Raw genomic sequence first — 60,948 nt, 5'->3', positions numbered from 1 at the left:
AAGGTGGTCCTGTCGATTGTTGATTTGGTTTTAATCCAGGGGTTTTGGTGGCCAGGGGTGTACATAAAGCCACCCTGGTGCTCTTCAAACCATGCACATACACTGTGACATGTTGCAGTGTCCTGCTGGTCAATGCCATTGTGCCGATGGAAACAAAATCTGCACAGAACAAGGGGAGAAAAATGTACCGTCCACATCAGATTCATCAGACTTAGTTAGACAGGCATTGTGTACTCTCGTACAAGAAATCAGTTTTTAGAAAGCAACCACTAAAGAGATCCCGCTACCCATTAGGTTACTGAACAGCAATCAGTCTACTAGGTATCATGGTTGAAATACCACAGTCTTGGGCTTATGTGGTAACAACCCACTTGAGTATGCTCTGTAATCATACCACAAATAAAAATGTTTTTCCTGAAGGGCTGAGGTATGCAGTAGTACTACCCATTTATAAAACTGAATATTAGAGTATATTCCAATTATTGGCCCATTTCTGTCTTTCCTATATTCTCAAAGAAAGTTTATAGATTATGATACAGCAGAGTATTGAACCATCTTTCTGGAAATAATTGTTTGAAACAGCTCATTGTCAATTTCAATTCTACAATGACATCTCTACAGAAAAAGCAATTTATGATCCCACATCTGATATAACTAAATAAGAGAAATGACTCTGTTAGCACTTTATACAATCTCCCCTATGCTTTTGATTGGGCAGATAAAATTCTACTAGGGGAACTTAAATAGTATTTTTATTTTATTTGCTTATTTTGTCCATGTGCCTTGTAAAGTGCAAGATATAGGACAACTAGAATATTATGCTCAAAAAAGATATCAGAATAAAAAAAATTATACCTATAGTTGACTGTTGACTGTTGTGTACCTCTATTTCTAGAACATATTTTCTTTACATTCAAATCTTGTTGTGGAAAGGATGATGTCACTGCCATGTTGACTTCAGGTACTCATAGCAATAAAGAGTGTGTTTCAATAGTAGCTGCTTTACACATTCTAAAAAAGTAGTTGTTTTGTCCCTAATGAGCAAGCATAGTTGGCTGAAGTTTAGGCTGCCCATATTTCTCACTTGCCCAGTCTTCGGCTCATCAGATGAATGTTTACCTTTGTTTGTCTGTCACAGTAGTACATGTTTCCATATGTTGTAAACAGTTCTAAAGTTTTTGGACAAAAGGCACCATTCCCAGAATGTACTTAAAGGCACAGACAATATATTTAGATTTTTAATAAAAAATTTGATGGTTGATTGCAGTATTATGCTCTTCATTGTTTTTATTAGCCTTTTTTGCATAAGGAAAATTTTTCTGTAAGCAGCATTCCAGAAAGGGATTCCATATTCAATTATTGAATGAGCAAGTCCATAGGCAGTTTTTAGAGTACTTATTTCCCAAAGATTCCGAACATGTAGCAGAGGCTGCCCATCTTTCTTACCAGTTTCTTTCTATGGTGATCCCGCTGAAATGTACTGTCTATCCACACTCCCAAAAAATTGGTCTGTTCTACCTGTTCAGTTTCTTTTTAATAAATTTTTAATGGTGGCAAGTAGGCATGATGGTTTCTAGATAGATATAAAAGTGAGTAATCTGTCTTTCTTGTGTTTGGAAACAATTCATCCTTATGTTTTCAGGAGAGGAGCCTTTCAGTTGTGTCAGTATTGTATTACAATTGCAGAGCTGAGTCAGATTAGAAGAAACAATTTGTATAACATGCAAATAAAATGACGGTAGTGTTTGGGAAGTCTAATAGAAGATTACTGATAGAAAGTAAGTGGAGGAGAGGGGCTATTAGTGAACTTTGTAGGATGCCATGGCTTTATCAGAGTACATTTTGTTTTGTGATTCTCGGCTCGTCATTTCAACAATTTGCTTCCAGTTGATGAGATTTAAATCAGTAATTAGTTGTACCTCTGATGCCCTATCACTCTAACTTCTCCAGCAACAGTGAGTAGTTAAAGAGCTCCAAAGCCTCACTTAGGTAAATGAAAAGCCCAGGGAAAGTTTCTTTTCATTGAAAGCTATAGGATTTGGTCAGTCAAACTGAAAAGTGTATCATTAACAACCATGTTTTTTCCTAAATCCAAGCTGGCATATGGTCAATGATTCCTCTTTATTGTTGTTTATTTAGGCCATTATTTGATTTTGCATGACTTTTTCAGTTATCTGAGGAATAACTGAGAGTATTGAAATATGTTTGTAATAGTTTACATCATGACTGTGTTGTATCTTGAAGACTGGAAATACTTTTGAGGTCTTTAGTACTTCTGAGAAATACCCTCTGCTTGTTGAGGTGTTTCTCACATTACATAGGTGTGTGACAATTTCCACTGAAGTATTTTGCAATAAATAATCTGGGATGATATCAACTGCACATGACTAATGCAATTCTGTGCTAATATGCTGTTACCATAATTCATGACAATAGATTAACAGTGGTTGTAGAAAAATGCAGGTTCAAAGTTAACTTATCCATTTTTCATATTAAATTTTTGTTTCAGTCAGCTGCACAAATTCATATGAGCCCCATTGACATCTTCCCAAAGGGTCTTACTTATATTATCTGAGTTTACAATATAATAGTGGTTTTAGATCTGCTATGTTTTTGCAATGACTTTGCTAGGGATTTTTAAATACTTTTAAAGCATCTTTGGAAATTTGGGTAACTGTGTTTTCCTTTCTCTATAATATTGCGTGATTATTTCCTTGGTGATCAATTCTTTGTATCCATTGCTTCTCAAAACCTTTTCCACATACCTTGTCACTAAACAGTTTCCCAGGGCTCATGCAGCAGCAGATACTTCACTTTCTATTGGCTGCCATGTGCTGCATAACAACATTGAGGGCAATGTATCAAATTAGTCACATCAGTTATTCACTTGCTTTTTTATGAAATTTTACTTTTTTTTTCAAAGTCATCAGTCTTCTGCCTGGTTTGATGTGGCCTGCCATGAATTCTTCTCCTGTGTCAATCCCTTCATCTCAGAGTAGCGCTTGCAACCTACATCCTCAATTATTTGCTGGGTGCATTCCAATCTCTGTCTTCCTCTACAGTTTTTGTCCTCTGTAGATCACTTTAGTACCATGGAAGTCATTCCCTGATGTATTAACGGATGTCCTATTATCCTCTCCCTTCTCCTTGTCAGTGTTTTCCACAAATTCTTTTCCTCTCTGATTCTGCACAGAACCTCCACATTCTTTACTTTATCAGTCCACTGAATTTTCAACATTTTTCTGTAGTACCACATCTCAAATGCTTCAGTTCTCTTTTGTTCCAGTTTTCCCACAGTCCATGTTTCACTACCATACAATGTTGTGCTCCAAATGCACATTCTCAGAAATTTCTTCCTCAAATTAAGGCCTATTTTTGATACTAGTAGACTTCTCTTGGCCAGAGATGCCCTTTTTGTCAATGTTAGTCTGCTTTTGATGTCCTCCTTGCTCCATCTGTCATTGGTTATTTTGTTGCCTAGGTATCTGAATTCCTTAATTTCATCTGCTTTGTGACTGTCAATCCTGATGTTAAGTTTCTCACTGTTTTTGTTTTCACTAGTCCACATTACTTTCATCTTTCTTCTATTTACTCTTAATCCATATCCTATACTGATTAGAGTGTTCATTCCTATCAGAAGATCACGTAATTCTTCTTCACTAGTACTGAGGATAGCAATATCATCAGTGAATCATATTATTGATATCCTTTCACCTTGAATTTTAATTCCATTCATCGACCTTCCTTTTATTTCCATCACTGCTTCTTCAATGTACAGATTGAGCAGTATGGGTGATAGACTACATCCCGGTTTTATACCCTTTTTAATCTGAGCACTTCACTTCATTCTTGGTCATCCACTCTTACTATTCCCTCTTGGCTATTGTACATATTGTATATTACCTGTCTCTCCCTGTAGCTTACACCTATTTTTCTCAGTATTTCGAACATTTGCTTCATTTTACATGGTCAAATGCTTCTTCCTGGTCGAAAAATCCTGTGATTGTGTCTTCATTTTTCTTTAGTCTTGCTTCTACTATCAGCTGCAACATCAGAATTGACTCTTTGGTGCCTTTAGTGTTCCTAAAGCCAAACTGATCATCACCCAACACATCCCCAATTTTTTTCCCCATTCTTCTATATATTGTTCTTTTCAGCAACTTGGATGCATGAGCTGTTAAGCTGATTGTGTGATAGCTCTCATGCTTGCCAGCCTTTGCAGTCTTCAGAGTTATGTGAATGAGATTTTTCCAAAAGTCAGATGGTACGTCGCCAAACTCATACATTCGACACACCAACATGAATAGTCAATTTGTTGCCACTTCTCCCAATGATTTTAGAAATTCTGATGGAATGTTATCTATCTCTTCTGTCATATTTGGTCTTAAGTCCTCCAAAGCTCTCTTAAATTCTGATTCTAATACTGGATCCCCTGTCTCTTCTGAATTGACTCCTGTTACTTCTATTACATCAGACAAACCTCCCCCCTCATATTGGCCTTCAGTGTACCCTTTCCACCTACCTGCTCCCTCCTCTGCATTTAACAGTGGAATTCCCATTGCACTCTTTATGTTACCACCCCTGCTTTTAATTTCAGTAAAGGCTGTTTTGACTTTCCTGTATGCTGAGTCAGTCCTTTCAACAATCATTTCTTTTTCAATTTATTCAAATTTTTCATGCAGACATTTCATCTTAATTTCCCTGCACTTCCTATTTATTTCATTCTTTAGTGACTTGTATTTCTGTGTTCTTGAATTTCCCTTAACATTTTTGTACTTTCTTCTTTCATTGATCAACTGAAGTATTTCTTCTGTTATCCACAGTTTCAAATAGCAAATATATTTACTGAAAGACAAATATGACATACAAACACAGCAAGCAGTGTTCTCTATATTTCCTGGATGTAGATCTCTGATCATAGGACACAGAACTTCAATGTGCTTGCAGATTTTTGTCATCTGTATAGTCTATCATGTTGTAATTAGACAAAAAAAATTCTCTGTTCTGTGTATGATAGCAAATTCTTTACTTATTTATGACTTTGAACTTTACATCAATGTATGAGGAATAGGCTGATGTGAGAGCAAAACGAAAAAGTATTTTCATTTTGCTTTCTCATGACATTTCATAGCAGCCATTTTGTTATTAGACAAGAAATGAAAATGTGCCAGTATCTTTGGCTGGCACATTCAGATGGCTGGATTTCAACATCCAGATGGTATAGGGATCACTGAGCACAACAATAGAAATATTAATCATTCAAATTTTTCATCATAGCTGTTTGACTGTGGTAACAAATGAGGAATTTTACTGAGGTCAGAGCAAAAAGTTGCAGTATACATAAAACAGATTGGTTCCTCACATTTTTCACAGACTTTTCTTTACTGTATAGGTAATCTCAACCCCAGATCCATTTATTCTTTTCTGCACACCTCTTCTGCTTCTTCTTCATGTGTTGACCTATAACTTTTCAGTCCCTGTTAAAGATCCATATGAATACCCGAGGTATCCAAACTTCTTGCAACAAAATGTGGCAAAATTAACAAATGAAAAAGTTGTTTCAGGAGTCTTCTTCTTCTGATACAATTTTGGTTGTTGTCAAAATAAATTACTTGAGCACGGATTCCAGTCATTTGACTATTGCAAAAAGTATAACTATGGACTAATGGAGCACGTATGTTATAAGACTGTACCATGCAGTCAGTTTACCTTCTGTGTTAACTCCACTTTTGGTGTCATCATAAAATGGCTTCTGTTTAACTTCTGCATCATAGTTATTTAATTAGTCTTGTGCATGCCTGATGCCTGTATCCCCCTTGCCTCCCCCCTTTTTGAACTAGGAACATAGGAAACTAGAGCACAGCCTCTCTTGAAGCTGAAGAAAGCAAACTGTCGACAATCCATCCTTTACTGGTAGTGATCTCCACAGGAATGGCACACTTTTTTTTCTTCATCATTCAATTAAAAGAGAGATTGTTTCCTTCTCAAATCCTCCATCAAACCAGTACTGAAAAACCAGTTGTCTGCCTTTGGATTGCCACCCCACTGATAAATAAATTCACACAGTTGCAGAGCAACATTCAAAGGTTTCTTGTGTATGTGGTATAATCCATCTAGTTGCACCGTAGATGTAACTAATCTGTTGTGACAGCTGGTAAATGAAATACCTGATACCAAATTTATGCAGTAGAAGCAGATACATGATACTAGTGAAATACATTATACTGTATTTTTCATTATATTCATGTATATTTACAATTATTTTTCTTTTTGTCACAAATATTAATCATAACTTAACCCTCAAGCTGGCGCACTGTTTATCATAACATGAGTGGGTGTGCGGCACACTTTCTACAGTGTAAAGAATAGCTTGTCTTTATGTTACCAAGGTATACATGTATGAACAAAATCGCAGTTTAAACTTAGTTTCATTAAACAATGATGAAACAAACTAACATTATATGAACTAAATCACTGTTTACTTAAACAATAATAGAATAAATTTTTCATTATATCACTCTGTTGCCGCATACAAGTGTTACCCCACAGTAGTGATTCACTCAATGCAGTAGCCAGTGCAGTTGCATCAGATCCCTGCCAACCACTTACTTGATTACTAATTATGTCATAGATAACTGCCTCATTGTGGCAGTGTGCTGCTGGCTTGGAATCTGGATCATTTTCTCGCATGGATCGTGAAATTTTTTTTTTCTCATCAAGCTTGCTGTTTATTTTATATTGCTGCTGCTCATTTGGACATATGTCATCACAGTTTGTTGTTGTGTTAGCTGGAGCAATAATGAAGGAATAGGTATGGGCTCACAATTGTAAAACAACAATGTAACAATACAAAATAATGTTATTTGCGACTGGCACACTTTATGCACAGATGCATCAACTCGAGCGTTAACATGATTTGAAATAACTGAATGATCTGCAGAAGACAAAGTTCATCACCTCATTTCTTATGCAAAGTTATGATTCTGTGCAAACTGGAACACTGTGTGTGTGTGGTTCTCTTGTCAGTCCTTTCAATAGTTTCAAATCCCGAGACACAGTAATTTGTTCTTGTAATTCAACTTCCTTATGAAATATGTAGAATGTTCAAATAGAAGTTTCCAGAAAATATTATAAAATCGTGTAGCCAATTGATAAAAATGTACACATGTTGCACACTAACAATCTTCAACATGATTATAAAGACATTTATTTGTGTGAAATAATAAAACTTCAGCTCTCAAATGTCAGAAAAAGTATGCAACCAAAATAGTAATTTTGTATATCTGAAATTTACATATGTCAAAAATGATAGTTAAAAAATAATCTCTTCAAAATTTTGCTGGAATGTTTTCTGCTTAACAAAAATATTTACCTCAGATGTGCATTTACTTATCCAGAAAACACCTTACTTAAAATTTTGGGAATATTGAATTGTTCATTGCAATTTTATAATGATGACAGTACTAATAATACATGTGAATTTGCTGACTGTTATTTTTTGTTTGGAGTCATCAGTTTGTGGCAGTTTTGGTTGACACAAAAATATGTCAGTCATCAGCAGTTTATGTGAAATTTTGACACAGTTTTAAATGGTGAGTGGATATACATTTACATGACATGAAGTCTACTTTATTTCTTGTATATGCCTATAGTAACAATGGAGTGAAAGATATGACAGAAACTGAAAAGAATTTCTGAAATTAACTGAAGTAATTCCTTAGGAATGATAAACAATAAACAGATTCTATTATGTACTTCATATTATTGACTTTATTTTTGAAACACTAACACTCATCTAGCTGACTGGGAACACGATTAAGTGAAGCACACTGATTTCAGGGTTGTATTTTTTGTAACAATCTGGTGGTACTTTTCTTGTTTTTACTGTAGCAAAGTTTTTAATGATATCTTCAAAACATAAGGATAGCTGGTAAGCTATGTCACTCTTCATCAAAACTGTTTACAGTACTTATAGTCTCTCCTACCTCGCTGAGATTTGGAGACAAATAAATTGACACTCTCAAACAGCACACTGAAAAAATGAACACCTATATCCTTCTGTGCTAGCTCTGATTTCCCTTATTTTATTATGATGACCATTTCTCCCTATGTAGGTTGGTGTCAACAAAATATTTTTGCATTCAAAGGAGAAAGTTGGTGACTGTAATTTTGTGAGAAGGTTCTGCTGCAATGAGGAACACCTTTGTTTTAATCAAGTCCATCCCAAATTGTGTATTATGTCCATGACACACCCTCTCCTATGTCACAAAAATACAAAATGTACTGTTCTTGATTGAAATTTCTCAATTTACTTCATTAATCCTATCTGGTAAGGATCCCAGACCAGACAGGAGTACTCCAAAAGAGGATGGGCAAGCATAGTGTAGGTAGTCTTTTTAGTAGATCTGTTACATTTTCTAAGTGTTCTGCCGATAAAATACAGTCTATGCTTTGTCTTCCCCACAACATTTCTACATGTTATATCTGATTTAAATGGTTCATAATAGTAATTCCTAGGTATTTAGTTCAATTTATGGCCTTTAGATTATACTGATTTATTGTGTAACCAAAGTTTAATGGATTCCTTTTAGCACTCATGTGGACAACCTCACACTTTTCGTTATTTAGGATCAATTGCCAATTTTTGTGACATTCAGATATCATTTCTAAATCATTTTGCAATTTTTCTGTTGACTTTACTAGACAATAAATGACAGCATCATCTGCAAACAACCTAAGAAGGCTTCTCAGATTGTCTCCTAAATGCAATCAGTAACAGCAGAGGACCTATAACACTACCTTGGGGAATGCCAGAAATCACTTTTGTTTTACTTGATGACTTTCCACCAATACCACAAACTGTAACTTCTCTGACAGGAAATCTTGAAACCAGTCACATAACTGAGGTAATGTTCCATGAGCATGCAATTTCACTACAAGCCGCTTGTGTGGTACAGTCTCAAAAGTCTTTTGGAAATCTAGAAATATGGAATCAATTTGAAACCTATTGTCAGTAGCACTCAACATTAGTGTATGTAAAGAGCTAGTTGTGTTTCACAAGAACAATGTGTTCTAAATTCGTATTGACTCTCTGTCAGTAGACCATTCTCTTCAACGTAATTCATAATGTTTGAACACAGTATATGTTCTAAAATCTTGCTGCATATTGATGTTAATGATATGGACCTGTAATTTCATGGATTACTTCTACTACCTTGAACACTGGTGTGACCTGTGCAACTTTCCAGTGTTTGGGTACAGATCTTTCATTGAGTGAGCAGTTTTATATGATTGTTAAGTATGGAGCTATTGCATCAGCATTCTCTGAAAGGAACCCAATTGGTATACAGTCTGGACAAGAAGGCTTGCTTTTAATAAGTGATTTAAGTTGCTTCACTACTCCAAGGATATCTACTTGTAAGTTATTCATGTTGGCAGCTGTTCTTGATTCAAATTCTGGAACATTTACTTTGTCTTTTTTGGTGAAGCAATTTCAAAATGCTTAATTTAGTAACTCTGCTTTCACAGCACTATTAGATTAGATTAGTGCTTGTTCCATATATCATGAATACGACACTTCGTAATGGTGTGGAACGTGTCCGGATAATAAAAGGTGTCTATACAAGATATTACATTAGACAAAATATTACATGACACTCGGTTTTTTCTTTTTCTTTTTCTTTTTTTTTTTTTTTTTTTTTTTGTGGAGGTTGGGAAATTACCCACTTACTATATCCAAAAATTCATCTAATGAGTAGAAGGAGTTGCCATTAAGAAATTCTTTTAATTTCCTTTTAAATGCTATATGGCTATCTGTCAGACTTTTGATGCTATTAGGTAAGTGACCAAAGACTTTTGTGGCAGCATAATTTACCCCCTTCTGAGCCAAAGTTAGATTTAACCTTGAGTAGTGAAGATCATCCTTTCTCCTATGATTGATAGTATTCCCAATGCTATCTCACAGAGAAGGCATTCTCTGTGTCTTGCTGCTAGAATATTTTATGTATGATCAGACTCTTTTTGGATTCTCTGCTAGATTTCAAGATAAAGTTTCATTGTGGAAATTATTGTAAGCATCTCACTTTTCCCTGCTAAGTTATGAGCTTCTGTGAAAAGATCACCAATCTTGGCGATTTTGCATTAGTTTAAATTTGGCATGTTCAAAACTAATGCTCATTTTCATAAATGAACTGGCTCCATATAAAAAAGTGATCAAACAGAAGGTAAAGCAATCTGTCTTCGGAAGATGACATTGATTACTGATTTGTTCAGTTAAAATAAAGGTTAATGGGTGACCAACACTTGCCAAAGGCCAGATTTAATGGTTTTGAGAGTGACTATTTTAAAAATACATCTGTTGCTGGTTCCAGTAAATGTGCAAAGAAGATGTTAAAGAGAAGTCCTTGACTGGCAGTACAGTAGCTAATTTCATAACTGATAGAAGTCAGTTTCTTAAGCATGCAGAATAATATGAGCACATGCAGAAAAGTAATACCTCTGAATTTTTTTTATGTAAAAACTCTTAAAGCTTTTTAAATAAAATGAACATTATTAACATTCTACATCTTTATTCTTCATGTTTGCTTATTTGCAACCCTCTGCCCCAAGAGGGCTCCAGATTGTAGTGTGTAATGTGGTGCTGAATAACGGAACTATGTTGGTGCATGAGAACTGAGTTTTGAATTCAAAGAGTTTGTCCACATATGGAGCACCCTCTTCTTCAGTATGACAATGCCAAACCACACATGAGTGCTGCGACATCTGCAACAGTCTGATGCCTTGGGTTCTCTGTCAACAATGATCCTCCATATAGTCTAGAATTGGTAGCACCTGATTTTCTTCTGTTTTTGAAACTTAAAGAACACCTTTGAGGAATTCACTTTTATAGTGAGAATAGGGGTCAGGTTGTGGCTACATCAACAAAGTCAGACATTCTGCAGTGATGGTATCAACAAACTGCTCTGTTGTTGGGAGGAATGTGTTCATCAGGGTGACTACATTGAGAAATAAATATGTAGATATGAAGAGTAACAATGTAGAATATTAATAACATTTGCTTTATTTGAAAAGCTTTAAGAATTTTCATACACAAAATCTGAAGGTATTACCTTTCAGCATGGCCTTCTAGTATTTACTTTATTTTACATGCACAAATTTAAAATGCATGATAATGAACAAATTAGTTCAGAGAAAAAACATATGGAAAATTTAATTATAAAATAATGAATGCAACTCAGAATTATAACCTTTTATTGGCATTTTATATTCATGAATAATTTGTACTATAATAACAGATATGAAACAGCATAGCTGCATACATCTGTATGATGAACAAAACAACAGTAAGTAAACATACTGTTATCCTTCCACCTTTCACTTCCACATGACTACATAATATTTGCTGCAGTAAAATATTTTCTCCAACTTGATTAAGTACAAAGAAATATTCACATGCATCATTTATCAATAATGTAAAGTATCACAGATGCTTGCAACAGTTTTGTGTAATAACTTAGGATAGTAATATTCTAATTATTCGAGAATAACATCGAAAATGCAGTATCATTGGCACATGTTACAGTACTAGACAACATTATTCACAGCCTTATTATTTCTGTTTTGGTTTATATGGAGCACAATACAGATGCCTTCTGTGTTTATAGAGGTAACTCCCCTGAGAATAAGTTGTAGTTTATTGGAATTCTGGATGATTTCATTCTAAGCAAATGCCATTTACAGTTACATTCAAACAGGAAAAGCAGGATTGACATCTGTGACTGAATCACCTCTTCTAATGTATGAAGTTTGTTTTGTTTAATTAATTTTGATATAAATAAAAGTATTTTTGGGAGCAGTAAAACAATTAATTATTGGTAGAGTCCTTGAAAATGCAGTCTTCACTGGTTGAGTGGTGTGCTGAAAGGACTTCAACTTGAGCATCCTTTGCCTTGATACTCAAACTGTTTTCCAGCTTCCTGTCAAGCTTAAAGCCAGACATATTTCCAAGCCTCTCCAAGTTTCTCCAGGATGACAAAATTGTTTGAAGTGTTTCGACTTTAATGTTTGGTGCTTCATTTAAGAACAAGCACCGCAAGGCTGGTGCAGGTGGCAATGAAGTGAGCCTGAGGTCAGGGCAGCGATGAGCATGAAGACACTGCAGCTGAGATGCATGCAACAATAGCTGGGACACTGCATTTTCTGATACATCAGAACCAAGCTGTGCTGTTATGATGTCCAGTGAAAGGGGCACTTTTTTATTACTATCTGTCCACCGCACTGATGCACCTTCAATGCACAGTGTTCGTAAGAGGGGACACGTTATAAATATGTATGCCAAGTCTACAACTGGAGGCTCTGCATTCCATGAGAAGTGTACACTCAGCTTATACAATTCAGGAGCACCATTTAATGATGCTGCAAGAACAGTAGTGTCACCAGCTAGATCTTCAATATGGCATGGAGCTGCAATAAGAAACATACAAAATTTTTCATTAAAAAGCAAAGAAAAAAATGAGCAATAAACATTTTTATGATTGGAGAAGAGTATGTGGTTACTAGCTGCCAAAAGACAAACAACTGAGCAATTGGAGAACAGTTGAAGGTGTGGGAGAATCTATAGATTAGAACAGAGAGAGAGAGAGAGAGAGAGAGAGAGAGAGAGAGAGAGAGAGAGAGGAAAAAAGGAAGCTTTTTTTGAACCATGAGCAATTTCTCTATCATTCAGTGGATGTGCATGCATCACTTTTCATTCATACTGCCTACCTATCATATTTTATCTTAATAAAATAATTAAGAAAGAAATGGAACTTACCTAAAATAAATGTCATGCAATAAAAACAGTGGGAGAGTACACCGTTCTCTTAAAAATATAGCATAAATGATATCTTTAAATTACAATATTCATTTCACATTATTTACAAGACAATTAACCATTTGACTCCTGTGGAACTCTCTACATATTCTGCTACATCTTTACCCAAGTACTGATTTTCTTGCTATTGCCAATCTGTATTTTACATCCTCTCTACTTCAGCCATCACCAGTTATTTTGCTGCCCAAATAGCAAAACTCATCTACTCTCATTTCCTAATCCAATTCCTTCAGCATTGCCTGCTGTGATTTCTTTTTAAAAAATACAAACATTTTTTAATTGAACTGGAAGTAGACATAATTAAAGTCATTTCAGATCAGTATAGTCAATTAATTGAGCTACAGAATAAGAAAACAGAAACTGGGACTGTAACTGTAGAGCAAACACTGACAAATGCTGGAAATCTCAAATATTAGAAATGTTACTCAGATAAGAAGACCTGAATGTTGTATATAACAATGATCTGGAAGAAAGCTGGAAAAGTGTCATATCAACCATAAGTCATCACATAAACATAGCTTGTTGAAAAGTCTGTAGAAGGATAAATGCAAGAGGTAGTAACAAATGTATCACCACAGAGATCTTTAATGTTAGAATAGACTTAAAAGATTTGTTTGAAATATATCAGAAATGTAACAATCAAGCAGTCTGTGAATTTGCAGACACAAGAAGAAACAATACAGCAGGATATTACAGCAAATAATACTCTAACATCAGATTGGAAACCTGTCAGATATTTCAAAGATAGTCACACACAAATAAGAACAGGAACAAATCAAAGCAGACAGACAGTGGGAACAGTACTTACTGCTCAAGGGAAAGAACTGATGGACCAATGTGAAGAGTGTTCCACTTTACAGCAGTATTATGTAAATATAGTTCATAAGCTAATGAAACAGAATGAAACTTTGGCCTTAAAAAAAGTACAGTTTCACCAGAAACAAAAAAAAAGCTTGTTTCTTTCTCCAAGAGATGAAACAGAAGTAAAAAGTATAATTATATCAGTGAAAAACAAAGAAACAGAGTGCATAGATGGAATATCTATAACAGCAATCAAATATTGCTCATGGCATCTAGCAAAGCCTCTGACATTCCTAGTAAACTTGGTAACTGAGAAGTCTATTTTCAGGATGTCTGAAAAAGATTAAAGCAGTGTCAACTTATAAAGTTAGTAACAAGAGGGATCCTGGAAACTACTAACCTATAATGATTACACCCATCCAAGGAAAGGAAAGTCAACAAAAGCAGCAACAGCAAGCTTCATGACATACATAATCATAACATTATAAGAACAGGAGAAAGTATGTAGAGTACGTCTGGCTTTCTCAAAAGCCATTGGCTGTGTATGGCACACTACTCTCTTTGATAAACTACATAGATATACACTACTGGCCATTAAAATTGGTACACCACGAAGATGACGTGCTACAGATGCAAAATTTAACCGACAAGAAGAAGATGTCTACATCTACATCTACATCTACATCAATACTCCGCAAGCCACCCAACGGTGTGTGGCGGAGGGCACTTTACGTGCCACTGTCATTACCTCCCTTTCCTGTTCCAGTCGCGTATGGTTCGCGGGAAGAACGACTGTCTGAAAGCCTCCGTGCGCGCTCTAATCTCTCTAATTTTACATTCGTGATCTCCTCGGGAAGTATAAGTAGGGGGAAGCAATATATTCGATACCTCATCCAGAAACGCACCCTCTCGAAACCTGGCGAGCAAGCTACACCGCGATGCAGAGCACCTCTCTTGCAGAGTCTGCCACTTGAGTTTATTAAACATCTCCGTAACGCTATCACGGTTACCAAATAACCCAGTGACGAAACGCGCCGCTCTCCTTTGGATCTTCTCTATCTCCTCCGTCAACCCGACCTGGTACGGATCCCACACTGATGAGCAATACTCAAGTATAGGTCGAACGAGTGTTTTGTAAGCCACCTCCTTTGTTGATGGACATGCTGTGATATGCAAATGATTAGCTTTTCAGAGCATTCACACAAGGTTGGTGCCGGTGGCAACACCTACAATGTGCTGACATGAGGACATTTTCCAACCAATTTCTCATACACAAACAGCAGTTGACCGGCATTGCCTGGTGAAACATTGTTGTGATGCCTCGTGCAAGGAGGAAAAATGCGTAGCATCACGTTTCCGACTTTGATAAAGGTCAGATTGTAGCCTATCGCGATTGCGATTTATCGTATCGCGACATTGCTGCTCGCGTTGGTTGAGATCCAATGACTGTTATCAGAATATGGAATTGGTGGGTTCAGGAGGTTAATACGGAATGCCGTGCTGGATCCCAATGGCCTCGTATCACTAGCAGTCGAGATGACAGGCATCTTATCCACATGGCTGTAACGGATCGTGTAGCCACGTCTCGATCCCTGAGTCAACAGATGGGACGTTTGCAAGACAACAACCATTTGCACAAACAGTTGGATGATGTTTGCAGCAGCATGGACTATCAGCTCGGAGACCATGGCTGCAGCTACCCTTGACACTGCATCACAGACAGGAGCACCTGGGTGGTGTACTCAACGACGAACCTGAGTGCATGAATGGCAAAACGTCATTGTTTCGGATGAATCCAGGTTTTGTTTACAGCATCATGATGGTCGCATCCGTGATTGGTGACATCGCGATGAACGCACATAGGAAGCGTGTATTCGTCATCGCCATACTGGCGTATCACCCGGCGTGATGGTATGGGGTGCCATTGGTTACACATCTCGGTCACCTCTTGTTCACATTGACTGCACTTTGAACAGTGGACATTATATTTCAGATGTGTTACGACCCGTGGCTCTATCCTTCATTCGATCCCTGCAAAACCCTACATTTCAGCAGGATAATGCACGACCGCATGTTGCAGGTCCTGTACAGGCCTTTCTGGATAAAGAAAATGTTTGATTACTGCCCTGGCCAGCACATTCTCCAGATCTCTCACCAATTGAAAACGTCTGATCAATGGTGGCTGAGCAACTGGCTCATCACAATACATCAGTCACTACTCTTGATGAACTGAAGTATCGTGTTGAAGCTGCATGGGCAGCTGTACCTGTACATGCCATCCAAGCTCTGTTTGACTCAATGCCCAGACGTATCGAGGCCACTATTACAGCCAGAGGTGGTTGTTCGGGTACTGATTTCTCAGGATATATGCACCCAAATTGCGTGAAAATGTAATCACATGTCAGTTCTAGTATAATATATTTGTCCAATGAATACCCATTTATCATCTGCATTTCTTCTTGCTGTAGCAATTTTAATGGCCAGTAGTGTACATAGATATGGTATCAGGGCACATGGCCAGTCTTAGAAACTCACTTGTATAAAACAGAGAACACAATGTAGAATTGATATATTTTATACTGCATGTGAATCGTATGGCAGCGACAGTACCACAGAAGAAAATGTAGTCATATGTGCAGATCATATGGCACTCATTGTAAGTAGTGTCTCAATACAAGACTTCAAAATAAGAGCAACCGTAGACATAGTAAGTGTAAATGACTATGTAAGTGAAAACAAACTCTCTATAAATAGAAAGGAAACAACCCATATGAAAAAACTTCCAAAGAGAATGACAAATTAAGAGAAAAACTAAATATAATACTAAAGTGCTAACTGCTTCCTAAAATTGAAAATTTTTCTTGGTGGATGAAGATTCATTTCAAACGAAGAATTGATAACTGGAGTTGACAACTATTTTGCAGGTCTGGAGGAAACTCATTTTCAAGATGGGATCAAGGCAATGGAACATTGTTGGACCAAATTCATTAATCTACAAGGAGACTAAAGTTTCAGTGATGTAAGTACTTTTTTTCTATTCCATTCCGAGAAGTTTTCAAACCACTCTGTATTTTGAAAAGTTCCTGATTTAACAATGCTACACAGTAAATAACATATAACAACATCATATTACATATTCATGGAGTACTCTTTCCTAACTATACTGGCATAATTTTCTTTCCAAGAGAGCTTTGATGAGCAACCCTCAACACAGAATTAACAACACTGAGGAAAATCAATCCTATTTTAACAGGAAAATGTGAATGATAGACTTATGCATCATTCACTGCACCACATCAACACTGCAACAAGTCAGTCTATCAACATGTAGCAGCATTGTTGGGACAGTTGAGGCTACTGCCATGATGGATACATACTACGAGTGAAGGTCAACAATGCACCAGCAAAAACAAGTAATGAAGAATGCTGCCAGGAAGCAGATTCTGGATTAAGTTGTGCATTTAATTAGTTTTTAAGAGGAAAGGCCAGCATTATGGATGTACTGTTTCTGGGTGACATGATATTTATTGATTACATTGTTATATTGGGCGTTGAAGAACAGACCTTCAGAAATTTACAAGCAGTTCCTCAAGTCAATATAATTACAATGTTCAGATGAATGTATGTCCAAAAATACTTCATTTATAAGCCATCTGCCCTAGTTGGCTTTTGAATGAAGATGAAATTGGTGTAACATTATATCATCGTACTTGTTACTTTACTAAATATTGAAGAGAATAAACATAACTAATACTAGAAATATCAGTGTCAGAAGCAATCTATCTTTAACACTAATGGATTTACTCACAGTAGTATTTAGGCTGGCAATTTTGGGTCCAGTTATCAAATCTACGACAGAAAAATATCACCAATACTGGTCTCGCAGCTCTAACAGAAACACTCACCCTGCTGTTTGTCAATGCTTCTGACATTTGCTCTTGCAAGACTTTCAAACATTTACTTGCAAGGAACAATCAGACAGTAACTGGCAGCAAAAATTCACCCCTTGTGTAAACAGTTTTGTGAGTACTATCCGAGAGTACCAAATTGTCCAAAAGCAAAAGACTTTCACATGATGCCCCTTTTTAACTTACTTAAAATATATACAAAATAAAAACAATGTTCTTCATGGTAATTTTGAAAAATAAAATTAATATTAGTTTTTTATTCTTCCTTTTCCACCCCAGAGAATTTCTGCCACCAGAAATGGAGGGTGAAACTTTAACAAAGCCAGCCACTCAGACCAGCAAAGCACCAGGAAAATTGTTAAATATTAGGTGAAGATTCCAAGACAGACACCAACAGGCAATAAGCCAAGTACAATATGTATTTGGGAAGATATAAATACATACATACTTTCTCAATTTAACAATAGTTATAAACAAAAATATAAATTAATTGTGTGCTTGAAGTGTGTATGATTATTTCCAAACAGTGTTCCGATACATAAATTGTTCAGCTCTGAGGTGTTTTATTTCATTTTTGCTAAAAATTATTGTGCTAATATAGATTAACAGGAAAGCCATAAGTCATTGGACAGAAATGATAGGAAAAAATCACTGTTTGGAAGAGTGATCAGGTATAGAAAGTCATTTCCAGTGCATAAAACATGTGTTTTAATGCCTATTGATATGCCACAAAAAAAAGGCTGGCAAGAGACATTTACACAGCATCCTCTGAATGTGAACTTGGGCTTGCTTTTTTGTAGTTCAAGTCAAACTGACTTACTGAGGACCATGGGAGGCATTAAGTCACTTGTGACATAGGCTACTAGACTTGTGTGGATAACTGCTGAAGGAAAAAATGTAGAAACAAAAAGAAAGACGAAAAAGTAATCTTAAAAACCATATGTATTTACCAGCACAATAATGCATCTACAGAGAATTTGTAAGCATTCAAATAGCTTGTGCAGTACAATATTTATTTTATCTTTGTTTGAAAAAGACTCTGAGCAACAGAGAGAATCATATCTCCAGTAACACATAAGTACTCAGATCAGGGTGGCACCGGCTACAGGATAGTTCAGTACCAAGTAGTGGCCCACTCAGTGCACATAGAGGGATTAGGCACTAGTAAGTCGAAACCAAGTACAACATTTAGCATTCACATTTCCACAAGTCACAAGGTTAATAAAACAAACATCATAAAAATACGTGGTCTCAGCCTACTATATCTGTAATGTAACATACATGGCTCATGAATATTACACAGAGAAACATTCTTTTACTACAGTATATACAGCACATTGTCTTATTATGGAAAACATTCAGAGTACATCACAGCACCAGCAAATCATTGCTGGCATGAGATGATGGATGTTTCATCTATGTCTCTCACATTAGTAAAAACATTTAACTTGGTTTCACTCTGGCCAACCTGCTTCCATCAGTGCATTAATGAGTCTCCATGCATCTAGAGTTATGGCATGGAAGCACTGTTGCAGTTTATGGGTCACAACAGAAGTGTGTGTTACAACACAATGATGCTTCATGACTGGAAATGAATAGTATATTATTAATCTTGGGTAAGCTAATCAAATGGCCATCTCAGGCATGTTGACTTTGCCAGATACAAAGTAGCTGGGTTTTACAGATCTGAATGTAATGAAAGTGGTAGCTTTTGAAAAAGTCTTCATTCCCTCAATTCACAGCTGTTGTAGTCCAGAGGAGAATGAATGTTGTGTCAGGGACAGATTGCACCATTCTATGTCAACATGCTATAGTCAATAGTAACAGGGCTAGTGAGTATTTGAGGAGACCATACAGTAACAGCAGTAGCCAACTTTACTCCTGATGGAAAGGACAGAAATAATCATAAAAAAAAGAAAAAAAGGCCACGACTTCTTGCATCATATGGTTACAGAATTCCCTGTAATAAGTCTCCTACTGTTTGTCTTTGAGTCTGTTCTATTTTATTTTCCATTTTCTAAGAACTGTTTTACATAATGTTTATTATAGATTACATTTGCTATTAATTTTCTTTTTTGAAACAGGAAAAGGGGGAAAAGACAGATAATAGTTTTACTTACAGCGTCTACCATCAATTGTTGGATCCCTGTAGGTATAAAAATCAGACATGGCAGCATTGCTGTGGTAAAAACGTAACTGCAGCTCATGGAGTGGCAGCTTTGACAGAACGCGAGTGAGATCTGCAGACGCTGTGTTCATGATGCGAGGCTGCACCAACCGCAACCTCTGTATGTGTGGGCAAGCATCGGTGACTGCAGCAATCTGTGAGATTGAAGGCCTCACCAGTGTTGCTTCTGTCAGCTAAAGAACAGAAACATTTCATTTGGGCATGACTACTTTGGATCATAAATCTATAAGGGCAAATAATTTAAGTAACATGCACATGGACGATAAATAGTTTGGACAAGAAGAGAATAGAAGCTTTCAAAATGTGGTGCTACAGAAGAATGCTGAATATTAGGTGGGTAGATCACATAACTAATGATGAAGTATTGAATATAATTGGGGAGAAGAGGAGTATGTGGCACAACTTGACAAAAAGAAGGGACCGGTTAGTAGGACATGTACTGAGGCATCAAGGGATCACAAATTTAGCATTGGAGGGCAGCGTGGAGGGTAAAAATCGTAGAGGGAGACCAAGAGATGAATACACTAAGCAGATTCAGAAGGATGTGGGTTGCAGTAAGTACTGGCAGATAAAGAAGCTTGCACAGGATAGGGTAGCATGGAGAGCTGCATCAAACCAGTCTCAGGACTGAAGACCACAACAACAACAACATGCAGCTACTTAAGATCTTTGTGACAATAAATAAATAAATAAAGCAACATTAATCACAAGAGTAAAGTACTTAACCATGCTATGCCAAATGTTACATTTGCAGCTTGTTGTAGTACCAAACAATAATGGTTCACAGTGCCTTGTAAACTGGAGACTGTTTAAGTTTTTATTATTAGTACAGGATTTTGTAGTACTTCTGCAAAAACAATAAATATATAAGTTAAATATTTTATGAATGATACACAATCATTTGTCAACATTTCAGTTTTCCATTACCTACACAGATATTGGAATGAAAACTTCATCTTCAGGATTTATAAGTTTCAATTGAGGCTTTCTGTCATGACCAGGTAAAGTAGTCACATCTGAATTTTCCAAGAATTTGCTTAACTGTTGGTCCATAATGAAACTGCTCCATTTTGTTTGAATTTTATTATATACACATCAACATGTTGTATACAATGAAGATAAAACAACACAGAGGAATTTCACCATAGACAAATCCAGAATCCAGTTCTGGTAAAATTTAGGTGCAGCAGTTTTTCCAGGCCATGATTAAAACACTTGATTGAAACTTGTACACCCTGAACACAAAGCTTTCACTCCAAAATATGTATTGATGAATAAAAATACAAAATTGAATCAAGTCACAGACATTTATCCATAAAATTTACAGCCAGCTAGCACTGTCTGTCTGCACCAAGGGAAGTCATTACGGTTTTTCAAGACCTTGTAATCAAACTCTAGTGCATCTCTCCCTCTCACATGACAATGTAAGTTCATGGTACAAAATATTAGTCACCACTTTGAAATAGCAAATTGGTCACTTTAGAGCATTGTTGGTGGTGTAGAATTGATGCGTTGTGATCCTCCACCATTGATGTAACTGCTGGCTGTAAACTGGTGTGTATGTGCCAGTTGGTTATATAGAATCAATAGAAGTAGCACAGAAAAATGGACTGGCAGGGATACATGACAGAACGGAAGAAAGAAGTTATCATGGTTGGACATGCTATAATAGTTGTTGCCTGATTCATTGGTGTATCAACATGGACTATCTGATGTATCTTCAAGCAGTTGTGTATCTCTCACAACCATGTAACATGGTTTAACTGACAATGACCAGAGATGACTGTCACATCGTTTCAATCACATTTGGTTTCAGCTCTGACAGCAAATTACAGCTCTCAGTGAAGGCAGGTCAGTCCTCACCAGTATCCAAGCAAACATTCTACATCAACTTCTACACACATACTCTGCAAGCCACCATATGGTGCATGGCGGAGGGTACACTCCTAGTCATTTCCTTTTCTGTTCCACTCACAAGAAGAGTACGGAGATAATGACTGGCTATATGACTCCATATGAGGCCTAATTTCTCTTATCTTTGTGGTCCTTACATTAAATATACATTGGCAACAGCTGAATCATTTTTCAGTCAGCTTAAAATGCCAGTTCTCTAAATTTTCTCAATAGTTTTCCTCAAAAAGAACATTCCAGAGATTCCCATTTGAGTTCCCAAAGCATCTCTCTAATATCTGCATGTTATTCAAATTTACTGGTAACAAATCTAGCAGCCCACCTCTGAATTGCTTCAATGTCTTCCTTTAATCTGGCGTGGTGTAGATCCCAAACACTCAATCAGTACTCAAGAACAGGTCACACTAGTGTCCTACGGACAAACCACACTTTCTTAAAATTCTCTCAATAAACTAAAGTTGACCACTCACCTTCCCTACTTCAATCCTTACATGGTTGTTGCATTTCATATCGCTTTGCAGCATTACATCCAGATATTTAAATGATGTAACTGTGTCAAGCAGCCTATTACTAATGCAGTATTCAAAAATTATGGATTTGTTTTTCCTACTCCTCTGCATTAACATTTTTCTATGTTTAGAGCTACCTGCCACTCATCACACCAGCTATATATTTTGTCTAAGTAATCTCGTATTCTCCTACAATCACTCAACAACACAACTTCCCATACACCATAGCATTATCAGCAAACAGTAACAGCTTACAGAGGGATTGCATGCAATGGACATATGTAGTCAGGTGCCTCACAAAAGGCCATTGCTAACAGCAGAATATAAAGTTGCACATTTCAAACATATGAACTGGACAGGAGGAGAGTAATATGGTCAGCACAGGCACTAGTTTGCCCTTTTCAAATATGAAAAGTGCTGAGTGTGCCGATGGCACAATGCGGCATTTAACAGCACCATGTGGAGGGTGTAGTTTAGGATGAACTAGGGCTCAGTCATTCAAGTTACTGTATACATGAATCTGGATATTTATTTTGGCAATCTCAGTAACTAAATGTTGTCCTTTCTTCTACATCTTCATGATGCTGTGGACTGCTGTAGATAGCAACTCAGAGAGTGAGACTATGTATTTGCTGCTCCACATACTTGCACCAATACAACAATGGGCTGTAGATGACTCCTTCTTGCCATATCATGTCATGTGGCTTGTTTCCATGGTCTCTGGAATGGAACAAAGCTGCTCGTTCAACTCAGTGTTGTATTTATCCCTGCGTAATTACCAGACATGCACCAGCTATGTTTCTGTTTATTTCCGATGCTTTGAACTTGGACTGTGTTTGCCATTTTCTCTGGGTGGATTTCTCATAGCATTATAATGGACTTATGCTTTATGCAAGGACCTTCAATATTTTGCATAGTCCACCCTTTGTGTAGTCACTGCCACCTAGTGCCTGTCACTGTGCAACAAACTCATAACTTGCAATTTCTTTCTGAGCTGTGTCAGCTCCCTTTGCCCACATTGCCTGCATGAGTTTAGAGCCACAGTACAGAGTGCGCTGTTTATCTAGTGGGCATGGTGGTGGTGATGTCATGATCAGGGAAGTGAGGCACTATCATGAGGAGTAGTGAGCTGGGACTGGTGATGCTTGGGTAGTGACGTCCTCCTCTCTCGGTGGCAAGGGGGACACATGGCTCAAATTTGTGGTGAGGCATACTGATTCTTGGCACTGAGAAGTTTGTGTGTGTACAACAGCTTTCATAGTGTAGAGGACACTCAAGTCTTCCAGAACTGATTAATTTGTCATGTGGTGATCTAGTTGTGCTTGGAAGCTGATTCATGGCCACAGAATTAAGCACCCTTGTTGCTTGTTTGCCTAGTGTGAATTCCCACTCCAAAAATCCCACTTCTTTTCTGAAAGAGAAGATCGAACCTTTACAAGTTCCAGGCATGTAAGTGTCTCACTGCCTTGCCTGTCTTGTTCCTGGCACCTTTGTAAATCAGAGAGGAGCAACGCAAAGTTGGAAATTTCTGTCTGTTTACATCTTTTAGTCCATGCTCAGCAGTACTTGTGGATTTATTCTTTTATCCTCCTAGCATCTTTCATGATATTTACTGTGCTGAGCACTGTAACTGCAGCAGTATTGAGCATGTAGTGATGTCCCGGACATAAACACACCTTTAGTCTGTTCCAGTGTGACAGACAGTGTGGTATGCTGCCTTAAGGGACACTTGGACTGGAGTGCCTTCACAGCTGTACTTCTACATGCCATGCCAGCCTGCACAATATTAACTGAGGAGCTGCTGCTTGCCAAGTTATGTAATTGTAATCTGGCAACTGTTTTATGTAACTGCAGTTTTCCTCATTCTAGAGGCCTAAGTGATCAGTAGAAGTCACCACCCAAAAAATTTTTGTAATTGTAATCTAGTAGCTCTTTTATATAACTGCTGTTCTCTTCATTCTAAGGGGCCTAAGTAACCAGTTATTCTATGCCAGTTTGATATCCCTTGTTTTAACAGTGTAATATATTTTTAAACTTGACCAAGTTTTTTTAATTACTATGGGAATATACTACTGTTATAAACTCCTCATTCTTTTGGTTTGTAGTTTATTTAATGTGGCAGTCCCTGGTCCCTATTTTTTTCTTTTTAATGTTTGGGGCTGTAATGGCACATGCCTTAGGGACATTGTATTTGATTTGGTCACAGTTGACTGTATTTCATAGGCACAATGCCTAGATGCATACAGATTGTTTTTAGATATTCCTTACATTGCTAGGTCATCCATCTGATGGGTTCTGTTTATTATTTTTGATGTTACCAGTCATCTTGTAAGAGAAAAAGTGTATTATCTGCATTTCGTGGTTTAAACCTCGTGCTTAGGGGATTTCTCTCTGCCAAACATTTTGGTGATTCATTGCTATCTTTGACCAATCTAGCACAGTTAGAATTCTTTGATGCTAAACATTTTCCTTTTTTTACAAAAAAGCAGGGGAAAAGAAAGGGCCACAGTCCCAAATATGAAATTTGTTTCTTCACTCATTGAATTCTAAGGTTAGCTACAGTGTTGGAATGTTTTTCTCACTGGAGATATAGAGGCAGTGTCTAGATTTCAGTGCACCACTGAGCTGATTCAACATTTAAATAACTAAGGCTAAGGCATAACAGACTGAATTTTAGAATTAAAAGAAAATTGGTATGAAATGTCAGAACGAGAGAAACAATTTCTGATATCAGCAACATTCTCTTCAAACAGCAATTAAAAAGGGAGCAACAGTTTGGATACAAACAACAGTTTAAAGATGGTGTCTTTTATCAAATTATAACTTTTTATAGACAAGTTCATAAACTGGAAATCATTAACTACAAAACATGACCAAATGTTATGATCATTTAAACCACAGACTGTATATATTTTAACAAAGGGCACAACTTGGGAAAACACGAACAGGCAGAAGTAAGTTAAATACAATTTTCCATTACTTTTGACAGGAACATTACAAACTTGCCCAACTGGGCTGATTCAACATTTAAACAATCATGAAGCTAAGGCTCAATGGCTGGAATTTTATAATTAAAAATAAAACATGAAATGTTAGGACTAGATGGTGCCTCTATATCTCCAGTGAGAAAATAATTCTGGTGCTATAGTTAACCTTAGAATTCAAAGAGTGAAGAAAAAAAATTCATATTTTGGTGCTCTGGCTTTTTCTTTTCCCATTATTTAATTTCGTTTTTAAAAAAGGAACATCTTCAGTATCTAGGAATTCAATCCTGTGCAAGCTCTGTCACAGTTAACAATGAACGGCCAAAATGTTTGGCAGACATAAATCCCTTAAGCATGAGGTTTAAGCCACACAGCACAGTAGTAATGTGCTGGTGATGTCATGGCTGTGGCCTACGGAGGCCACTGGATAACCACAGCTGGCCATCAGGACTGTAGCGCACCTACACAGCATCTTCTCACCAGGATTGAAGCTGCCACCCATATGTTCAGTGTGAGCCAGGGTCAACAGAGTGAGGCATGTTTTGCCTTTCTGAGCTGTGACAAATCATGAACTGAAGTTGAACAAAGCATTCTTTACTGTCAGCAGTGTTTCCACTGAGTCCTCCAGCCTGTCACAACCACCACCACCACCAACACCACTCACACCACAAAGTGCATCTACACTCTTCAAAATAATGGGAATGGCAATCACATTCCAACATGGATATTCCCATGTTCTAAGACAACAACAATTGTACTCACTAGACAGAACATATACGTTCCTGGTTTGATGAAGCCTCAGGCATCCTATCACACCTCGATTGGCCCTCTAAATCACCCAAACCTAACCCCATGTAAGATTTCTGGCACTAATTGGAATAGTGCAGGAAACTTAGATAACAGTGTACCAGCAGTCTGGTAAGGGATCTTGTCATCAATGAGTGGCTTCAGCTGGAAACTTGTGGACTCTCTTCCATGCTGGACTGACACCATTATCAAGGCCAGAGGCAGGTATTAGCATAATGTCTGCAGCACTGCTGTTCTGCTCACTAATGAACCAATTGGACCCAACTGAGTGCTGTGTCATCCTTAGCCAATGGTGCCACCGAGAAGCAGTACAAAAGGTCACAGGGTCAGCATGGCACTTTCTCAGATGTTGTCCAGTTAGCTGCAACTGCTCTGTCAAGTACTTCCTCATTTGGCATGATGACGGTTAGTGCAACCCTTCCCATTCCTTCTAGCAAGGAAAAATCCCTGGCACTACCAGGAACCGAACCCGGGTCTTCAGTGTGGCAGTCAAGTCACTGACCATTCAGCTACAAGGCAGACTGATGTATCTTGGGGGGTGCCTGATATTTGTCACGTGTACTTAGTATACCTGACTCCTTTCCTTGCCAAATGGCATGTATCAAAGATACAGAGAGTGTCACATGTTGTCAGAGTGATTTCTATTGGAGGTGACAAATTTTTTTATCTGATTTGGTTATTTCATGTGAGTGTGTCCCTCACCGCCAGTGGTAGCTGCGGCATGGTTGGCAGCCCTGCGTGCGTCAGTGGCAGTGGCAGTGCGCCCAGTGAACGCAGGCGGGGTGCATGGCGCAGTGCCATGACAGCGCCAGCGGCTGTCACCGCCGTGTTGTCCAGTAGCAGCTGGCGCAGTGAGGCACAAAGCGGCGACTCCTCCTCCCTCAGCAGCAGCAGCAGTGGCGGCTGCTTGCCTGCGCCTTTACCCACCGACTTGCGCTTTCTGCGCAGCCAGCCCAGGAGGCCTCGACTGCGTCCTGCAATCCAGAACAAATCCATGTGTAAATAACCACCCACTCAAAAAATAGTCAAAATGGTGTCATAAAAACACATGAAGAGAAAATGGGAATAATACTATACCAATGAAGCACTATGTGACTCAAATTTCCTGGATACCCATTACTGTTCATTTTAAATATGCCAGACCTACAGGGGGATTCAGCTGCCCTTACTTATGAGTTTTACACAACCCACAATACCTCCAAAAACCACACACAAGATTTTCACATTCTCTCCCTCACTATGTGCAAACTGTTAGTTCTACAGAAAAAATGAACAGGACCCTTTTGTAGGAAATTTAATGTGGTTAAATTTTATACTGGGATATGTTTTTGTTAGAGGCCATAGTCAAAGTCTATTCAAGAAAAACATACAAAAGGAATCTTCAAATGTGTTTTTATTGAATAACTCTATAGCCGTGGCCTAGACTGAAAACGTATCCCAGTACAAAATTTAACCACATTGCATTTTCCACAAAAAGATTGTGTTTATTTTTTTTCTGTATTACTATTTGTCCATGTGTAGCAAGCAAGAGAATATAAAAATCTCATACACAGTTTCTGAAGGTGTTGTGGATTGTTTAATGCCCTTTGGTAGGGACAGCTGAGTCACCTTGTATATTGCTAAATGGCTAACATGATTCATGGCACTCAGTCTCAGTTGCAAGTTGCTGATCTAATGGCCTCCACATGCAACAAAATTTTAATTTTTCAATGTTTCACATAATTATTGACTGAATTTAAAAATTTTAAATGCTGTCGTAAGCTACTCATTAAGAATCTAAAGTCTTATCTTAAGGGTTAAACGCAGTAAGGCAAGTTTACAGATAGAAACAGTGTACATATATCTTAAGGCAGCAGAACTCACATTGCACAAATACCCACACTATAACTGTGTAGTGTTCGAGAATGAGAGCATTTAGCAACTTCCAAAAACTCTTTACACATAATAGTAGTAGTATGATATTCCGCCTTACGGCAGGTCTTGTCATGAGTTAAGCCTCTTACACTTTTGTCTGTCCATAGCCAATCTTTTCATTTCTGAATATTTGTCTCCTTTGATATTGTCCAGCATTTGATATCTTCTTTTTCCTCTTCTCCTTTTTCCCTCCACCATTCCTTCTGTTCCTCCCTCCAATAAAAAGTCCCTCCTCAAACAATGTCTAATCCAGTTCTGTTTTCTCTTTCTGATGACTTTCAGCATTTTCCTTTCTTCTCTAACTCTTCTTACTAATTCTTCATTCCTTACTCGGTCTTCCCATCTCACTTTTTCCACTCTTCTCCATATCCACATCTCTAGTGCCTCCAATCTTCTTTCATCTTCCTTCCTCAATGTCCAGGTCTCCGCACCATACAGTGCAACATTCCAGATGTAACATTTGGCATGTCTTTTCCTCAGATCTTTGTTTAGTGGTCCACAGAGTAATTTCTGTTTCCTGTTTGAATTCTTCTTTTGCCATTGCAATTCTTTTCCTAATTTCTGTTGAGCAATACATATCATCCATTATTACACTTCTCAAGTAATTAAAGTTATTCACGTGCTCTATTTCCTCTCCCCCTATTTTCATAAGGCCTTTTTTGTCCCCTTTCCTCCAATTACCATGCTTTTCATTTTCTTCTTGTTAATCTTCATTCTGTATTCTTATAATTTTGTGTTTAGATCATCTAACATTTGTTCCATCTCTCTTGCACTCTCTGCCATCACAACCATGTCGTCTGCAGATCTTATACACTCCACTCTCTGACCACCTATACAAACTCCTCTCCTTCCATCAAAACTTTCATTAATAATGTTGCTCCAGATAGATATTGAACAGTGTTGGTGATAAACAACAACCTTGTCTTACACCTCTTCCCAGTTCAATTTCTTCACTCATCACGCCTCCTGTTCTTACTCTTGCTCTCTGGTTCAAATATGAATTTCTAATTAGCCATCTATCCCTCCAGTCAACTCCATGTTTCCTTAGGATACATAGACATAATAAACACATACAAAATTTTTTCCTGCTGACACATCCCACAAAATTAAAGAAAGATAGTTTATTGCTTACCAACATTTTTTGCAGTTTACGCAGTAAAAGTTCAACATCAGGCATAACAATTTAATTTAATGCTTCTTTTCTACCAGCTCTATTAACAATAGATTTTGCAGAGAGTATCAACATACACCACTGAATGGATCTGCAAAATTATATCAATATATGACACACAGTTCAGGAGATATAACACTCTAAACATTGAGATATGTGGAAAACTAGCTTTTGCTTAAAATGGAGCACAAATCAACCAGACTATTCTCATTCAGTGTTTGATCATGTGAGCACTTAGTGACTTCCAACAAACGTTAGACATAATTTAAAATTTTTACTAAGCTGTTTCTCGATTCTATCTCTAAGGTAATGCTTTAACTCATTTGTAAAGTATTCAGAACTTTTAAGCTGTTTATATACATGGGAGTTCGATTCTTTAAAGAACTGGGAGCTAACTGGGTATGTAACTAACAGTGTGTCAGTTCGATACTGTACTTAGGATCAGAGTTGTGGGGGAAAAGGAGTGGGGGTGAAGGAGCAACTCATATTAGTTCCACTGTGAATGATGAAAAAGATTTCATTCAGATTTCATGACAAATGGCTCTGGGTACGTGCTATGTGAAAATACCCACTACATATTCTGGTTTTCTTCAGTTTAATACTGAATTGATATGTCTGTCTGTCTGGCATGGGAATATTTTTTCTATAACAGGGATTTGGGAGGGGGGAGAAGGGGGGATGGTGCCCTCCATTGTACCTCTCTGAGTATGCCCTTGTCCCATTTGCGGCTGTTACAGATACCATGGGAAAATCAATTCACAAAAGACTGTGACTACTATTCTCACAAATCCAGTAGATGGAGCACCTGCTCTTACAGCCAGATACCAATGATCAAAGCCAAGTTACTCATTCATTTGAAGTGACTTCAGTTCCCAATCAAGGTTTTGTTTGCAATAACAATAAACAAGGCTCAAGGTCAGAGAGGGAAGGAACAGGAGGTGGACAGAGAGGGGGGAGGGAAGGAAGTGAGCAGAGAGAGAGGGGGGAGAGAGGGGGTAGGGAGAGGGAGGAGGGAGAGAGGGGGAAGGAGGGAGAGGGTGAGGGAGGGAGGGAGGGAGAGACACTGAAAAGAGAGGGGGGAGGTTAACAGAGAGGGTGGAGGATGTGATGGACAGAGAAAGGGGGAGATGGAGATTAGGGTGTGCATCTTCATCATCATCATTCATCTCCATTACGGTCGAAGGAAAGCAATGGCAAACCACTTCCACTAGGACCTTGCCTAGTATGGTGGTGATGGTGTCCCGCATCATTCCCCTATGCTCTGTCTAGGAGTATGGGACGACATCATCATCATCATCATCATCATCATCATCATCATCATCCAATTCTCACACATTTTTAGCAATTGTGAAGCATTGCTGGGTTCACTAGTATCGTATACTTGTATGAGCATTTGCCTATTCATGTATTTTAAGCAAATTGCAAGAGAAAATTCAAACTGTATAGGACATGTGTCAGGAATGGTAAATGGTAAACAGAAAGAAGTGCATGGCTATCGAGAATTTTGACAAAATTGTAGAATTTGAAAGGGGAAACATATTTAGGTGGCGAGTGCACAGGTGAATATGGGACACACAAGGGTCTTTTGCAAGTATCAGATAATGGGAAGGTGTCATCCACATGTTCAGTTATTTTAATAGCATTTCAGTAGCCATATTTCACGTTCATGTAGGATGATTAGTGGGTGGAGTTCAATGAATATTTAGGCACTTTACTGTGCTAGTAAGACTTATGGCTGAATGTAGTGAGATAGACATCTGGGAGTGATAGAAGGTGTGCTGTGTAATTAATATGTGGGTTCTTCTGGAATTGAGCTTAAGGTTCAACTGGTTACTCACAATGGGATATTGCTGAGTAAGGTGAAACAGTAGTTAGGCTATGAGAGTGAGATGCGTTCGATGCTGGAGGGTAAGAAGCACTTGTGGTCTAGTCAAAAAATAATCTCAACACCAACCTGAAGTAATTTGAAGAATCCACGATAAACCTAAATCAGGCAGAACTGACCAGAGTTTCAAATTCACTCCTCTCAAACAAGAGTTCACTGCTCCATCTCACTCAGTGTCTGGCATTATTGTTGTAGAGGAAGTGGTATGATGTTGCAGGTTTATTGCATGTGAGAGCATACATTTTCCAAAATTATAAACCTCAGCATACCTCATTGCAGTCTCACTTTTGGTCTCTTCAGAGAACAGATTACATCTTTTTTTATCAAAAACAGAGTTCACTGTGTTGTCCTGACAGAGTATAAAAAGTTTTAAGTGGGTCGAATATCACTATGTGAAAATAGTGAAGCTAGTTTTTGAACATAGGTATTTACTTTTAGATTTCCCATTTCAGACAAAAATTACAAATAAAAGTTATTTCTGATGACAACGTCTAACTTTTTATCTGTGAATGAGCAAAGGTACCTGGCATGAGATGCTGTCCAGCACACAGTTTCCCCCACCAGGCTGTTTCAGATTGGCGCACACTTTGCTGCAGAGCAAAAATTTATTCTGGAAACAATCCCCTAGGTTCTGACTAAGCCACTTCACTGCAGTATCCTTTCTTCCTTGAGTGATAGTCCCATAAGGTATGCAGCAGAACTTCTGAGATGTTTGGAAGGTAGGAGAAGAGGTGTTAAATGAAGTAATGCTGTGGGGGCAGGTCATAAGTTTCTTTGCTTGTGTTTGGGAAAAAAAATGAAATTATTGGTTACATATCTAACAAATTTTACACTGTAACGAATAGTGACAATAGAGATAATCTTTTCAAAAATAATTTAGCTTCATGACAGCCACAACTGAACTGACGTAACTTTAACGCTAAGAAAATTTCATTTTACCTGTGAGGGAGAAATTACTTTTGATAAAGCACTGATCATCTAAGATTTCTGTATTTGAAGCACTCATCTTGATGGTAGAATTTTCAGTTTTCAGGTTAAGCTTTAGCACTTATCCTCAATCAACACAGGGTTGTTCTGTGACCCATGGCTCTGATTAATGAATGCTCCAAATTGAAAGCATCCGGAAAAATGCGACTGTATAGCAAAATATTTTTTTATGTGTGTAGACTGAAGCAGCAAGTGAAAATTTCTACCAAGGTCAGGAATCAAACCTAGGTTCTGAGCTTACTAGGCAGGTGCGATAGCCACTAAACCACCTTGGCACAGCAGTTCACACAACTGCATGGATTACCCTGGCACCCCTCCCTCCTCGATCCAATTCTCACTGCCACCCCAGTCTACTTTAAATTCCCCCTAACACATGAGCAGAATTTCTAAGGCTCTCCATGTCCTGGAATAGCACCTCAGCATCAAACGTAAACGGGGGATCCAGCCTTATGCCCAGGTGTAGGTACTTATACAAATGAAATGACACAATTTTGGAAACTTTACTAGTCTCATACAAACATAGAGCGCACACTACATATTCAGCTTACAGGTCTATAGAACCTAAGTACGGCCCTGTAACTAGGTATCGTAATTTTTTATTTATGAAAATGCTACTTTTCTAGAAATTGTTGGATGATTTTGTAGCCCATATTTCCCAAATATTGAACATAAATGCAATATTCTACAATTTTCAAAGATGGCATTTGACTGCAAGGTCTTTGCTATTATGAATAATCTACAAAATGCAGTAAAAAAAAAGAAAAGGACACACTTTGTTATTCTCTATGGATACAGCATGCAGTAAACATCTGTAAGTTTTGTTACTGTAAACCTTATTCAAAGTTCAGTGTGAGGCATTGTCTAATGGAACCAGGCTGTGTTAAGTTTGTGAAATGTTTTTACATTGCAGTTTTATCTTTGCATAATGGAAACTTCTTATTCCTCATGGGAAATGGCAGACATGATTTTCTGTGATGACCTGGCAAATTCAAGCAATTGTCGAGCCTGTGACCTGTATGCTGAAGAACATCCACAATGCTGGATACTATCTGCATAATTATTCAGGTGTCTTTCCCAGTGACTAGCAGACTATAGGGCACATTGTGGCTGAGCTCACACCATTTGTACCACTATTGTGGAGGAACAGTTTTACAACAAGTGTAAGAAGACCCTGAAACTAGTGTTCATAGAATTTCAGCACCTATTGGGGTCAGTCCTCTTCTAGTCTGGTTGATCCTACATGAACAGTTGCTCTACACATACCATGTACACCATGTCAAAGCCCTTCAGCTACAAGATCAGCCTGCCAGAAAGCAGTTCCGAGAGTGGCTATTGCAAAGACGTGGTTAGGTCCACTTTTCACTCAGAGATTGTTTATGGATGAGGCTAATTTCATGCCAGACGGGACTCTCAATTTTCGTAAGTAATATGTGCATACTGTTGCAAATCCTTAAGCAGCTGGAAAAGTGAGACATCAGCACTGATTGTCATTTAATACTTCAGCAGAAATTATTGGTGAAAGATTAACAGGACCTTGCATACTACCAAAGAGGTTCACTGGTGCAAGGTATTGTCCATTCATAACAAACAACTTGCCTATCCCGCAAGAGGAGGTCCCATTCCAAAAAACAGCAGGAGATATGGTTCATGCATGATGGAGCACCAGCCAGTTTCCTCCGAAATGCTCGAGAATGCCTCACACACAAACATTTAACGGGCAATAGATTGGTCAGGAAGGTTCAATACAGCTCATCCCTCCAATTTTAATCCCTTGAATTTTTGTTTGTGGTGATACTTGAACTCTTTGGTGTATGCAAGACCCATTAATGATGTACAAACACTGCAGGAACACGTCATCAATGCCTGCCAGCACATCCATGACCAACTTGAAGTTTTTAGAGAGTGCGTGATTCCCTAAGATGTTGGACAAAAGCATGCCTTACTATGGAAGGACACCTTATTGAGCACTTTCTTTAGTGATGATTCACAAGTTCAGGGTGTATGTAATAGCAAGCAGATTACATTATAAGCTCAACAGAATGTTGTGTTCTGCTTTGAATACTCATTTATTTACAGCATTCTGCAGGTAGTTTCTAACCCAAAGAGCTTTCAGTAGAACAGATGTGTTTGATAGTAGAACAAATGAACATGTGTTAATAGCTTTTAAGACATATCTTTTAAAGCTCTTGTTTACTAGTCTTTTTTCCTTGTTTTGTTCCATCCTACGAAGGGCTGTGAAATATGAACTAGAATTTAAATCTGGCAGCTGTGTTAGTGGATGGAAACTGGAGAGACTTTTACAAGATGTTAGTGAGGATGTCTGGAATAGCACTGTGATGCAGCAGTTAGCGTGAAGCAACTACTAGAGTCCGGCCACCACGTGCGAGTAAGATGTATAGTCTGTTGCTCAGTGTATAATCATCAAGTTTTGCACAAAAGTTGGCACCAAACTTGAGGTAATGAGTAGGCTCCATGATGGTTTGAGGTAAGAATCCTTTTAAAGCCCCAAGTTTATGAATGGCATAAAACGTTTGTGGCAGGACGGGTAGCTGTGGAAAACATACACCACCAAAGATGATCATGGACTAGCATCACACCAAATAATGTTAGTACCATACAGGACCTTATTGCCAAAGATCAGCATGTCAACCTTTCAGCTGTAGGAATAAGCTGTGGAAGTGCACAAGCCACAGTCATTGATAATGATTCTTCTGCATAACAATGCAAGGCGGCACTCTGCTGCTTTAACGAGGGAGAAACTGGAGGATGTTCATTGGACAACCCTGGAACATCCTTCTTATAGCCCAGATTTATCGCTCTGAGAATACTGAAAGAAGAATTTAAAGGACATCAATTTGTTGAAAATGCAGCAGGAGATGAGTTTGTGTGCAAGTGGCTGTGTGTGCGTCCCTCTTATTTCTTCGAAATGGCATCAAAAAGTTGGCAATTCAACAGAAAAAAAAATTGTGCAGCAAACTCAAGATCCTATGTAGAAATCTGAAGTGGATGTAATTTTTGTTTTGGTTGGTATAATGAACTTTACACAAAACAATTCCAGTTCATACAGGATTTCCACTCATACCATCTCTCAAGATATGGAATACTTTATTTTTAACACACTATGTTTGGCTTGGGTTACAAGCCTTCCACGTGGTTCATTCCAGTTTGACACAGTTTACTCTTCTGTGACAGTCTCTTCATCTCTGAGTAGCACATTCTGCCAATGTCTACACCTATAGGGTGACAATTATTGAACTATATATAAAATAAAATCGTCCTAACTTCTGAACGATTTGCGTTAGAACGTTAAAACTGCACAGTTGACTGTGGGGCATGATGGGGATTAGCATGCGCATCATGGTTTGGTTTGGTGATGAAGCCCATTTGGGGGACACTGAATCCGCATTTCATGATCGAGCAGTCTCTTCAACCTCAACGGGTGACTGTGTCGTGTGCAATGTCCAGTCACAGAATAATCGGTGCGATATTCCTCGGTGTCACAGTGACTACCAAATGGTACGTGAAGCTTTTGCCAGATGATTTCATCCACATTATCCAAAGTGACCCTGATTTCAACAAGACATGGTTCACACAAGGTGGAGCTCGACCCCGTCGAAGCAGGAGAGTGTTTGATGTCCTATAGGAGCACTTTGGGGATAATATTCTGGCTCTGGGGTACCCAGAGGCCGCTGGCACAGGCTTCGATTGGCCACCATATTTTCCAGGTCTGAAAACATGCGACCCCGATTTGTACAGCTGTATTACAGATGAAGTGAGCAACAATAACCCCAAAACAATTGATGAGCTGAAAACAGCCATTCAGGACGTCTTAGACAGCACCAATGTTGCGACACTTCAGTGGGTCACGCAGAATTTCGCTATTAGTGTGTGCCATGTCATCGCCAATGACGGCAGGCATATCGGACATGTCAGATTAGATTAGATTAGTACTTGTTCCATAGATCATGAATACGACACTTTGTAATGATACGGAAGTGTCAGGTTAATAAAAGGTGTCTATACAAGATATTACATTAGGCAAAATATTACATGACACTCAATATTTTAATTTTTTTTGTATTTTGTATTTTTTTTTATTTTTAGTGGGGGTTGGGAAATTACCCACTCACTATATCGAAAATTCATCTAATGAGTAGAAAGAGTTGCCATTAAGAAATTCTTTTAATTTCCTTTTAAATGCTATATGGCTATCTGTCAGACTTTTGACGCTATTAGGTAAGTGACGAAAGACTTTTGTGGCAGCATAATTTACCCCCTTCTGAGCCAAAGTTAGATTTAACCTTGAGTAGTGAAAATCATCCTTTCTCCTAGTGTAGCCATGTACACTGCTATTACTTTTGAATTCATTTGGATTGTTAATAACAAATTTCATAAGTGAATATGTATATTGTGAGCCTACAGTGAAGATTTCTAGCTCTTTAAATAAGTGTCTGCAGGATGATCTTGAATGAGCTCCAGCAATTATTCTGATTAAACGCTTTTGTGCAATGAATACTCTTTTACTCAATGATGAGTTACCCCAGAATATGATGCCATACGAAAGCAGAGAATGAAAATAGGCGTGGTAAGCTAATTTACTCAGATGTATATCGCCAAAATTTGCAATGACACTAATAGCATAAGTAGCTGAACTCAAACGTTTCAGCAGGTCCTCAGTGCGTTTTTCCAGTTCAACCCCTCATTAATGCACACACCTAGAAATTTTGAATATTCTATCTTAGCCACCGATTTCTGATCGAAGTCTATATTTATTAATGGTGTCATTCCATTTACTGTGTGGAACTGTATATACTGTGTTTTGTGAAAGTTTAATGAGAGCCCATTTGCAGAGAAACGCTTAATGATTTTCTGAAAAACATCGTTTACAATTTCACCAGTTAATTCTTGTCTGTCGGGTGTGATAGCTATACTTGTATCATCAGCAAAAAGTACCAGCTTTGCATCTTCGTGAATATAGAATGGCAAGTCATGAATATATATTAAGAACAGCAGAGGACCCAAGACCGAACCTTGTGGCACCCCTTTCTTGATTGTTCCCCAGTTTGAGAAATCACCAGTTTTTTGAATATTATGTGAAGTGTTTATTTCAACTTTCTGCACTCTTCCAGTTAGGTATGATCTAAACCATTTGAGCACTGTCCCATTCATACCACAGTACTTGAGCTTATCTAGAAGTATTCCACGATTTACACAATCAAAAGCCTTCGATAGATCACAAAACATCCCAACGGGTGACTTCCGGTTACTCAGAGCATTTAATGTTTCATTAGTGAAAGTATATATAGCATTTTACGTTGTCATAACCTAAATACGAATATCTCTAGTAACGTTTAGATGTTGAATAAAGTGTGTGCACGCTGTAGTTTGTAACTAATTTACGTTTTTTTTTTTTTATTGCCGCCCTGTACTCGTGTGCTGTGCATAACTATGAAGTGTGCAGGAGAGGCTACTTCCCATTCTACCACACACTAGGGATTCTTCGTGTTCTATTCGTTTGCAGAGTGCAAGAAGAAGACTGCTCGAATGCCTCTGCACGCGTAATAATCATTATAATCTCATTTTGCCGTTGGTACAGTAGAGTGGTAACTCGCCGCTGGTCAGAGTGCCGCGTGCCGCGCGCGCGCAGTACCTTTGGCCTTGGGCGGGAAGTCGTCGCAGATGAGCTTGTCGGTGATGTGGGCGCGCTGCACGAGCAGCGAGCGCACGCCCGCGTCGGTGACGAGGCGCGAGCCGCGCACGTCGAGCAGCGCGAGCAGCGGGCACGAGCCGCCCACCGCCTCCAGCACGCCGTCGCACGCCACCTTGGCGAGCCGCAGCTCGCGCAGCCGCGACATCTGGCCCAGCGCCGCGGTCAGCCGCGCCAGGTCGAGCCGCAGCAGCGACGGCCGCGTCAGCTGGCCGCAGGCAACAAGCACACTAGTGAGTCTGCGCGCGCCACCACAACTCACCGCACACTGCAGTACGAACTACCAACGCCGTACAGTGCACATAAAATACACTGAAACGCCAAAGAAACTGGTATAGGAATCCATATTCAAATACAGAGATAAGTAAATGTTGTGTACATAGTTCCGCGTAGTCAGCGTGTACACAACTTTCCCACTAGAGTGCGCCCCACTGAGCACAACAGCGCAGGCGCAGCGCTCGTCCGTCTCCGCACTACGAGATGGTGCTGCCATAGAGACGGACCAAATTCTGCTTCCGCCAATCCGTGTATTAATATGTAACGCAGCCAATGAGATTGCTGCTAACGTAGAACCTTTTCACCTCGCGGATCACACTCGCGCAGTGATACATGAACGCGCGAGGTATTATAACGAGTGTACAGACCTCCGATTAGCCAGTCTACATCAGTCTGTACCAGTCTGCGTTAGTCTGTACCAGTCTGTTCGACTTCTACATTTGTCTGTACCAGTCTATAGTCAAGTGTCAGTCTGCACCTAATAAGATTACCATATTCCTGTACATAGCCATGAAGATAATTGTATAGACACTTTTGTCAAGTATCAGAGAGATACGTGAGAATAAGATTAACGTACCAATACCAAAGGAACTTCAGACTGTCAATTGTAAATAGCACCCAAAACCAAGTTAAGTAATTTTTATGCTTGTTATTATTTTAATAAATGTGTGTGAAAATTGATCAAGTTCTGTTTAAAGTTGGTCACCGTCAATCTGTTACTCTAAGTGTGCAACTGGCATTTCTATCGTCTGACCTAATGGCAGAAGATAAACACGCCACAATGAGACCACGAGACATATTGCTGACACTCACCTACTTTGTTAGAGTGACAAGTCAATTAATCTGATGGTGTGTATACTGAAGGTCTTACAGTACGCACACCACAGTAAAGAGGCAGAATGTGGCGCTGCGGTTGGCAACGCCTGTACAGGGTGGTCCAGTGATATTGACTGGGCCAAATATCTCACGAAATAAGCATCAAACGAAAAAAAACTACAAAGAACGAAACTCGTCAAGCTTGAAGTGGGTAACCAGATGGCGCTATGGTTGGCCCGCTAGATGGCGCTGCCATAGGTCAACCGGATGTTAACTGCATTTTTTAAAAATAGGAACCCCCATTTTTTATTACATATTCGTGTAGTACGTAAAGAAATATGAATGTTTTAGTTGGACCACTTTTTTCGCTTTGTGATAGATGGCGCTGTAATAGTCACAAATGTATAAGTACGTGGTATCACATAACATTCCGCCAGTGCGGACGGTATTTACTTCGTGATACATTACCCCTGTTAAAATGGACCGTTTACCAAGTGTGGAAAAGGTCGATATCGTGTTGATGTATGGCTATTGTCATCAAATTGCCCAACGGGCATGTGCTGTGTATGCTGCTCAGTATCCTGGACGACATCATCCAAGTGTCCGGACTGTTCGCTGGATAGTTACGTTATTTAAGGAAACAGGAAGTGTTCAGCCACATGTGAAATGTCATCCACGACCTGCAACAAATGATGATGCCCAAGTAGGTGTTTCAGCTGCTGTCACAGTTAATCCACACATCAGTAGCAGACAGATTCGGCGAGAATCGGGAATCTCAAAAACGTCAGTGTTGAGAATGCTACATCGACATCAGTTGCACCTGTACCATATTTCTATGCACCAGGAATTGCATGGCGACGACTTTGAATGTCGTGTACAGTTCTGCCACGGGGCACAAGAGAAATTATGGGACGATGACAGATTTTTTGCATGCGTTCTATTTAGCGACAAAGCGTCATTCACCAACAGTGGTAACATAAACCGGCGTAATATGCATTATTGGGCAACGGAAAATCCATGATGGCTGCAACAAGTGGAACATCAGCGACCTTGTCAGGTTAATGTATGGTGCGGCATTACGGAAGGAGGATAATTGGCTCCCATTTTATCGATGGCAATCCAAATGGTCCAATGTATGCTGATTTCCTACATAATGTTCTACCGATGTTACTACAAGATGTTTCACTGCATGACAGAATGGCGATGTACTTCCAACATGATGGATGTCCGGCACATAGCTCGCGTGCAGTTGGCAGTATTGATTAGCATATTTCATGACAGGTGGATTGGTCTTCGAAGCACCATACCATGGACCGCACTTTCACCGGATCTGACGTCCCCGGATTTCTTTCTGTAGGGAAAGTTGAAGGATATTTGCTAACGTGATCTACCGACAATGCCTGACAACATGCGTCAGCGCATTGTCAGTGCATGTGCGAACATTAAGGAAGGTGAACTACTCGCTGTTGAAAGGAATGTCGTTACACGTATTGTCAAATGCATTGAGGTTGACAGAAATCATTTTTAGAATTTATTGCATTAATGTGGTATTTACAGCTAATCATGCTGTAACAGCATGCGTTCTCAGAAATGATAAGTTCATAAAGGTACATGTATCACATTAGAACAACCAAAATAAAATGTTCAAACGTACCTACATTCTGTATTTTAATTTAAAGATCCTACCTGTTACCAGACGTTCGTCTAAAATTGTGAGCCATATGTTTGTGACTATTACAGCACCATCTACCACAAAGCAAAAAAGTGGTTCAACTAAAACATTCATATTTCTTTATGTACTACACGAATATGTAATAAAAATGGTGGTTCCTATTTAAAAAAAAAGCAGTTGGTATCCGTTTGACCTATGGCAGCGCCATCTAGCGGGCCAACCATAGCGCCATCTGGTTTCCCCCTTCAAGCTAGACAAGTTTCGTTCTTTGTAGTTTTTTCGTTTGACGCTTATTTCGTGAGAGATTTGGCCCGGTCACGATCAGTGAACCACCATGTATAAGACAACAAATGTCTGGCACAGTTGTTAGATCGGTTACTGCTGCTACAATGGCACGTTATGGAGATTTAAGTGATTTCAATGTGGTGTTGTAGTCTGTGCACGAGCAATGGCACACAGTATCTCTGAAATAGCAATGAAGTGGGAATATTCCCATATGACCATGTCACGAGTGTACCTTGAATACCTGGAATCTGGCAAATATTAAATCTCTGACATCACTGCAGTCGGAAAAAGATCCTGCAAGAACGTGACCAATGATGACTGAAGAGAATCATTCAACATGAGAATAGTGCAACCCTGCCGCAAATTGCTGCAGGTTTCAATGCTGTGCCATCAACAAGTGTCAGGGTGCATACCATTCAACAAAACATCATCGATATGGGCTTTCAGAGCTGAAGGCCCACTCATATACCCTTGATGACTTCATGACACAAAGCTTTACACCTCGCCTAGGCCTGTCAACACCAACATTGGACTGTTGATGAATGGAAACATACTGCATGGTCAGAGGAGTCTCGTTTCAAGTTGTATCGAGTGGATGGGCATGTACGGATATGGAGACAATCTCATGAATCCATGGACCCTGCATGTCAGCAGTGGACTGTTCAAGCTGGTGGAGGCTCTGTAATGGTGTGGGGCATCTGTGGGCAGTTGGAGTGATATGGGACTGCTGATACATCTAGATACAACTGTGACAGGTCACACGTATGTAAGAATCGTGTCTGATCACCTGCATCCATTTGAGTCCATTGTGCATTCCGATGGACTTGGGCAATAGCAGCAGGACAACGCGACATCTCAGAACTGCTATAGAGTGGCCCTAGGAATTCTCTTCTCAGTTTGAACACTTCTGCTGGCCACCAAATTTCCCAGGCCCTGAGCATATCTGGGATGCCTTGCAACATACTATAAGGAAGAGATCTCCATCCCCTCATACTCTTACGGATTTATGGAGAACCCTGAAGGATTTGTGGTGTCAGTTACCTCCAGCACTACTTCAAACCTTAGATGATTCCATGCTACATCATGTTGTGGCACTTCATCGTGTTCACGGGGGCTCTACATGATATTAGGCAGGTGTACCAGTTTCTTTGGCTCTACAGTGTAACTTGGCCCACACGTGCACAGATGGTGCAATAGGGGAGGCGATAACAGTAGTAGTGGGGGCTCCATTGTGTATGATCACTGTATGGGAGGTGCAGTTCGACAGCTGAAGCCCATGCACAAATGTGTAAGTTGTAAGCTACAGCTAGTGAGTCTGCGAGGAGTTACATTAACAAGTTATGTCAATATGATCGATGATAATTCGACAAATGCAGACATTCACAAAGTCAGTAGGTTCTCACTAGAGTACCAGTAAACATATAGCCACATAAACAAAGGATCAACCAAAGCGAAACAAGTCTGACAGTGCACTGTCAGAAGGACAGGTGTAAAAAAAATGTAGCATAGCTGGCAATGTCACTTTCTGCAGTACTGACAATTCGGAATAAATAACAAGCCTCATATGGATTTTGTGCTTCCCGTGACAGCCTGTTCATCAGTGTTACCTAAATACAACGTTTTGTTATCTTCCTTCCCCATCTTTCCTGAACAGAGAAGTCTTGGGAAGCATTTGTAACTTACACTATTTCTATAGCTAGCAATTCCTGCAACCTTCTCAAGAAAACTTCTAATAATATTTTTGATTTCTCATTTGCGTCTTCCAACACGAATATAATGGCATTGCATGTAATCACATATGCCTGATTATAAAGAGCATTCCCTGAAGCTATGGTGCATGAAGATTACGGTCCCATGATATGTAGTATGAAGATAGCAATGAGTACACTCAAAGTGTACATATCAGCAGGTAACAGCTCGTGATGAGAATGTCCCTGCCAGTGCCATGTTAGTGCAAGCTCCAACAACAGGAAGATGTTTGCTGCAAGGATTTCATAATCTGTGCTGTGCATGCACACACTGCACTTTCCCCTTACTCAGACACTCTCCTCCCTGTTAGTAAACATCTCTAGGTGTGACTGTAGTACAGCTTTACTACACAGCAACTGCCATACACTCAACAGTCTATAGTACATAACATTGCCCCAGTGTTAAGTCAATAGTCTTCAGCCTGCAATCAAGTTTTAGGGCCGCTGCACCTAGATCATGGAGTCGTTATCTCAGTTCCCAGGTGGACTGGAGATTTTCTTCACTCGGGGACTGAGTGTCGTGTTGTTCTAATCATTTAATCTCATCTTCATCAACATCTAAGATGCAAAGCATATCACAGTAACACTGGCAAGTCACACTGCACGTCTTTGGTCCTTGAGCGCCAACTTGTCCAAAAAGGAATGGGCCAATTATGAATGTAGCCATGAAGCTACACCATACGGTGACAACTTCACCATACACAGGAACTTCATGCACAGTGAATGGAGGTGAGAATCCCCACACTCGGCAATTCTGCATGTTCACCTCACCCATCAGAGAAAAATGAACTTTGTCCATCCGTAGGCTGGTCCAGACCATCCAACGTCAACTTCAATCCTTGTGAGAAAGAATTCAACATGTCGTGCGTCCTGCGGTGCAAGCTGCTGTATGATATGGCACTTGTATGGATATAATTTGAGAATGGTTCGAAGCACCTTGGGTACAGTGGACCACAGGATGTTCAACTGTGCTGTTGTGATACAGAATGTGCACTGTCTGACAATCAGGAATTGCGCACAGTGTTGTCTGTCACAGCAACAGCGATTTCATCAACCACCTGTGGTGCAACCAGTTGTCAGCCTCTTCCCAGAGTGACGCCCAGTTCTCCAGTTGATCTTAACTTCTACATCATGCTCTGCACAGCAGGTGGAGAAAGAGGACCCTTCCACAATCCTTTCAGCCGGCGATATTCTCGAAGTGCAGCTGCAACATTATTGTTGTTTTGATAATAGAGGTTCGCCAATAATGCCCTGCTCCTTTTGCCCAAGCTCATGTTGACACATTAACAAGTGCACTGCGACTGGTCAGGTTTGCGAGGCTGTGAATCACGATGGCTGATCACAGCACCTGGTGGCCATAGTTGGAACTGGACGGTGGCACCGTGATGCCTGGAAATCATGTACCTCGTTCGCTGGACATTAATGTTACCACGTTAGGTATTTGCATGGTAATTAGTTTCTGTGTTATAACATGTTAAATACGATAAGTTTAGTTATAACCAGCCAGTACAAGAGACAGGATAGATTAGGATCAACAGCAACAACTTTAGCACAGACATGGGGTACACATTTAGTAGGGAGGAATTTGGATATCAAAAGGAAGCAAGGACAGATGCTTGACACTGGCAGGGAAGCAAGAGAGGCAGTTTCACGTGTGACGCTGGCCCCTCCCGGCACATGACGCCACTCAGTTCTGCAGTGGGCTGTAGCTGCTATGACCACCCAATGCACCTTTCGTGCACGGATCATTTCGGCCCTATCTGATTGGTGCCAGAGGCCGTGCTCGTGGCTATATAGGAAGAAAGCCGTGTAAGTCCTGGCAGTCAGTGGTTTTACTTCTCACGACGACAGAAGAGATAGCCATTTTTGTTTATTGTTATTTCACTCCCCAAAATGGGGGAGGCTGGCAGCAGCACAATATGCCGCTCTTCAGCCAAGAGAGTTACAGAAGAAACATAGTAAAATGAGAAAGTAACACTTAACATAGAATGGTATAAAGTGATGAATAAACAAGAACAAAAAGAGATGAGTATAAACGGTAGATTTAAAAACAACATAGACGAGAGCGACACACCCACGCAGAGAATGAACACTGTGAGTCGACAGGAAAACAAAGAAATACCACAGTGGGAACACAAATGAATGATACTGGCGACACTGCTGGTGCTGGTGGAATGTAGCACTGCACACAGCACTGGAGTAACACTGACAGCACAACGAAAACGTTAAAATTCACTGCACCGAAGGGGACCTACCACCTGGTGAAGGGAGGAGGGGGGGGGAAGAAATGGGGGGAGAGGCAGTAGGGGGGAAACCAGGAGGGGGGCAGTGGAGGGCTGGTAGGAGGGGTAGATGGAAGGCACGAGGACATCATCTGGGAGGGGGAGTTGGCGAAAGCCACCTTGGGTGAGATGCCATATTCCTTGACTTCCGGAAAGTGTTTGACTCAGTGCCCCACTGCAGACTCCTAACTAAGGTACGAGCATATGGGATTGGTTCCCAAGTATGTGAGTGGCTCGAAGACTTCTTAAGTAATAGAACCCAGTACGTTGTCCTCGATGGTGAGTGTTCATCGGAGGTGAGGGTATCATCTGGAGTGCCTCAGGGAAGTGTGGTAGGTCCGCTGTTGTTTTCTATCTGTATAAATGATCTTTTGTATAGGATGGATAGCATTGTGCGGCTGTTTGCTGATGATGCTGTGGTGTACGGGAAGGTGTCGTCGTTGAGTGACTGTAGGAGGATACAAGATGACTTGGACAGGATTTGTGATTGGTGTAAAGAATGGCAGCTAACTATAAATATAGAAAAATGTAAATTAATGCAGACGAATAGGAAAAAGAATCCTGTAATGTTTGAATACTCCATTAGTAGTGTAGCGCTTGACACAGTCACATCGATTAAATATTTGGGCGTAACATTGCAGAGCGATATGAAGTGGGACAAGCATGTAATGGCAGTTGTGGGGAAGGCGGATAGTCGTCTTCGGTTCATTGGTAGAATTTTGGGAAGATGTGGTTCATCTCGAAAGGAGACCACTTATAAAGCACTAATACGACCTATTCTTGAGTACTGCTCGAGCGTTTGGGATCCCTATCAGATCGGATTGAGGGAGGACATAGAAGCAATTCAGAGGTGGGCTGCTAGATTTGTTACTGGTAGGTTTGATCATCACGAGAGTGTTACGGAAATGCTTCAGGAACTCGGGTGGGAGTCTCTAGGGGAAAGGAGGCGTTTTTTTCGTGAATCGCTGCTGAGGAAATTTAGAGAACCAGCATTTGAGGCTGACTGCAGTACAATTTTACTGCCACCAACTTACATTTCGCAGAAAGACCACAATGATAAGATAAGAGAGATTAGGGCTCATACAGAGGCATATAGGCAGTCATTTTTCCCTCGTTCTGTTTGGGAGAGGAACAGGGAGACAAGATGTTAGTTGTGGGACGAGGTACCCTCCGCCACGCACCGTATGGTGGATTGCGGAGTATGTATGTATATGTAGATGTAGATATAGATGTATGGAGCGTGTGGAGATGGAGACCAGGCGGGAAACTGTGGTACAGGTGTGGCAGTGGGCTAGGGTGGGAGAGGACGGGGGAAACCAAAGGATGGGAGCTCCAGTTTTTGGGAGACATAGGATCCATATTCGTTCTAGGAACAGGAGGAGATGGGGGAAGGGAATCAGATCATAAAGGATCCACATGGGGAACAGGAGACAGATGGGATAACTGAGGCGGAGTGCACGGGGCTCATGGATTTGGAGGGATTTGTAGTAGGTGAGGGGGGGGGGCGGAGATCCAAGTGGGGTGGGCATGACATAGGATGGGGCGGTTGAGGATAGTGGAAGGGTCTAATCCCCACGTTCGACCAGAGAGGAGTCTGAGGGCAAGGAGACGGTTACGTGCCTCGGCCAACAGCCATCGAATACTCGAGAATTTTATTCGAATGCACGCAGCTTGAAAACTGAGAAGATTTTATTCAGACGTGCCGCCGCTGAAGATTCCGAGGACACGTGGTATGGAAAGTTATTGAATTTAGTGTTTTGCAAGAACAGTTGTGTCTTCTGGTCCGAGAGCATCAGAAACAGCTTGTAATCCGTAGCGGCAAGCTACAGCGACTGGAGCGGTACCTCGAGCTCGCGGAGTCCGGCGCCGCGCTCGGCGAGCAGCCGCAGCAGCTCGCTCTGGCCGCGGCAGCCGTAGTAGCAGCAGAGGTGGGCGCGCAGGCGCGGTACGTCGGGCCCGAGCAGCAGCGCGACGGCGAGCAGCGGCTCGGCCAGCTGGCGCACCGTGTCCTCGAGCAGCAGCGTGCGCACCGGGCCGGCGAGCTGCGCGCACAGCCAGCCGCGCAGCCGGCGCGCCTCGGCCAGCGCCGCGGGCAGCGCCTGCGAGTCCTGCAGCCGCCGGCACACCGCCGCCAGCGCGCCCGACACCTGCCGCACGCACAGGGCCTGCAGCGACGCCGGCTCGCGCTGCCTCGCCATTGCGCTGCAACACCACACCGCAGCACTTACAGTCCACTGCGGTTTTTCGTAGCCCGAAACTTACTACACGCTGGGCAAAATTAAAAGGGTGTTCCTGAAAGCAGGTTGATATTATTCAGGATTGCAATACACCATATGCACTGAAGCGCCAAAGAAACTGGTATAGGCACACGTATTCAAATACAAAGATACGTAAACTGGCAGCATACGGCGCTGCAGTCGACAACGCCTGTACAACACACCACTTGTCTAGCGCATTTGCTAGATAGGTTGCTGCTGCTACAATGGCAGGTTGTCAAGATTATAGAGAGTTTGAACATGGTGTCATAGACGGCGCAAGAGCGGTGGGTTACCGCATCTCCGAGGCAGCGATGAAGTGGGGATTTTCCCATACAACTACACTACTGGCCATTAAAATTGCTACACCACGAAGATGACGTGCTACAGACGCGAAATTTAACCGACAGGAAGAAGATGCTGTGATATGCAAATCATTAGCTTTTCAGTGCATTCACACAAGGTTGGCGCCGGTGGTGACACCTACAACGTGCTGACATGAGGAAAGTTTCCAACCGATTGCTCATACACAAACAGCAGTTGACCGGCGTTGCCTGGTAAAACGTTGTTGTGATGCTTCGTGTAAGGAGAAGAAATGCGTACCATCACGTTTCCGACTTTGATTAAGGTCGTATTGTAGCCTATCGCGGTTGCCGTTTATCGTATAGCGACATTGCTGCTCGCGTTGGTCGAGATCCAATGACTGTTAGCAGAATATGGAATCGGTGGGTTCAGGAGGGTAATACGGAACGCCGTGCTGGATCCCAACGGCCTCGTATCGCTAGCAGTCGAGATGACAGGCATCTTATCCGCATGGCTGTAACGGATCGTGCAGCCACGTCTTGATCCCTGAGTCAACAGATGCGGACGTTTGCAAGACAACAACCATCTGCATGAACAGTTCGACGACATTTGCAGCAGCATGGGCTATCAATTCGGAGACCATTGTTGCGGTTACCCTTGACGCTGCATCACACAAAGGAGCGCCTGCGATGGTGTACTCAACGACGAACCTGGATGCACTAATGGCAAAACGTTAGTTTTTCGGATGAATCCAGGTTCGGTTTACAGCATCATGATGGTCGCATCCGTGTTTGGCGACATCGCGGTGAACGCACATTGGAAGCATGTATTCGTCATCGCCATACTGGCATATCACCTGACGTGATGGTATGGGGCGCCATCGGTTACACGTCTCGGTCACATCTTGTTCGCATTGACGGCACTTTGAACAGTGGACGTTACATTTCAGATGTGTTACGACCAGTGGGTCTACCCTTCATTCGATCCCTGCGAAACCGTACATTTCAGCAGAATAATGCACGACCGCATGTTGCAGGTCCTGTACGGGCCTTTCTGGATACAGAAAATGTTCGACTGCTGCCCTGGCCAGCACATTCTCCAGATCTCTCACCAATTGAAAACGTCTGTTCAATGGTGGCCGAGCAACTGGCTCGTCACAATACGCCAGCCACTACTCTTGATGAACTGTGGTATCGTGTTGAAGCTGCATGGGTAGCTGTACCTGCACACGTCATCCAAGCTCTGTTTGACTCAATGCCCAGGCGTATCAAGGCTGTTATTACGGCCAGAGGTGGTTGTTCTGGGTACTGATTTCTCAGAATCTATGCATCCAAATTGCGTGAAAATGTAACCAAATGTCAGTTCTAGTATAATATATTTGTCCAATGAATACCCGTTTATCATCTGCATTTCTTCTTGGTGTAGCAATTTTAATGGCCAGTAGTGTATTTCAAGAGTGCACTGTGAATATCAGGAATCCAGTGAAACATCAAATCTCCAATGTCGCTGAGGCCGGAAAAAGATCCTGTAAGAACGGTACCAACGACGACTGAAGAGAATCGTTCACCATGACAGAAGTGCAACCCTTCTACAAATTGCTGCAGATTTGAATGCTGGACCATCAACAAGTTTCAGCACGTGAACCAATCAACGAAACATCATCGATATGGGCTTTCGGAGCCAAAGGCCCATTCGTCTACCCTTGATGACTGCACGACGAAAAGCTTGACACCTAGCTTCATTTCAAATTGTATCAAGGGGATGGATATATACTGTTATGGAGGCAACCTGCTGACCCTGCATGTCAGCAGGCGATTGTTCAAGCTGCTGGACGCTCTGTAATGGCGTGGGGCGTGTGCAGTTGGAGTGATATGGGACCCCTGATCCGGCTAGATACGACTATGACAGCCACATGTACGTAAGATTCCTATCAGATCATCTGCACTTGGCAATTTAAGCAGGAAAATGGGACACCCCACACGTCCAGATATGCTACAGAGTGGCTCCAGGAACACTCTTCTGAGTTTAAACACCTCCGCTGGCCACCACACTCCCCATGCATGAACATTATCGAGCATATCTTGGATGGCTTGCAACGTGTTGTTCCGAAGAGATCTCCACCCCTTCGTACACTTACGGATTTAAGGACAGCCCTGCAGTATTCATGGTGTCAGTTCCCTCCAGCACTACTTCAGACATTAGTCGAGTCCATGCCACGTCATGTTGTGGCAATTCTGCATGCTTGCGGAGGCCTTGCACGATATTAGGCAACTGTACGTGTTTCTTTGCCTCTTTAGCGTAATTTATCGCTTTTTTCGTTATAAAGTCCTGTTTTTCAACATAATCTACGTTAAATGCGACGGCGTTACGCCACCTTACTGGGAGGGCCTGTATGCCCACGTGGTACCACTCTACTGGCCGACATCGGTGCCAATGACCTGCTACATCAGTAAACTTCCAATCATCCATGTACTGCATCCTTCATTACTGCAACTGGTGGATGTCGAAAGGTGCGAGATCCGAGCTGTAGGGTGGATGAGGAACAACAGTCCAATAGAAGTTTTGTTGCGATGATGACAGATGCTTTGCCCGACGACCCACCGTGCTTTTGTTCGCTACCAGGTCTCTGTAGATATTCTGCAAGTGCCTATGAATATCTACGATGCTCTGGTTTTCCGCTAAAAGAAATTCAATGACAGCCGTCAGCTCGGGACGCAGCTCTGTTACAGAAGACACTCTGGAGGATACGTAAAGTGCTGTCACCCATCGGAACTTCATGAACCTAAGGCGCTGAAGCGTGAATATTCCCCGATGTCCCACATCAAATTCCGCATTTTTTCTGTCAAAACCGGCCGAGACAAAAATGTGTAGCATTGTTATTGATTGCCCCTGGAACTTAAAGATTGACAGCTATAGCGGAGGCTGTTACCAACATGCAACCAATGCTGGCAGACAAGTTAACTACCTCAGTCTCGGGAAATAGCAGAAGTAAATCTATGTTCAAGGAAGGTGACCTGAGAGACTGTAAATACGAGTAAATAGAGGTGTGGTGTCCAGTGTCATACGCAGTGCACAGCTATAAGCAGGTAAGCCTTCACCAGCCAGGCAGCGTCCAGCCGTGGTGCCACAAGTTGCAATAAGTCGCCACATACAGCGTGCACATAACAATTACCTTATTATGCTTCTGCCACAATATATTGAAATGGTCCTGTTTATCTATCGACAGTTATGTCTTACGCCACGGAGAAAATTGACACCAGGGCATACATCCTGAATCCGCCAAACTGGGCGCACATGACGATTCATCCGCCGATCACAGATAAAAGCGGGCGCACACGTTCACTCAGTCAGTAACTTCCGCGGTAGGCCGACGAACTCGCAGCCTCAGTCTTGAACCAGATTCTCCACACGAAGCAATTTCCATGACCGTGGAAGCATGCCATCGTCACTGCTGTGCCCAAAACCGGCAAGAATGAAGCCGAAGAATTATAATCCGGCCAACCTCCTGCCTGTTCTGAGCAAAGTATTCGTGCGTCTTCTACTGTTGAAGTTAAGCTGTTAGAGCAGTTTGGCTTCCGCCAGGGGCAGTCTACGACACAAGTTTTTCGTGTCGTGGAAGAGGTGACCACAGCGTTCATCGACAAGGAGTTCTGCAGTGCAGTATATTTAGACGTCGTTCGTGCCTCCTACAGCGTCTAGCATGAGGGGCTGTTGTTCAAGCTCTTTCAGTTGGGCTTCTCGCCTCCTATGTCGTGCTACAGTCTACATAGCCTCTGGGACGCACGTTCGTTGTCCGCGTCGATCAGCCATGCGTGATGTGCGGGCTTGCGGCGTGCAGGGATCGATACTGGGACCAGTACTTTATTCCCTGTATACGTCAGACCTACCGACGAACTGGAGCTCACTAGAGCCATCTATGCGGGCGGTGCGGTGCTGCTAACGAGAAGTCGATGGTCATCTGCGATACACCTTTGCCTCCCAGAAGCCTGAGTTGCCTTTGATACCTGGGCGACGAAATGGTGCTTTGGGTTTAATGCTACCAAAAGCCGGGCACTGATATTATCTAAGAAACGTCGACCATACATCTCAGAAGAGGAACTTTTCGGTGAACCAATCCAGTGGACCACGTCGGTCAAATACTTAGTCTTGATTCTCGACACTAGACTCACCTGGGAGAGACACTTCCAAAACTTTTGTAGTAAAATGTGAGAGTGACTAGGGGCACCCCCTACTCATTGAAAGGTCTCTGCTCTTTGTCCGTTATGGCCTCACGATCTACGTGCTCTTCCTGCGACCCTTGATGAATTATGCTTGTGTTGTCTGGAGTAATGCAGCGAAATCCCACCATTACCGGCTGCAAACTCTTCAGAATAACACACTACGGAGGATTTTTCATGTGCCCTCCACCTTTACATCGTGCTACCTTCACGAAGTGGAATCATCTACCGATTTAAGAACTTTTTATTAATTGCTCCATCATGCACATTATCGGTTGGAGGCAATAATACAAAAACCATATTAAAATATCAAAAGATTTCATGTTAAATCTTCTACTTTATGCAGATGATGTCTTGATATTGCACTAAAAAAGCGACTTACAATGTGCACTGTACAACCTGAGTTACCTTTGTGATAAATGAAATGTTGAGATTTCTAAAACGAATACTGAAATTATGGCTTTCTGGGGCAAATATCCGGCTCAGCTCAAAATCATTGCAGATAATATGATTTTAGAACAAGTGTTATCCTTCACTAACTTCGGCTGTCAAATTGATCTAGACAGCAATAAATAACTAAATGTAAAATTGTCTATATTTGGAAGTATATGAGGCACCTTTCATAATGCATTTAGAAATAAGTTATGAAAGGAGAGTAAAAGTTTATAAAACTATGTCTCTTCCAACATTTCATCAGGGGAGTGAATGCTGGGTACCTATTAAAAGAACGCAAAGGAAAATACAAAGAGGGGAAATGAAATTTCTAAGAGAAAGGAAAGGTTACTCAAAAAACGAAACAGATCGACTAGAACTACTAAAAGTAGAGCCAATTGAAAGCAGTATAAACAAATGCTGGAACACCTGATACGAACATGTACGAAGAATGTACAGTAAACGACTGCCCGAACTAGCCACAGCTTACAAACCGACTAGGAGAGAGACGTAGGAAGATATAGGCAGAGATGGACAGACAATTTGCGAAGACAGAACACGCTCAATGCCTAACCCATGAAGTGTAGAAGAAGAAGAAGAAATGCATTCAGCACATGTCTTTGTAGCTCTGACAACCACCCAGTTTCTGTCGGTTAGCATTGCTTTGTGACTACTGTTGTCGCACTGTGTTACATGGTTGCGTGCGGTACACCATTCCTTGTAGACACACCGGAAAGCTCGTGTTGATACACGAAAATTGAGGCAACTTAATTCATTGTGTGATCGTGGGCACATCCAAACACGATAGCGCTCCTTCCTGTCAATCTGTCATGTCTCCAAGTCGACCCAGCTTAATGCACTGATTACAGACACCCGACTAACACATAAACCCCTCTTCAGTGCCGAGACACGTAATTGGAGAGCAGTCACATGCCAACCTGGTACTAGTTCTGTAGGATCTACAGTGCTCCAAAGCGACCATTGTGTTCTTTTAACCCCTTGACTGTCATCGGGACGCATGTGTCCCACGACAGATTATGAGAGAACCAGTTGGAATTTGCTGCATGTTATTGCTATATATAAATGTTCCACTGGTGAAGGGGAGCCTGGTAATGGCTCGCATTGGGACACACGTGTCCCACGAAAGGTTATCAGAGAACCAGTTGGTTTTTTTGTTGGATATTATTGCTATGTATCAGTGTCCCACTGATAAAGGGAAGCCTGCTAATGGTTATCAGAATTTTTATAATTACAGATTATATCTGTAGGTTGAGCTGTCTTCAAGACATATTGTTAACCCTCGTCACCGTAGTGTCGCCTTGGCCGAGCGGTTCTAGGCGCTTCAGACTGGAACCGCACTGCTGCTACGGTAACGGGTTCGAATCCTCCCTCGGGCATGGATGTGTGTGATGTCCTTAGGTTAGTTAGGTTTAAGTAGTTCTAAGTCTAGGAGACTGATGACCTCAGGTGTTAAGTCCCATAGTGCTTGGAACCATTTGAATTCGAATTAGTTCGCGTTTGCAGATAGGCAACCCGGTTACCAGACTCGCAAAGCGACCTGCCTTCGAGCCTTCCAGGACACGTGTCAACGAGTTGCACCCACGAACTAATGCTTGCCATTTTACAAACCAAGCCCATTTTGAGCACCTTTAGTGTGAGTTGCAAACTTGAAGAGATGCCCCGTCCACTAACGTGTGTTTGTTGTCAATGTGTCTTGTAGTTTTTGCGCGGTCGTTTTTTGAAATCATGGAGGTACATGTAAACAGTCCTGTATATCTTACCCCCCACCCTCCCAATCCCTTGTAAAACGAAAGGCGAAATATTCTTTTCCTATTGTTAATTCTGAATAAGACATTAATTAAAATAACCATACCTTGATGTTTTTGAAATGAAATTTGTGCTCAAAGGGTTAAGAGGTAAATAATACAGGGCGAACCAGAACCCAACCGACAAACTTTCAGAAGTTATACAGGGATACTTCTGAGTATTTTGCTATAAGGCACCCACGGTCTCCGACGGATCGTTACAAAGTAACAATGTAATTATGATTTATTCAGTTTGTTAGCAAGCCCTTGTTGTCTTACATACGCGTTGCCTCCTGCAGCGACGTATTCTGCCTGTTCACATATCTCTATATTTGAATACGCATGCATATACCAGTTTCTTTGGCGCTTCAGTGTACTTAGCTGAGAAAAAGCCTGCAATTTGCACTAACCAAATGTACAACACAAAAAAAGTAATACAACAATCCTCAGACAGATACAAAAGTGCTGTGATGTGATTGCTGTCGATGGCAGAGCAGCTAAGCATACGATCGTTGTGCTGCTCTTACACGAAAGGTGTATATTGGCCATCTTTTCATCAGCAAACATATCCATAGTACTGTTGTGTACCACTGTTAACGCACAACTAACATTGCCGGTAAACAAAATCCTAGACAGAACCGAGCAGCACTGAATGTGAACTTGAAGGCAATAATGTTTGCAACGACCCATGGAGTTGCCACCGCCGCATTCTGATTTACCTTTACGCAAATACTATTTATGGCACTCCCTAGGTTGGTTTCCATATCGCTTGAGTGACGGGATACCTCACCTATGAACGAAGTCGTCAGTTAATCTAATGGAGGGAAGTCGTGTGTGCCATTTGTCTGTAATCGTTTAAACTATGACCCGTATGTTAACGTATTTAAATCTTTGTACAGCGTATTTTCTAAGCAGCACGTTGAGGACAATTCCCATTTCCCTAAACGAACACCGAAAACCAATAAAAAATGACATTCAAGGTGGCCATTGTACCAAACCAAAGGATATTAATCAGTCACGTGAATTTGATCCGGGTCTGGCGCGCCTCCGTGTCTTGTGTGCTAATGTGCTGTATATCAATATATATGAAAAGGTCATATATAAGGTCACCAGTCTTGTGGCTGGTCTGTCGCAGGCCGTCATTGCTTTCTGTCTAGATTCATTATATTCGTCTGATACGAGCACTTTTACTCAACTTCGTCACTAATTTGTTTCATATGTTCTAAACTCTTTCGTATTCTCAAGGGAACACATAAAGAATGCAACTTCTGAGACGCCCTCCATTTTGGTTCGAGTAAGTTGGCAGCATTGAACGTTGCCCGATTTACATCTGTTTCCCTTGTGGTTAGTAATTGAGCGCTTCACAGCGTGTTGTCGGAGCGAAACTATGTTACAAGTGTGTTGAATGATGTGCAGAGACTGTTCGCGAAATCCGTGGAATGTTTTATCAACGTAATGCACCAAAAAGTCGACTGTGATGACACTGGTCGCTAAATTTGAGAAAACCGGTTCAGTTGTCAACATTGAATTCTCGAGGCAAACATCGACACTGTGAGTGATAATGTTTCTGTTAAGTCCAGCGAAATCTGTTTGCCGACGCTCGCAACTATTTGATATTCCCAGGCTCGGCATACAGTGAATTATTAAAAAAGATCTGCCTCTAAAATCCAACTGACACAAGAACTGAAGCGAAACGATCACCAGAAGCGCCGAGCATTTCTGCAATGGTGCTCTCGACACAAAGAGCTGACAAAGATTTCATTGCGAAAAGAGTGTTCACTGATTGAATGGCTTCCTCAACAAGCAAAATTGCAGGATTTGCGGGACATAAAACCCTCTAGTAATAATGGAGAACCCTTGACATCGACAACGAGCTACTATGTGCTGCGACATTTGGGCAGAGGGCGTATTTGGCATTGGAAACGCATTAACGGTGCGCGGAAAACGCTGCTCCAATACGAGTATGTTAAGAGAGTTTTTTTTGGTCTGAACTGTATCGTGTGAATACTGAAGACGTTTGGTTTTAACAAGATAACAAACCTTCCACACACTGATTTCAGCAGTAGAACTGTTACGAGAGAGATTCCCTAAGCGTGTCGTTTCTCGCAATGACGACTTGGACTGAATAACATCGGGGATAGGCTACAACCCTGTATCACTACTTTCTCAACCAATGCTTCCCTTTAAGTCCTTCGTCTCTTGTAACTGCAGTCTGGCATCTCCACAGGTTTTATACACGAAACGACAAAGAAACTGGTATAGGTATGCGTATTCAAATACAGAGACATGTGAACAGGCAGAAGACGGCGCTGCGGTCGGCAAAGCCTATATAAGACAACACGTGTCTCGCGCAGTTGTTAGATCGGTTACTGCTGTTTCAATGGCAGGTTATAAAGATTTAAATCAGTTTGAACGTGGTGTTATAGTCGGCGCATGAGTGATGGGACACAGCATCTCCGAGGTAGCGATGAAGTGGGGATTTTCCACTACGACTATTTCACAAGTGTACCGTGAATATCAGGAATCCGGTAAAACATCAAATCTCCGACATCGCTACGGCCAGAAAAAGTTCCTGCAAGAACGGGACCAATAACGACTGAAGATAATCGTTCAACGTGACAGAAGTGCAGTCGTTCCGCAAATTGCTGCAGACTTCAATGCTAGGCCTTCAACAAGTGACAGAGTGCAAACCATTCAACGAAACGTCATCGGAACCGAAGGCGCGCTCGTGTACCCTTGATGACTGCACGACACGCCTCGCCTGGGTCCGTCAACAACGACATTGGACTGTTGATGACTGGAAACATATTGCCTGGTCAGACAAGTCTCGTTTCAAAGACTCTAAGTTTGAACAGTTCCACTGGCTACCAAACCCCCCAGACATGACATTATTGAGCGTATCTTGGATGCCTTGCAACGAGCTGTGCAGAAGAGATCTCCACCCCCTCTTACTCTTACGAATTTATGGACAGCCCTGCAGGATTCATGGTGTCAATTGCCTCCAGCACTATTTCAGACATTAGTCGAGTCCATGCCACGTCTGCGTGCTCGCGCGGGCCCTACACGATATCAGACAAGTGTACCAGTTTCTTTGGCTCTTCAGTGTATAACCTTTCGTTCCCTGTATTTTATCCCTGCTGTCTACAGAGGGTATTCAGGTCAACAGCGTCAAGAACTTTCTCTAAAGCTTAAAGCTAAATGTTTCATGCTACAACAGTCTTATTCCATCAATTCTTATTTTAACAAACAGACATCTTCCAAATCAAAGTTCAGGCTATGTTACAGAGTAGTCTAGCACCACCACCTACATTTAAAAAGTATAGAAACATAAAAATTGGTAGTGTTTATTTTTATCTGGACCGTATTCAAAGTTACAAATATGGACAAGCATCAGCTGTGTAATGGAAAGACGACAATGGAAACGTGTGCCGAACTGGGATTTGAACCTGGATTTCCCGCTCATTGTGAACGGTCGCCTTACTATTTGGCTATTCGAGCACCACTCACGGTCAAACCCAAATTTCCATATGTCGTGAGGCATGTGTCTACAACCTGTATTCGTATAACCATTAGGAAAATTCTCATACATGGAAGACATTTTACTTGAAAGTTGCTTGTCCGGTGTAGGCGGATAAATATGATATTACAGTCCGAAGGAACCTTGCAGCGTATATCGGGTCAAGAAGCACTGCAATATTGTAAATATCTTATCACATCGTGTTCAATTAAAATGTCTCCCCTGTACGGGAATATAAACAACGGATGCACGAGTGCCGGTTGTCGACACATGGTTGACAACATAAGGAAGCGTGGGTCTGGTCTTGAAAAGTGCGCGGATAGCCCAATGGAAAGACGCCCGTTCGCTACAAGCGGGAAATCCGGGTTCGAGTCCCGGACCGGCACAGATTTTCATTTTCGTCATTACATTACACAGTTGGTGGTTGTCCATATTCCTACTGCGAAAACATTTCACGTTATTTCAAAAAATGGTTCAAATGGCTCTGAGCACTATGGGACTTAACATCTGTGGTCATCAGCCCCCTAGAACCTAGAACTACTTAAACCTAACTAACCTAAGGACATCACACACAACCATGCCCGAGGCAGGATTCGAACCTGCGACCGTAGCGGTCACGCGGTTCCAGACTGTAGCTTCGATGTTATACACACAACACAATTTGTGCAGTGAATTACGTTGGCAATCAGTGACAAAATATAAAGTGCAATAGTGTAATGTCAAATAGCTCCGCCATTACACCAGTGATGCAAGTGAAGCAACAAGACGATGAAATTACTGTGATATACATAGTGAACCACAAAGAAGAAAACCAGCAGAAGATATCACTGATTTCGATTTCTAGCCATACACTGCCTCCCTCCTTCCCCCCAAATGCCACACCAGCAGCTACAGTGAAAAACAATGGACAAAGTGTTCTAGAGTGATCTAGTTTAAGACTGTTTATTTTTAAGTAACATTTCTCTATGTATGTATGTATGAACGCCTGAAGATGAACAGAACATGTTCGAAACGCGTTGCATTATGTTAGATTAAGCATAAAATAAAAAAGTGACTGGTAGCAGAAACTTGAAATAAATAATTATCTGTCCACAGCTCGTGGTCGTGCGGTAGCGTTCTCTCTTCCCGCGCCCGGGTTCCCCGGTTCGATTCCCGGCGGGGTCAGGGATTTTCTGTCTCGTGATGACTGGGTGTTGTGTGACGTCCTTAGGTTAGTTAGGTCTAAGTAGTTCTAAGTTCTAGGGGCCTGATGACCATAGATGTTCAGTCCCATGGTGCTCAGAGCCAGTTTTAAATAATTATCCCACACAGTCACGGTTCACAAACATAGCCGAAAATAATAAACATTTCACGTATTTCGTAACGGCTTAGTCGCTGCAGTACGTGATCCTTTGGCCATGCATGCATGTCGAGAGCGACATTGCATCGTGATTCGGAACAAAATACGCACTGCAATATCGTACATATCTCTACATCAGGATTGAAACCTGACGTCCGATACCGTAGGTCTGAGCCTCTAGCCTAGACATTGGCTTCTCGCCTCGGCTGGCTAACTGAGCATCGGACTTGCTCCATCAGTGGCGACCCAGATATTGGAAGCACGTCTAAAATGGAAACCAGCCGCATTGTGAGACGTTGGCAGGCCTGCTGAGCAAGCTGTGAGCATGCGACGCGCGTGTGGCGTGCTGCGTGCGGCCGCACAAACACTACGCACAGTGCGAGGGCAGGCACAGCTGGCGGGGAGCCAGGCAGCCTCTCAGCGGTGGTACCGGCGCCAGACGCCAGACGCCAGACGGGAAGGCGGCTGGGGCATCTCACGCTGACAAGCGGCTGCTGGCAAGCATTTAGCGCTGACGAGTCAGTGTCGCGGCCGGTTTGCAGTAAGTTGGCATCATTTACTCCCACTGAATACGCAGTTCTGAGCGAGCGTTGGCTCACTGCAAACAATGTGACCTGTCAGCACAGGTGTGGTTTTCTTTATCTCGCTCTGAAGGAGAAGCAGGCAAGGTTGTAACATATCATTCTCAGCTCTGTACAAAAAGAGCTTTTGTGTACTCCCCTGCCAGAGAGTGCCACGGGTTACCCAAAAGTACACTACTGCCCATTAAAATTGCTTAACCAAGAAGAAATGCAGGCGATAAACGGGTATTCATGGCACAAATATATTATACTAGAACCGACATGTGATTACATTTTCACGCAATTTGGGTGCATAGATCCTGAGAAATCAGTACCCAGAACAACCACCTCTGGCCGTAACAAAGGCCTTGATACGCCTGGGCATTAAGTGAAACAGAGCTTGGATGGCGTGTGCAGGTACAGCTACCCATGCAGCTTCAACACGATACCACAGTTCATCAAGAGTAGTGACTGGCTTATTGTGACGAGCCAGTTGCTCGGCCACCATTGAACAGACGTTTTCAGTTGGTGAGAGATCTGGAGAATGTGCTGGCCAGGGCAGCAGTCGAATATTTTCTGTATCCAGAAAGGCCCGTACAGGACATCTGAAATGTAACGTCCACTGTTCAAAGTGCCGTCAACGCGAACAAGAGGTGACCGAGACGTGTAACCAATGGCACCCCATACCATCACGCCGGGTGGTACGCCAGTATCGCGATGACGAATACACGCTTCCAATGTGCGTTCACCGCGATGTCGCCAACATGGATGCGACCATCATGATGCTGTAAACAGAACCTGGATTCATCCGAAAAAATGACGTTTTGCCATTCGTTCACCCAGGTTCGTCGTTGAGTACACCATCACAGGCGCTCCTGTCTGTGATGCAGCGTCAAGGATAGCCGCAGCCATGGTCTCCGAGCTGATAGTGCGTGCTGCTGCAAACGGCGTCCAACTGTTCGTGCAGGTGGTTGTTGTGTTTTAAACGTCCCCATCTGTTGACTCAGGGATCGAGACGTGGCTGCACGATCCGTTACAGCCATGCGGATAAGATGCCTGTCATCTCGACTGCTAGTGATACGAGGCCGTTGGGATCCAGCACGGCGTTCCGTATTACCCTCCTGAAGCCACCGATTCCACATTCTGCTAACAGTCATTGGATCTCGACCAACGCGAGCAGCAATGTCGCGATACGATAAACCGCAATCGCGATAGGCTACAATCCGACCTTTATCAAAGTCGGAATCGTGATTGTACGCATTTCTCCACCTTACACGAGGCATCACAACTATGTTTCACTAGGCAACGCCGGTCAACTGCTGTTTGTGTATGAGAAATCGGTTGGAAACGATCCTCATGTCAGCACGTTGTAGGTGTCGCCACCGGCGCCAACCTTGTGTGAATGCTCTGAAAAGCTAATGATTTGCATATCACAGCATCTTCTTCCTGTCGGTTAAATTTCGCCTCTGTAGCACGTCATCTTCGTGGTGTAGCAATTTTAATGGCCAGGTGAATGATAAATTTTCGGACCCCTTGTATTTTGCCCACCCAGTACCAGGTGTCTTTCCCATGGGTCGTCAATCGATTTTTCTGTGATGTTTCAGGAGATTTTTGCATTTTCGTTTTCGCGAAGTGTAGCTGGAGTCAGCCCAAACAAATACCGCTCTTTACGTGTCTCGTGCGACACCCAGCTTCGACAGAAATCACCGGTTTGCTTCTTATTACAAACGAAATTATTTTGAGATCGGAATTTTACATTCGCATTCAACAGCGCGCCTCAAAATTAGTCTAATGCGAT

The 60,948-nt window shown here is 41.3% G+C and overlaps 1 protein-coding gene across 1 annotated transcript; it reads right to left on the bottom strand.

Annotated features, from left to right (window-relative positions):
• Positions 1-11,233: 11,233 nt before the first annotated feature.
• On the bottom strand, positions 11,234-46,920 carry LOC124795852. Its single transcript, XM_047259934.1, has 5 exons — positions 46,567-46,920; positions 37,587-37,851; positions 26,682-26,953; positions 19,701-19,941; positions 11,234-12,462 (listed from the first exon to the last, which is right to left on the bottom strand). Exons 1-5 carry the CDS (start codon positions 46,918-46,920, stop codon positions 11,864-11,866), a joined length of 1,731 nt encoding a protein of 576 aa, XP_047115890.1. The 3' UTR covers positions 11,234-11,863.
• Positions 46,921-60,948: the final 14,028 nt, after the last annotated feature.

Source organism: Schistocerca piceifrons, chromosome 4 (assembly GCF_021461385.2).
Source record: "Schistocerca piceifrons isolate TAMUIC-IGC-003096 chromosome 4, iqSchPice1.1, whole genome shotgun sequence".
Lineage (NCBI taxonomy): Eukaryota > Metazoa > Arthropoda > Insecta > Orthoptera > Acrididae > Schistocerca > Schistocerca piceifrons.
This window is presented reverse-complemented; position numbering and strand designations above follow the sequence as displayed.

What these genes read in the sequence shown, in the direction of transcription:
- LOC124795852 (XM_047259934.1), bottom strand. Translation starts at nt 46,920, where the DNA reads ATGGCGAGGCAGCGCGAGCCGGCGTCGCTGCAGGCCCTGTGCGTGCGG. An exon ending in CTTCCCGCCCAAGGCCAAAG is followed by an intron (nt 26,954 to 37,586) that starts GTACTGCGCGCG and finishes TCTGGATTGCAG; the next exon opens with GACGCAGTCGAGGCCTCCTG. An exon ending in TGCCGCAGCTACCACTGGCG is followed by an intron (nt 19,942 to 26,681) that starts GTGAGGGACACA and finishes TCTGTTCTTTAG; the next exon opens with CTGACAGAAGCAACACTGGT.